This window comes from Trematomus bernacchii, unplaced genomic scaffold (genome assembly GCF_902827165.1).
Source record: "Trematomus bernacchii unplaced genomic scaffold, fTreBer1.1, whole genome shotgun sequence".
NCBI lineage: Eukaryota > Metazoa > Chordata > Actinopteri > Perciformes > Nototheniidae > Trematomus > Trematomus bernacchii.
This window is the reverse complement of record NW_022987611.1, coordinates 1-71,255: the sequence shown is the minus strand read 5'-3', so window position 1 is coordinate 71,255 and position 71,255 is coordinate 1. Positions and strand designations below refer to the sequence as shown.

General features: G+C 42.0%; 1 protein-coding gene, 1 long non-coding RNA gene and 19 other non-coding genes across 21 annotated transcripts; 19 read left to right on the top strand and 2 right to left on the bottom strand.

Moving 5' to 3' along the window:
* Positions 1–54,341: 54,341 nt before the first annotated feature.
* On the bottom strand, positions 54,342–57,884 carry LOC117483652. Its single transcript, XM_034132035.1, has 4 exons — positions 57,375–57,884; positions 56,130–57,177; positions 55,904–56,042; positions 54,342–55,617 (listed from the first exon to the last, which is right to left on the bottom strand). Exons 1-4 carry the CDS (start codon positions 57,881–57,883, stop codon positions 54,548–54,550), a joined length of 2,766 nt encoding a protein of 921 aa, XP_033987926.1. The 5' UTR covers position 57,884; the 3' UTR covers positions 54,342–54,547.
* A 704-nt stretch (positions 57,885–58,588) lies between these two features.
* On the bottom strand, positions 58,589–59,569 carry LOC117483612. Its single transcript, XR_004555990.1, has 4 exons — positions 59,480–59,569; positions 59,077–59,142; positions 58,879–58,974; positions 58,589–58,648 (listed from the first exon to the last, which is right to left on the bottom strand). It is a non-coding gene; the product is annotated as an uncharacterized LOC117483612 (long non-coding RNA).
* Positions 59,570–61,396: 1,827 nt separating this feature from the next.
* On the top strand, positions 61,397–61,469 carry trnav-cac. Its single transcript has one exon. It is a non-coding gene; the product is annotated as a tRNA-Val (tRNA).
* A 461-nt stretch (positions 61,470–61,930) lies between these two features.
* Positions 61,931–62,003, top strand: trnav-cac. The gene has a single exon. It is a non-coding gene; the product is annotated as a tRNA-Val (tRNA).
* A 461-nt stretch (positions 62,004–62,464) lies between these two features.
* On the top strand, positions 62,465–62,537 carry trnav-cac. The gene has a single exon. It is a non-coding gene; the product is annotated as a tRNA-Val (tRNA).
* A 461-nt stretch (positions 62,538–62,998) lies between these two features.
* trnav-cac lies at positions 62,999–63,071 on the top strand. Its single transcript has one exon. It is a non-coding gene; the product is annotated as a tRNA-Val (tRNA).
* A 461-nt stretch (positions 63,072–63,532) lies between these two features.
* trnav-cac lies at positions 63,533–63,605 on the top strand. Its single transcript has one exon. It is a non-coding gene; the product is annotated as a tRNA-Val (tRNA).
* Positions 63,606–64,066: 461 nt separating this feature from the next.
* Positions 64,067–64,139, top strand: trnav-cac. The gene has a single exon. It is a non-coding gene; the product is annotated as a tRNA-Val (tRNA).
* Positions 64,140–64,600: 461 nt separating this feature from the next.
* Positions 64,601–64,673, top strand: trnav-cac. The gene has a single exon. It is a non-coding gene; the product is annotated as a tRNA-Val (tRNA).
* A 461-nt stretch (positions 64,674–65,134) lies between these two features.
* On the top strand, positions 65,135–65,207 carry trnav-cac. Its single transcript has one exon. It is a non-coding gene; the product is annotated as a tRNA-Val (tRNA).
* A 461-nt stretch (positions 65,208–65,668) lies between these two features.
* trnav-cac lies at positions 65,669–65,741 on the top strand. The gene has a single exon. It is a non-coding gene; the product is annotated as a tRNA-Val (tRNA).
* Positions 65,742–66,202: 461 nt separating this feature from the next.
* On the top strand, positions 66,203–66,275 carry trnav-cac. The gene has a single exon. It is a non-coding gene; the product is annotated as a tRNA-Val (tRNA).
* A 461-nt stretch (positions 66,276–66,736) lies between these two features.
* trnav-cac lies at positions 66,737–66,809 on the top strand. The gene has a single exon. It is a non-coding gene; the product is annotated as a tRNA-Val (tRNA).
* Positions 66,810–67,270: 461 nt separating this feature from the next.
* Positions 67,271–67,343, top strand: trnav-cac. The gene has a single exon. It is a non-coding gene; the product is annotated as a tRNA-Val (tRNA).
* Positions 67,344–67,804: 461 nt separating this feature from the next.
* On the top strand, positions 67,805–67,877 carry trnav-cac. The gene has a single exon. It is a non-coding gene; the product is annotated as a tRNA-Val (tRNA).
* A 461-nt stretch (positions 67,878–68,338) lies between these two features.
* Positions 68,339–68,411, top strand: trnav-aac. Its single transcript has one exon. It is a non-coding gene; the product is annotated as a tRNA-Val (tRNA).
* A 461-nt stretch (positions 68,412–68,872) lies between these two features.
* trnav-cac lies at positions 68,873–68,945 on the top strand. Its single transcript has one exon. It is a non-coding gene; the product is annotated as a tRNA-Val (tRNA).
* A 461-nt stretch (positions 68,946–69,406) lies between these two features.
* On the top strand, positions 69,407–69,479 carry trnav-cac. Its single transcript has one exon. It is a non-coding gene; the product is annotated as a tRNA-Val (tRNA).
* A 461-nt stretch (positions 69,480–69,940) lies between these two features.
* On the top strand, positions 69,941–70,013 carry trnav-cac. Its single transcript has one exon. It is a non-coding gene; the product is annotated as a tRNA-Val (tRNA).
* A 461-nt stretch (positions 70,014–70,474) lies between these two features.
* trnav-cac lies at positions 70,475–70,547 on the top strand. The gene has a single exon. It is a non-coding gene; the product is annotated as a tRNA-Val (tRNA).
* Positions 70,548–70,988: 441 nt separating this feature from the next.
* trnav-cac lies at positions 70,989–71,061 on the top strand. Its single transcript has one exon. It is a non-coding gene; the product is annotated as a tRNA-Val (tRNA).
* Positions 71,062–71,255: the final 194 nt, after the last annotated feature.

The following is a 71,255-nucleotide window of genomic DNA, read 5'->3' as shown; positions in this document are numbered from 1 at the left end:
TATTCACATTCAGCAGAGAGTGTTGGTCTGACACGTATTTAAGTCAGACACAAAAACCTGCTGCACACTAAATTATTGATTGTCTGGAAATGTCACATCACATCACAACGTGTGTGCTTATCACATGGGAAGAAAAGAAAGGCTGTTAATCAGATTTAAAGAACCACTCTATTCTGATATGACCTTGCTCTTTTCTGCATTTCACTTAAATGTCAAAGCACACCTGAGCCGAGTCAAGGGCAAACAAATAAAGACTCCTCTCACGCCACACTTTTAAAACAGGGGAAAGGGCCGGTCAACATCACGCTTTAGTGATTCTCGGTATCTGCTCACTGTGTGATCGTTGGCTGCTAATTGTTCCGAGTGCAAACAGGCACCAATCAATAAGCTAAAGGACCCGACACACAGTGTGTCAGATGAGAAGGTTCTAGATCATTTCCTCCTGCTGCACCTGATGATTCAAAATCCAGTAAGGCATATTTCTCAGGTTTTGCCTCTGGGATCAATCTTTGAGGACATTCAGACAATACTCCTAATGGAACAGCCTCTCAGTGTTCATCATAGGTTTATTTCTAACATCATATCAGGTGTTGATGAGAGACTCAATCCAAACCAACAGTGCCCCCTGTCGTTCAACTCATGCTAGTACCTAGACTCAGGATTTGTATAATAATAATAATAATGAAGCTTTATTGGTATAGCACTTTTCATACGGCAGGTGCAGCTCAAAGGGCTTTAACACATTACTTATTCAACCGGAGAACAAGAAAAGCACCTCAGATCAGATTTGTGGAAACATGCGGCATAGCAACATACAGTAATATAACAGTTAAAGAGACACAAGGAGGTAAAAGGTATGATAATACAAATAGAATACAGTCAAAATAAATAGTGATCGCTTAAAAATAAGGGAACACATAAGACAATATCAATCAATTCAACTAAATATAAAAACCTATAAAATAAACATATAATAAGATCAAATATATTACAAATAATAATAGTAAAAACTTTAAACTAATTATAATAAAGGCTAAAATATTAAAATACCAACTTTTAGGAAATTTGATTAATAAAACTGTTAAATAAATAATATAAGTAAAACTTATAAAATAAATAAAACTATTTAAAAATAAGTAAATAATAAAGACTAAAATACCATTTGAAAGAGGGGTGTCGCTATTAAAAAGTGAATCTAAAGATATGCATTGTATGCATTCAATACTTAAACTGTAATATTTGTAGTCAGCCAGTGTAAATGACAGCTTGTTGCACATCTTAAAAAGACAATATTAGCCCTCATGAAGCCACTGATTAACATTTGATCACAGATAATCTTCAACAGGGAGTCAACATGAAAGGCATATCAACAGAATGTGAAAGTATGGTGGCCTCATGGGACATTTGGAGAGTGCATGCATGGAGTCAGCAGAAGGTCAGCCTGATTCCACAGAGAAAAATCACACCATTAAAGTATGTACATGAATAATAGAGCAGCTGACAGGAAATTAACAAACAATGATGACCCAGTCAAGCTTCTGCCTCGTAAACTCATCTGAGGAAACTTCACACCCCTCTCTGATCCCATCACTTTCTCTCAGTCTTCTTTGAGTGTGTGTACTGCTGCCAGAGCCTGTCCAGGGCAAACAAATACACGCTTGTTGAGGGATATTAGAGAGCATGCGGCTGGGAAGAGAGGAGTACAGAAAGTGTGCGAGAGAAAGAGAGCAGAGGCAGGAATTATTGCTGTCGGTTTGCGCCTGCATTCTAAATAATGGATGAGATTCTCCAACGAGATAAAACCAAAACTCCATGCCGTTACAAGGACATAGACTGCCATGAATACCAACTACCCTGTGTGCTTTCATTTGGTTTACTGTGTGATCATGCGGGGCCTCCTCCTATCACAGGTGCCCTCAGAGTGGTGTGTATCCTCACCTGTGTCTCCTGCACTCTAATGAGCGGCTGCTGCTCTGCTGTCACAGAGAAGCTACATCCATTCTTCATGCTCCTCTATTCTCACATGCACCATGCTGTTCTCATATTCTCTCCTTGATAACCTACCTCCTGTTTACTTATTTATATAGCAAGTACAATGGAAGCATACTGATCTGCCGGGCCTATAGATTCTGATCAGTGTTGCCATTGATTTTGGTGTTAGGGGGGTTGAGTGTTGTTGTTGTGTTCGGGTTAAATCTGACTGATTCACCACTTTCATCAACCAACAATATTGTGTTTTACATTTGATTGCTTCAAGGCCTTATGATATCCTCCACAGTAGGCTTTGGAACATATACAATTGCTGAACACCACTTTCATTGAATTTTGAGAGGTTTAGTGAACTTTGTTACACCCATGATGTTCCCGGCCATAGGAAATGAATGGGTAACCCAGATTATGTTCATCCATCAGAGAGAACACACAAATCGACATCCATGTTCATTTTGGAATACATTTTCAGTCTCTATACTTTGTCTATTCCCTGCAGTTATTCATGTAAACCAGCAGTGTGAGACATTGTTTACAGCTTCAAAGGGTGTACGATTTGGCTGTGATTAATGGTGTTTGTGTTAGAGTAAGAGCAGTTCAAAGAGACCGGTCACATTTGACCGGGAACACCTAAGTAAGAAATGAACACGACAGGAGGGGTAAACATTTGTGATTCAATTGTGTCTCAAACCAGCTGATGATCATCATTAAATCCTCCGTACCTGCATGCATCAGTCAGGAATAGACAAAGATGAAGTTGATTAGGCCATCTCTCCAGACTGTGGCCCTTTGGCTTCACCCTGACACTGTAGATCAGGCTGAGCTTCAGTGATGCTGCTCTCACTCTGACCTCCATCAGCAGACTCCTTCCTAAGAGGAGCTGTCTGAGTGATTCAAAGCCTGCTAAATACAAGGGCCACATGCAAATAGAAATGTACTGTATGATATAAAGCATTTAATTAGGGTAAGCTTTATTTTACAGTCAGGTTAATGATATGAACACGATCATTATTCATTCAATTCAGAAGAGAGAGTAGTAGCAGCTTCTGACCCCAAATGATAAGATAGACATACAAGCTTTATTAAAACCACAACAAATGTATTGTTTTACAGTAAAACACCTACATTACACACATGCACAAACAAGACCTGTACACATTGTGGTGGGAATTCTTGCAATGAACCGGTCAAAGAGCGGTCCCTCGGAGTCTTTCATCATCTTTTGCAGAGAGTCACACAGCAGACAGAAATCAAATGTCTCCACAGCCGAGTGCAACAACTCAAACTGAGTCTGCTTTTAAACAGTTACAACAAATACATGTCATCAGATAACTGACCCCTGACCCTGTCAAAGGACACTAGACACTGGTCCCCCACACTGGTCCCCCCCTCCTGTGTGGCACCTTGTGACTGGTCTTCTACCTGAGTGATGATATCTCCACTACATTGATCTACTATCTTCTGACATGTAAGGCTTGCAGACAGGGCCCTAGACTTTTGGGGGCCCTAAGCGAGCTTCGGCTTGGGGGCCCCCCTCACTCTAGCGCGTTCTCACTTCACACAACACGGAACCAACTTTTGTCTTATGATGTTAGCATAAGCACACATATTGTATAAATAAGCATGTAAACACCGTGGACCTAACATCCTCTAGGGGGGTCCTCACCTCCTCTGGGGGGGGTCCGGGGGCATGCTCCCCCAGGAATTTTTTTTTTTAAATATTGAAGTTAAAAGCATCAATCTGGTGCACTTTGAGAGCAAAATTAAGAGATCTATGGATACATCTCTCAACACCCATATGAAACAGAACTGTAAACAGATTTTTCTTTATGGATATTTTACAAATCACTCCCTTTTTAAACTCTATTCTTGTTTTGTCATATAGTATTTCATAACTGTTTTTCATTTATTCTCTCTGGCTGTCCATCTCATAATGTTCACATAGAAACTAGCTGTCAATAGGAATATCATTCAGAAGAATTATAATTTCATGCAAAAATCTGTCACAAAAAGAGGTTGCACATTTACATTCAGGTGTTGTTATGGCAACGTCAGTGGCCAAACAGCCACATTTACTGCTGCAAATACGTTCAATCATGCTGTCGACACGTATGCCACCATTTCAGCTGACTTTTTCTCAGAAATACTGTCACATAACATCCATATATTTCAGTGCTAGGTTGATGCTTAGCTAAGCTAACTATGAAACACTTTAACTGACAGGACTCAGGATCAACTGTGTACTGTAAGGTAGCTTCTAGCTTCATGTCGAACAGTAAGTCAACATTTCCCAGAGAGCTTTCTTTGAAATCACCAGGTAACGCTAAAAAACATTACATTTAGATTGTATGACAAAGTGTTTATTTAATATATCTGGCTAGCTATAGCTACTTGCTAACAGTTTAGCTTACCCCTGCGATTCAAAGTAACGTCAACGTAACTGTAATTTCTCCTGGCTCAAGTGGTGGCTCTGGGGTTGTTGTGTGAACCACCACTTGAGAATTGTCGTCTTTTTTAAGAACAAATGTTCTTATGTCCATCTTCAAAAACTCTGAGTCTGAGACTGACAGTTTATTTTAAACATTGTCACAGCTCACAGGATAGGTACCTGTCAGCCAATAAGACAGATGTTTATTTCCATTCAACTCTCTGGTTGGTCTGGTGCCTTGCCTCTGTTGCATTCCAACACAGTCTCACGGCATTTCGTGTTATAGTCACGAAATGAATCTATTGATTCGTGTTCACCAACACGATTTTGCCATTTTTTTCGTGTCACACAGAACGATTTTAAAAGCAATGTAAATAATAACAAATTAGAAGGAAAAAGACATTAAAAAAAATACAGATTTAAGTATTCTGACACAGAACGATTTTAGAAGCAATGTATTTATATTGGTAGTATGTTTCGTGCCTGCACCAAATAATAACAAATTAGAAGGAAAAAAAGATGACATAAAATACAGATTTCAGTATTCTGAGGCTCTGAGCCATTTCTTTTCCTCACTGACGGCAAAAAAACTCAGACAATATACAATTTAAAATAAAAGGGATAGGGTTAGGCTTAGGGTAAGATATTGAGTAAGAACATGTTTTTATGAACCACACAGCTTCTGGTCTTCCAAGACCCGACCGGACAAAAAGACGGGTTGCAGGCACGAAACATACTACCAATAGAAATACATTGCATTTAAAATCGTTCTGTGTGACACGAAGAAAATGTGAAAATCGTGTTGGTGAACACGAATCAATAGATTAAATTAATTTCGTGACTAATAACACGAAATGCCGTGAGACTGGGTTGTGCATTCACTGAACACGGGAAATTACAATCCTGCCGTCCTCTCTAGTGTCATGATGAGGTTCAGGTAAAGCATGGTTAATGTATTATATGATTGACTCAATAATTTAATACATGACTTTGAGAGTAGGCAATCTAGGCATATTAACCTGTTAAGCCCGAGAGACCCCGGTACCGGGGCACTGCCGCAACATCTTGCAGGAAACAGTGTCTGAGGGCATGTTCATTTAAAGTGGACCTATCATGCTATATTTAAATGATATATTGTAGGGCCATACCTATATAAGGTATATTTATACGTTTCTGTTTTCAAAATACCAAACAGATCATGCATTTTAGCCATGCCTCATTTCACTCTATGTGCTGTTTGCTGTCTAAGGGTCTGATTCTGCTGACCACGCCCCCCTGCAGGAGAGGGGAGACGTGCTCTGATCAGCTGCTGGGCTGTCAGAAGAGGGGGAGAAAAATAGATCTCCGTCCTCCGTGTTTTATTATATAGAGTCGTTATTCATTTGTTTTAAAGCTCAATAAATAACAAAGAAGACCTTTGACCGGCACTTTTCTAATTTTGTCCGGAAGATTTAAACTTTAACGGACATCTTTACCGGCCAAACAAACTGAAACTGAAACTCTGCTGCACGGTCCCCTCGTTCCTTGGAAGAGGCGGAGAGGTGGGTGTTTGTCATCTGCTGGTGGACTAACCGGAGAGAATTACAGTGCTTGCCTCGACGGGGAGGGATTGCATTGCAGCGGGAGCAAATGCTTGCCTCGGGGAGGGAGAAAAAAAGCCACAGCGGAGAATAAACAGAAGGGTAACCATGGTAACTATGGGCGGGAAGCCTTCTTCGCTGCTTTTGTGCCAGACTACAGCGCCACTTACAGGCCTGGCATATGTACTACAGCGTTTCCAGCGCTTTGAGCGGCAATGGCCGGCCGTGGCCCAACCCCACATTCCCCTGATAGGTGGAGAGTTGGCCCGATAGCCGTAGCGCCACCGTCCTGACGTCAGGACAGTGTTCAAATCTGGATCAGTTTTTATCAGATCCATTGCAGCCCCTTTTTTAGAGATTTGGGTATGGAGGAAAATAGAGAGGGTTGTGTTTTCTGACACTTGGTAAGTTCCCTGGAACACCGGGGACACATTCATGTATAAAAGACGTACAAAAGTGCATTTTGCATTATAGGTCCCCTTTAATAAAACTATGAATGTTTTATATCCATGTAACGGGAAGAAACTCATCTAACTGATAATTTTTATTTTTTTTTTCAAAAGAAAACCCACAATGCTAACACTGAGCCTCTGAATTAGCAACGAGCGAAAAATGCTAACACCTTACTGCACCGAAAATCACTCACAAAACCTTATTATTTATCTTTTCACCACATCCAACAGATCGTTTCACATCGTGAGGTGACACAGAATCGATTGACACCGACAATAACACTGAATTATACGTATTTGCGACGTTATAAGCAAAAACGGACATCAAAACAGGTGACGCTAGGTAGCTAAAAATGCTAACATTTTTCCCTTGGCTCTGTAGTCTCTCCAAAGTGGTCTTCAATGGCATTAAAACGATAAAAACGCTGCTGAAGTTAATCCATAGATTAATCCAATGTGTCTGTGTCCCTTTGAAATGATTTCTGATAATCCATAAGCATTAAAACTGCTTTTCCGTTTCCAGATGTCAAAGCTAGATAGGTTCACTCTGATGGAAAATTACATGCGCAAAGCCCCCACCTTTTCTCTTCACAATGAATGTGTGTGGGGGACTCCCCCTTCGATTATATTGGCTCTAACGGTCAGAAAGAGGTGTCAACCATCAAAATCGAGCAAGGGAAGCCAGAGATATGGAAAATCCACCCAAATGACCCCAGAAGTGGTTTATTTTTGCTAAATCTCTCTAAAAAGGTCAAATGTCACTTGTTTTGCATCAATCTTGATACAGGGTACTTATTATATGTTGTACTTTGGATTCCTAAAGCTTTTAGTCTACTAACCCATCATCCAAGGGTGGTTTTCACTATAAGTAAAAAAGAATTTTTGGACGGACACTATAATTTACAGTTTTTTACTATGTAAAATCTGAATTTTCTTTAAAATAAAAAACATCTATATTGATTCTGACTTATCTACATCCAACTCACAGGTTTATCATTACTTTGAGAAAAAAGATTATTAATTTAACCCTTTTAGAAGGGAAGATATGGTCATTTGTTCTGGGAATGTCATTTTCGAGCCTGAGACCTGAAAAACAGGCTCAGGGCTTAACAGGTTAACAAAATTAATTAAACATACTTATCACAGCGACGTTGTACTAAGATAAAAAAAAAAAAAAACTTTTTTTTGCTAGGGGGCCCTTAGTGGCTGCGGGGCCCTAAGCGGCCGCTTATGTCGCTTAATGTGTCGGGCCGGCTTTGCTTACAGAGTAGGCTATTGTTATTTATCCATTCTGTTCTTTGATAATCATAATTGATTTCATAATTAATAATTACAGCACACATGCATTTTGTAATAGAGAGGTGTCAGAGTGAAGGGTCTGCAATGGTTTTGAACCCTGGAGCAGTTTTGGGGTTGGGCAACTTGCTCGAGGACACTGCAGGTGACCTGGCAGCCCTCCAGCATCCAGACCACACTACATGTTCTCTTGTTTTCTTTTTGGTTCGTACAGGACTCTTTTCGCCGACCAGCCGGTGACCATCTGGTTCCCGAGCTATAGCCACCCCAAAAAGAAATACAAAAAGACTCACCACTTGAATAAATGTGGGCCAGTTTATACAATGCTATCAAAGGATGTTTCTGACCTCCCTTTTAATTTGGAATCCTGTTTTGTAGCTTAAACCCCCACAGAGATGTGTGATTGAAGGCGGTCCAGTTTTCACTGCAGCTGATGGACAGACTCAGCTTTACCTGATGAGAGCTGACAGGTGTGCTCAGCAGTCCATACTGCACACACTCAGTGAGGATCATCAGGCTCCAAATGCACACATAATTACACACAGGCACACAGAACAGCACATGATGGGAGCAGCTAATGAACCCTGATACATAAAACATGTCCAGATCAGCTTACACATTATTGACTTCATAATAAATACACGTGTGGTGTTGTAATAAAGAAATGTATGACAAACGTGAGAGAAATCAGAGGTTTTTTTACTTTATTATAACAACTCAGCTTAGTTTTGATGATTTCTGAAGTCTGAACACCTTCCATCCCTTAGCTGAAGCATGGACCGACCGCTGTGATTGCCCTCTGTATAGTGTGAGCTACACAGGACGTACTCTCTCTGCTGCTCTCACACTGCTGCTCTCTGTTCCTCTGTCTCACACTCCTCTGCTACTTCAGGAAACTGGAGCATGGTTAGACAAGCCTTTTCTCTGTCTTCACCAACCGAGTGTAGAACATTTTTCAAATGTAGTAACTAAGTACATTCACTCAGGTATTGTATTTAAGTAGTTTGTTGACATATTTTTATTTTATTTGAGTATTTCCATTTATTGCCACTTTATACTTCTACTCCACTACATTTCAGAGGCACATTTTAACTCCAATACATTTATTTCTCCAGAGTATTTCAAGTATCTAAAATCGACAGGTGTACAATACTAAAATGCTCTTACGTGTTTAAAAACAGTATAATTGGAGGCATGTGGCGCAGTGGGTTAATGCGCTGATCTTCTAATCAGAGGATAGCAAGTTTGAGTCCCACTGCAGTCAGCATGTCGTTGTGTCCCTGAGACACTTCACCCCAAATTGCTCCTGTGGGGATTGCCCACAGTACTGAGTATGTTAGTCGCTTTGGATAAAAGCGTCTAACAAGTGACATGTAATGTAATAATTTAACTACAAATGCATCCATAAAAATGTAATACTGTGAAAATATCCATTCTGCATCACGAGTACTTTTACTTTTGATAAGTGTAACACATTGATCTAATAATACTACTTTTTGTAATTTCAGTATATTTTGATGCTAATACTTTTGTACTTTTACTTAAGGAACATTTAGAAATCAGGACTTTTACTTTGAGTAGAGTATTTTAAGACCATAGTATTTGTACTTTTACTTGTGTAAAGGATCTGAGTACTTCTTCCAATACTGGTTCTTCCTGATGTCTGTGCCGATCCTCCGCTTCCTTTGCCTTTTCACTGCCGTGCAACTCATGGTAAGAATCTTAGAATTTGCGTTCTTTTTTTCTTTAATATGTTAAGGTTTCCAGATGAATTGCGAGGGTTAATGCGCTAACGTTGACAGATCTAGTTTATATTTATTAGAGTCTGGTTCACACTGCACATTAACCTTTAGAAGCAGCAGGGGACAGGTCAGTAATCCAGGTAAGAGAATACATACTTCTAAAATGTGAGTAGGCCTTTAACTCACAGCACTAACAATTTACTGAACTTACTCGGAGTGAAAACTAAAAGGTGTGTAACTGGCGATCATGGCAAACAAACTCGAATCAATCTTTCTAACATGTCTTCCTTCAAATTACCAGAGTATACTGTAGGCTATTCAGTGAGCCTCAAAGCGTGATAACTTCCTCACAGTAATAACTCTCTGCTTTATTCTCCTCTACATCTCTGTGTGTCGACAGCAGAGCATCACTCAGCCTGTCATTTGGGAGCATCACTGCCAATAAAAGTTACTGTTACTGCTGCACGACACACACACACACACACACACACACACACACACACACACACACACACACACACACACACACACACACACACACACACACACACACACACACACACACACACACACACACACACACACACACACACACACACACACACACACACACACACACACACACACACACACACACACACACACACACACACACACACACAGTGCTTCAAGGCTGTGCAGCCCCCTCTGTGTTTTCTCATTCTACATTTCTTTCTGTATCTGCTGCATCACATTCAGCAGGTGGGATTGACTGATAGGCTGTCAGTGTTATTGTAAAATGGAAACAAAACTGACAAGCCTATATTGAAACTTGCAGAACCGTGGTTTGATAAACAAATCACATTTTGTGCAAGACAAGGACAATTTTGAGCAACTGATCGACTTCAATTCCTCAATCGAAGATATGCAGAATGACATATTTTGAAAGAAAAGCCCTGTAAAATTCTTAGCCATCACTGGATTATTAGAGATGATCATTGTAAAAAGGGTTCTTGTTTTACCTTCACTGTCTAAGAGAAGCTATTTGTCATTAAAAATCCTATTTAAGTATTTAAAAGGACTTTTATAAACCCCCTATAAACCATGTAAGTACCACATGAACATCCGCCATACCTGTAGGAACATAAGAAGTGATCCACAGTAAATATAACAACATTATACACCAAAATAAAAACACACTACAGCCATAAAGTATGAATATTATGGGAGTATGTTTGCAGGGCTGGTGGCTGATGTGTCTTTGATGAAGGGTGTGTCGGCCTCTGATTTCCATATAATGTCCGGCTGTTAAATTATTTGCCAATAAATGTCACAGTGAGTCTACAAAACATTCAAGATGTAAAGCTGATTTACATTTTTCCACAAAATGACATGACAGCTTCTGGCAGCAGAGCAGACTTTTTTCCTGGAGCATAGACTTACATTTCTTACATTTGTATATGGACCCAGTGTGTTGAAAACCTGATCAACCAATGTGTGATTCCAATGGTTTCAGAAAGCTCCAGTTACATGCCTCTGTGAGTTTAGAAAAGTACAGTATGTGATTGCTTATGCTCATCAAACCCTTTCAAATATCATCAAATAACTTTGGCTTTTATCCCATTTTAAACCAAACTCTATTTAATTATAGCTTATTGCATCTTATTATCATCTACTGTCATGCGTAGTTTTAACGGTATGAATTATAATAACATTATACATTAAAAAGGCGTTTATATTAAATAGTATGACACCAAATGAATTAACAATCCATTTTGGTTAATTTTCATGATTCCATTTATGTTTTTATTAAAGCTAATGATTAATAATTGTATTTATTGAGAAAAGTAATTTTAGTCAAAAGTAAGTCAAAATCAAGTTTAATAAGCTCAAAGCAATGAGTTTTCAACAGTCTAATTAAACGGTCTAATTCAGTCTAATTCAACATTCTAATTCAACAGTCTAATTCAGTCTAATTCAACAGTCTAATTTAGTCTAATTCAACATTCTAATTCAACAGTCTAATTCAACAGTCTAATTCAACGGTCTAATTCAACAGTCTAATTCAACGGTCTAATTCAACAGTCTAATTCAACAGTCTAATTCAGTCTAATTCAACAGTCTAATTTAGTCTAATTCAACATTCTAATTCAACAGTCTAATTCAACAGTCTAATTCAACGGTCTAATTCAACAGTCTAATTCAACAGTCTAATTCAACAGTCTAATTCAACAGTCCAATTCAACAGTCTAATTCAACAGTCTAATTCAACGGTCTAATTCAACAGTCTAATTCAACAGTCTAATTCAGTCTAATTCAACAGTCTAATTCAACAGTCTAATTCAACAGTCTAATTCAACAGTCTAATTCAACAGTCCAATTCAACAGTCTAATTCAACAGTCTAATTCAGTCTAATTCAACAGTCTAATTCAACAGTATAATTCAGTCTAATTCAACAGTCTAATTCAACAGTCTAATTCAACAGTCTAATTCAGTCTAATTCAACAGTCCAATTCAACAGTCGAATTCAACAGTCTAATTCAACGGTCTAATTCAACAGTCTAATTCAACGGTCTAATTCAACAGTCTAATTCAACAGTCTAATTCAACAGTCTAATTCAACAGTCTAATTCAACAGTCTAATTCAACGGTCTAATTCAACAGTCTAATTCAACATTCTAATTCAGTCTAATTCAACAGTCTAATTCAACGGTCTAATTCAACAGTCTAATTCAACGGTCTAATTCAACAGTCTAATTCAACATTCTAATTCAGTCTAATTCAACGGTCTAATTCAACAGTCTAATTCAACAGTCTAATTCAACAGTCTAATTCAACAGTCTAATTCAACGGTCTAATTCAACAGTCTAATTCAACATTCTAATTCAGTCCAATTCAACAGTCGAATTCAACAGTCTGATTCAACAGTCTAATTCAACAGTCTAATTCAACAGTCTAATTCAGTCTAATTCAACAGTCTAATTCAACAGTCTAATTCAGTCTAATTCAACAGTCTGATTCAACAGTCTGATTCAACAGTCTAATTCAACAGTCTAATTCAACATTCTAATTCAGTCTAATTCAACAGTCTAATTCAACAGTCTGATTCAACAGTCTAATTCAACAGTCTGATTCAACAGTCTAATTCAACAGTCTAATTCAACAGTCTAATTCAGTCTAATTCAACAGTCTAATTCAACAGTCTAATTCAGTCTAATTCAACAGTCTGATTCAACAGTCTAATTCAACGGTCTAATTCAACAGTCTAATTCAGTCTAATTCAACAGTCTGATTCAACAGTCTAATTCAACAGTCTAATTCAACAGTCTAATTCAGTCTAATTCAACAGTCTAATTCAACAGTCTAATTCAGTCTAATTCAACAGTCTGATTCAACAGTCTGATTCAACAGTCTAATTCAACAGTCTAATTCAACATTCTAATTCAGTCTAATTCAACAGTCCAATTCAACAGTCGAATTCAACAGTCTGATTCAACAGTCTGATTCAACAGTCTAATTCAACAGTCTAATTCAACATTCTAATTCAGTCTAATTCAACAGTCCAATTCAACAGTCGAATTCAACAGTCTGATTCAACAGTCTAATTCAACAGTCTAATTCAACAGTCTAATTCAGTCTAATTCAACAGTCCAATTCAACAGTCCAATTCAACAGTCCAATTCAACAGTCTAATTCAACGGTCTAATTCAACAGTCTAATTCAACGGTCTAATTCAACAGTCTAATTCAACAGTCTAATTCAACAGTCTAATTCAACAGTCTAATTCAACAGTCTAATTCAACAGTCTAATTCAACAGTCCAAAGCCTGTAAAAAGTTAAAAAAGAAAAAGTATATTGCGAAAGAGAGGAGCATCAAAACTCCACAATAAAGAATGTGCATGCTATCCAGCACGTTTGATATCTGTAAAGATTTACAAGTTCTGCAAAATGCTTTTTTACCAACGACTTGCTGATAGCTATGGAGGAAATTTCACAATGAATCACCTATTGGTAAGAAATAAACAAATATAGAGGTTTAAACCAAAGTTGTGTTGTTTAATATAGAGTTAAAGCACTCAACAGAATCAATCTGTTAACTCTGCACCAACGCATGATACAGGCATCTGACACCGGTTACAAAAAAAGACAAGAAGTGTATACAGAAAGAAAAACATGAAGGGGGGGTGGATACAGCCAACCAAATCAATATTACATTACAGTCTATCTGTTATGGTTTAGGTTTTTTGCATTCTCCCCCTCCCCTCTGTCTTCTCTCTCTCTCTCTCTCTCTCTCTCTCTCTCTCTCTCTCTCTCTCTCTCTCTCTCTCTCTCTCTCTCTCTCTCTCTCTCTCTCTCTCTCTCTCTCTCTCTCTCAGAAGGCGCAGCTGGTTCACAATGGGGAGCACCTGTTCTCACCTAATCAACTCCTCCATAACACCCCGGTCATGTTCACACTCCAGTGCCAGATAATTCCGTCTCACTCGGTAGAGCTGATCGTCGTAGTCTATCCTAGCTTAAGTGTGATTTCTCTTGCTGAGTTTTTTGTTGAAGAGTAACCTTGTTTTTTCCTCTGCTTTTCCCAGTGTTTGCTCGAGCCAACCTGAGTCCTGCCGCCGCCACCAGCGTTGACTAGATCCACCTTCGTTTTGTGGATTGTTCTTTAGTTGCTCCTTTTCCTTTGTTCCCCTTATTAAACTTTGTTCAAAGACTGCATCCACCTTGTCACTGCCATTGTAGGTCCTGAACTCTTGACCCAGCCGTAACACTATCAAATGGTACACAGAGGGGGAAGTACACGCAACTAAGCAATTTACATGACTGTATTGAATGGTAAACAAGGGGGGAAATACATCACATATGGTCATTACAAACCTCCATATGAGGATATTTGACACTGGTCAAGGCGTCACCCTTCTGGCGTGTATTTACAAAAAAAAATCAGAATTTTCTATGATTTTCCTATTTAATCTTAATGCTGGCTTGTAAAGGTATAAAAGAAAAAACAGACAGAAACAGGGTGGCCAATGCTATGCTCTGAACAACGTGTTTAAAAATGATAACAAAACTTTAAATGATTCTTATTCTGCTTCTTGTAGACCAGGGATCACCAACTACATTTGTCCAATGGCCAACATTTATCCAATAGACACTTTCGCGGGCCAGCGATTTTTATATATAGCCCAGAATTTTGAAGTTGTTCACCGGGGGGGTGCTAGTGGAGCACGCTCAGGTACTGCGGAGCGCATAAAGCTTAGCAGTCTCTTCACGCTAACAAAGGATGACTTCTAGGCTACTGTCCCGCAGCTCCTGCCTCTCTGTTGGACTCTGTCGCAGCGGGGCTTACTGCATGGATGTATAATAAGAACTGGATACAGCGTGGGAGGCGGGTCCTCATTCATTCCTATGAGAGTTGCTCATTGGCGCATGAAGATAAAATGGCCCAACTTTTGAGAGAGCGAAACATCACAGATTACCCGTCATGCCTGAGAAGTACCCTTATGTGCGCTCATAGAGCATGCGCAACTTTAACCACGCCCCCCAAAAGGCTCGTTCACATCAAGCACGTCAATTTGTACACATAACAGCACCGCGCGTTCATGACAGCATGGTACTGGATTGTTATATGATGGATTTTGATATTAACTAGGCGGCCGCGGCAGTTAGCAGCTAGCGGCTAGCTAGTAATTATGCTAATTTACACATAAATCGTTATGTACTTTTATATTACGCTGATGTAACAGGATCTAGTAATATCCAAGCAACAGAGCTTAATTTAGCATGATACTTGTGTGGGTTGTACATGAAACCACTTGGTAATATACAAAAATATATGTATTTTGAGTTATGATCAATTGTGATTTAAATCTTTATCTAAAAAGTAAAGCTGATGATGGATTACTGTGGTAGAGTTAAAATAACAATAGCCTATTTCTTTTTTAAATGTGATGGAGTGAAAGGATAGTAACTGTGATTATTCATGTTAAGTACCCCACAAGTAACTAGTACTTGAAGGAAAGGTGTAAAATGTTTCCATAAATACCAATATCACACACTACAACACAGACTATAACACCCCTTGTTGTTAAATACCAACCATGTGCAATATATTGACTTTTTCAGCTGAATAAATATTATAACTCTAGATGGTTTTGTTCAGCATTGCCAGCTTCACTGTTGAGCTTTATGTTGTGCCCAGCCTTCTCCTGTCCTGTGCTCTGAAATCAAAATGTGGATAAGCATAAAACAATACTAAAATAAACACTACAATACAACTTGTTATTTGTTTTTTGACAACAAAGGTTGTCATTTGTGTGTATATACAACACACAGGCTATATACATATATATATATATATATATATATAGTTAATATCAAAATCCATCATATAACAATCCAGTACCATGCTGTCATGAACGCGCGGTGCTGTTACGTGTACAAATTGACGTGCTTGATGTGAACGAGCCTTTTGGGGGGTGTGGTTAAAGTTGCGCATGCTCTATGAGCGCACATACGGGTACTTCTCAGGCATGACGGGTAATCTGTGACGTTTATATATATATATATATATATATATATATGTATACACAGTGAATTATGTCCCGTAATGTTCCACCACAAGATATACAATTATAATTAATACAATTAATAAAACTGTTAATTTGATTAGAGCTTTGAAACGTATATCTTTATTTATATATGTATTAGTATGACGAATTCCCCGGGCGATATCATATGGTATAACAAATTAATCAAACTATCAAACTGGGTCAAAACGTGTTGTGCCCACATGCAAAGGTTGTACGCTCTGGCTTACTGACCGTTAGAGCCAATAGAATCGAAGGGGGAGTCCCCCACACACACTCATTGTGAAGAGAAATGGTGGGGGCTTCGCGCATGTAATTTTTCATCAGAGTGAACCTATCTCTAGCTTTGACATCTGGAAACGGAAAAGCAGTTTTAATGCTTATGGATTATCAGAAATAATTTCAAAGGGACACAGACACATTGGATTAACCTATGAATTAACTTCAGCAGCGTTTTTATCGTTTTAATGCCATTGAAGACCACTTTGGAGAGACTACAGAGCCAAGGTAAAAATGTTAGCATTTTTAGCTACCTAGCGTCACCTGTTTTGATGTCCGTTTTTGCTTATAACGTCGCCATTTCGTATAATTCAGTGATAATGTGGGTGTCCAAAGATTTTGTGTCACCTCACGATGTGAAACGATGTCATAGATGTAGAGAAGAGATAAATAATAAGGTTTTGTGAGTGATTTTCGGTGCAGGAAGGTGTTAGCATTTTTCGCTCGTTGCTAATTCAGAGGCTCAGTGTTAGCATTGTGGGTTTTATTTTGAAAAAAAAAATAAAATGATCAGTTAGATGAGTTTCTTCCCGTTACATGGATATAAAACATTCATAGTTTATTAAATGAACATGCCCTCAGACACTGTTTCCTGCAAGATGTTGCCGCAGTGCCCCGGTACCGGGGTCTCTCGGGCTTAACAGGTTAATGGTATATTGCAAGTGCAATAAGAAGCTACAGTGACGTTAATCTACGTCGGTAATATTAACTTTATTTAATACAACATTTACGGTACAATATTTACATCATACAGCCCATGTAGTATAATATTTTTTACAAATGATGAATTACAGCAAACATGTGCAATATATCCATTATTACAGCTCCGTGGGCTAGCAGTAAGGCGATATGCGTCCGTTCTTATTGTGCATCCATGGGTAAAGGTAAAACTCATGTAGTACTGAACATGTCACATGAACGTGCCGGGCGGCGCGGTCCCGTGGGTTAGATCCATGGATGCACTCTCAGATGCGCGTTCATAATGCCGAGGGAAATAACTCTCAGAATAACGTTATTAACACATTTTACAACTTGAGGACCGAATGTTTGTATAAGGGCTATACAAACGTTCATACTGGGTAGTTTATTTAGTTTAAAAAAAATTATCCAACGATTTACAGACCACTCTTTCCCGATGTAATTCAATGGGAAAAAGTGTTTCCGGGCCCAGCAACCTATACGGAAGTGTAGTACCGCCGTTTGGCCACAACGAATATTTTCCTCAGAGTCCGGCGCACTTCCTGGGGGCTTGGGCTACTGCCGGCTGCCGCATAAAGCAGACTCTTCACAACGAAGGATCACTTCTTCTTCAAGGCAGGGAAGGCTACGCAGTACGCAGTCTACTGTCCCGCAGCTGCTGCCTCTCTGTTGGACTCCGGTACTGCACATTACTCACGAGACGTTGTAAACAAAAAAATGAGTGGGGGGCGAACGCACTAACCACTCCAAACGCCACAGTCACCCCCGTCGTGAGAATGTCTGGCGGGCCAGATGTGGCCCGCGGGCCGCCAGTTGATGGTCACTGTGAGATGTTCCTGCTCAAAATGAATTCATAAAACAGAATAATAGTAAAGGGGCATGGCCAGGGGGGTTTATATCAGAGTAAAGGAGGGACATTCAAACGTGGGACACACACGGTTTAAAAAACTTTAAACAAATGTTTTTAATTAATAACACAAATACAAATGTGGTGAGGAATATTAATAATGGGAATATACAATGGTGACCAGAGATGGGGTCGTTACTAAAAAAAAGTAATATATTACATATTACATATTACTTTAAAAAAAAGTAATATATTACACTACTTCGTTACTCTCTACATAAAGTAACTCGTTACTTTACTCGTTACTTTACTCGTTACTTTACTCGTTACTTTACTCGCAGGGCCGGCCCGCCCCTCCCTACAGGCAGATCACGCAGACTGCTAAAGTTTCAAATGTTCTCTTTAGTTCCGTTTCCATTGTCGCATAAGACTGATTCAGATAGCTCTGACTATGGCTGTCCTCTGTCTCCTGCTATCTGTATTTTGCGCAGTATATCTCTGAACGATGCGATGGTGATTCCACTGTGCAAATGGGCAACATTACCTCTACTATGAAGGATGCTACAAGCCTGTCCATCTCTGCTTTGGTTACCGGTCCTCCAAATTCTAATTTGTGCCGCTTCGGAGTCGGCGGCCGCGACTCACAACATCCTCACTCTGGGTTCGGGGGTCCGGTCCTTAGCTATTAGCTTCACCTTAGCATGTGTTCTTTGCAGGTGTTTGTTGAGGTTTGACGTGGTGTTTGCAGCAGTGTATAACAGCTTCTGGCCTGGACACAGTTTGCACCTCACCGTCACATTCCTGTCTATTCTTCGGACGAACTCAAAATAATGGGCATACCTCCACCCCTCGAAAGTTATCGCTGACTCTGCCATGTTTATGCAGCACTGCACGTGGAGATGTGGACGCGCAAGTCGCGCAGATTACGTACATATAAACCTGCGGCGGAAACCCCTCTTGTCTGTCAGTGTGATTATGACTGATTTTATAAAAGTAACGAAGTAACGCGTGTCGGGGCAATGTTAGTAACTGTAGTGTGATTACTGAATTATAAAAGTAACGCGTTACACTACTCCGTTACCGACAAAAGTAATATTATTACAGTAACACCCAACTCTGATGGTGACACAAATGTGGAATTTGTTTGTATTTTATTTATTTTGTATATCTGAAGATATCTTGAAGTTGAGCAAACATGATTTGGGACACGGCAGTTTAACTAAAATACTTAGAGTATAATAGAATAATGGAGTACTTATTTAGAATTTTGAATATCCTGGGTATATAACATTGTTTTTTTTAAGGCCAAGCTTTTACAAATAAGCGTTACCCCTTTTTAAATGCAAAATATACAGTATGATAAGATGTCCTGGATAACGAAGTCAGTAAGTGAAATTAAACTTATGATACATTTCCACAATAATAGCGTCATACCAGTAGGAGTGTTTCTGCCTCACTGTGTCATAGAGGGCTATGTTAAGTCATCACCTCCCCCCCCCCCTGTGGTCCGCTCAGGGAATGACAGCTCTGTCAGCATCTCCTCCTCCGTCCATCATCCTCCAAGTGTCAGAGCCACAACCCAAAAACAGACCTGGAATGTCTATCTGCTGATGTTCCTGCACAGCCTGCACTATCACAGATCCTGCTGCATTCTGACAGCACATTGTGAGGAGTATCACAGGCAGAAATCTCTCCCCATCATTGATATCTGTCAAAGGCAGGATGTGATGTTGCTATCTGTGCAGGCTGGAAGTGGAGAGCTTGACAGGTTGAGATAAAGCCTCCCAGACAAGGATCGAGCTCTGAGAGTAAGACGAGAGGAGAGAAGAAACACGACGCCTGACACCAGCCGAGAGGGAGTTAGTGCAGAGAAGCAGCTCCGCAGCGTGTGACAGCGAAGCAACAAGTCCTCAGCTGCTGCTGCTTTTGATGTCCTCAGTATTATATGGAGGCAAAATAAGTGTTTGATTTCCTATTGCAACTATCCAACAAACTCTATTAAAGTCAAATGTCCTGCATGACCCTGTCTATACACTGAAAAACTGAAACTTTCATTAAATGTATTATGTCAACAGATTTCACATAACTGTATTAGGTTAGCTGAAAGCATTAATATTAAGTTGAACCAGCATTTTTATTTAAAAGTAATATTATTGCTTTCAACTAACCTAATAGAGTTATGTGAAATCTGTTGACATAAAACATTCAATTAAAGTCAACGGTTCAGTTTTTTCAGTGAAGATTATAATAAACATTTAGTAGTATTTGAATGTTTTTTGTGTTCAAAGCGGAGCAGTTGTGATTTGTAATGATCTCAACTAGTAAGTTAGTAACATTTGCAAATATTACAACATGCTCCTCAATCAATAAACAACAACAGTACGAAGGTTACCTGAACACATTTTACCTTCCTCTGTTTCTCCAACTTGGTACAATAAACGTCTTCTTTTTTTTAATTGGTGGTATGAACTCATTAAAACTTATAATAGCATTAATCACAAAAGATTATCTCTGATTAATTACAATTTAAAAATACTAGTATTATTTGAATTTTGGAGGGAGAAGAAATGCATGAAAAACTGCTGAGAGAAATCAGAGGGTTTTCTTTAAGTTTATTATAACATCTCATTGATGATTTCGGATTTGTTGGCATGAAGTCTGACAATTTTCCATCACATATCATATGTCGGAAAAATAAGTGTTGGATTTATTAAAGCAACTATGCAACAAACTCTATTTCAGTCAACTGGTGTGCATTCAAAATGGCCCTGTCTATAATTATATTTTCATATAGTTTTAATGTTGTTGATGATAAAAGTGGAGCTAACTGTGATTTGAAATCATCTCAGTATACCGGTAGCTGTTAAAAAATGCTGTGTGGTAAAATGATAGAGTAATTGTCTCTAAAATGTTTTGGAATGGAGCAGCACTCAATGAATATACAAATACCTCAGCACCAGTGGGGGAAGAACTCAGATGTTGTACCTTAGGAAAAGTAACAATAGAACATTGCTCTGTTACAAGTAAAAGTCCTGCATTCAAAATATTTCTTACGAAAAAGTACAAAAGTATTGGCATCAAAATAAGTACCAAAAGTACTTCGTAAGCGTAATGGCCCATTTCAGAATTATAAATATTAAATAACTGAAATATGATTATTGATGCATTACTGTTTTTATCACAGCTGGTAAAGTCTAGGCACTTTTCATGTTATATGTATATGTTGTATTAGCTAATAATCTGAATCTGTTCAGTAACTAAAGCTGTCAGATAAATGTAGTGGAGTACAAGTCTAAGTAGTATTGAATCAAAGTATTCAGTAAAGTACCTCAAAAATGTACTTAAGTACAATACTTGAGTAAATGTCCTTGTAAATGTAACTCAAGATAGTAATTGTATCTCAATTTAGGATGAACAAATCCTGTTATTTATAATACATTTATATAATAAAATACCATATCTTTAAAGGTGGGGTAGGTGATTTTGGAGAAACCAGCTCGAGTGCGCTGGAATTTGAAAATACACAACCGGAAAAAATCTGCCACTTCCTTACAGAGCCCCTCCTCCAACACACACGAGCGCGCACGTGACCAATGAGGGCACGAGATAAGTTTGTGCACAGATGGAAGGCTGACAGGCAGGTAGGCCATCCAGTTATTTTAGCCGGGCCGGCTAAAATGATTGGTCATGCTTTTTACAGTACTACGGCTTCCACAGATGACATTTCTTTATGGATTTTTTGTCAAAGCACTTAATATATTCATTGCTATCGGGATGTTAAGAGCATTCCATGGAATATAACAAAAAGTGTATTTCGAGCCGGTTTCTCAAACTTACCTACCCTACCTTTAATGTCTGTTTAATGACTTTCATTGCTTCTGTCAAATATTATTGACTAGATTTGTTTTGGTGCTATTTTTATGTTAGTTGAATGCTAGCAACAAGTGATGATATAATTCACACACAAAGTTGTTAACACTAACATGACCAGGTATTGATCTGCCATCTCTGTGGTTGAGTAAACCAAGTATCCATGGTCACAGATGGTGGTCATGGTTCATAGAAACGCTGCCCGTTGAAAGGGAACAGGATGCTAACAGAGCATGTCGTTTGCGAGGCTACAAGAGGAACGTTTTTGTTGAGGATCGTTTCCCTTTTTTAAATATAAGTTTCATGGTCACAGTGTTCTGTAGTTCTCTTTATGCTAGTTTCATGCTAGCTCTCAGCCTTGATGTCTTGTTTGGAACATGATGTCTGCGGTGCATGAAGCTCCTCCAGGAGCAGCAGAATAGCAAAGGTCACACTATTGTGATCAGTGGATGCTTCAGTGGATACTGCATGAAAAATGTTTTTTAATAAGGTGGTTGGTTGGTTTTGTATGCTTTGACGCAGAGATGTTTGTATAGCCGTGGTTCATTGACTCCTTTTGAAATGACTTACTTCCTGCAGCTTTGTCCTTGTGATCTGAATGCAGGGCTGTGGAACACGAGCCTCTTTACACAGCCACTCATTCCCTCTTCTTCTTTCTTTCTCTCTCCAACAGCCAGCCTCCCCACGCTGCAGGTGCCAAATAATATCTTAAGTGGTAACAATAGCACAGGGAGTAGCTGCGTGTGGGTAGCTACATATAAAAGGCATTTATGAGACAACTTAACAACCTCATCCTACTATCTACTGTGCTAAACTCTCCTGCACCTCCTGGCCTCCAGCGGAGTGCAGGGGGCTCAGACAGTTATTAGTGCCTGGTGCGGGGCCCTGTGGTGTGAGGGGGTCCGGTAATGGCCCACTTTGAGGCATGGTGGGAGATTGTCAGGGGGGCCTAATGAAGACAAAGCTATGGTTTGTAGAGAGGCATGTGTGAGGCATGCTTCGTTAATGGAAACCTCTGCTGTCCTTGACAAATCACGGGCTTTGAGATGGCGCTTGCACAGTGGGCATGTTTAATATATACACAACTGAAGTACATTATGCTGAAGGCTTTCAACGCCACGCAGCCATACTCTTTGGCTTTTATGATTATAGGTGTGACCATGGCACCTGAACCAGTTTTTCTATTGTTGCAGAATACATGCAATACATTATAAACCACAATGTGCAACAGACAAACTTCTCCCAGATGTTTCATTAATACATTTAGATACATCACTTTACAGCCATATGCAAGGTTAATAAGCAGCAAGAGGACATTGCAAGTTAACTGTCTTGAATGGCACACTTCATTCTTCTTGGTCATTTGAAGCCTGGCAAATGGATTTCTCTGGTAAGACACATTCTTTTATGAATTATGAATATGATAGAGCTGGAGAAATTGATATTAAAAAAGATCAGGGCCTCTGCCTCCTGCATGATGTAGCCATCACCTCGAGTCAATGGGCTGGAACCTCCAGACAGTAGCCAATCGTATACAGGTCTCAGAGATGCTGATCAATACTTTCAACTAGAGATTTTACATTTTTTGTCTGACAACATGGATGATCCGAAAGAAATTCAAAGAGGAGATCATATTCCAATACGGTTCACTCCCGGAAAGCCTTAATGAGGCCATTATATCACTAATACCGAAAAAGGATAAAGACTTAATGGACCCAGCTAATTACAGACCTATTAGCCTTATACATGTTGACTGCAAAATATTATCTAAGACACTAGCTCTGAGATTGGATCAGATACTACCAAAAATCATCCATAAAGACCAAGTGGGATTTATAAAAAATAGATCCTCAACTGATAACATGAGAAGACTATTACATTTAATTTGGATGAATAGATATAATCCACAACCTGTATCAGCCATATCCCTAGACGCTCAAAAGGCTTTTGACAGGGTGGAATGGGCATTTTTACTTTCAACCATGACAAGGATGGGGTTTGGGGACGACTTCTGTAGATGGATAAGAGTTTTGTACTCAGGCCCTAAAGCTGCAGTTTTTACTAATGGGTTGATATCCCAGTTCTTTGACATATCCAGATCAACCCGCGAGGGATGCAGCCTCAGTCCACTTTTATTTACGATCTTCCTTGAACCGTTGGCTGCAATGATTAGAGAGGATTCAAGAATACAAGGAGATGCTGGAGGTGGCAGGGAGCATAAGCTTTTTCTTTACACGGATGACATTGTATTACTGAGTCAGGATCCGACAAACTCCATCAAAGCATTATTAGAAGTTATGGAAGTATATTCTAAAGTGTCTGGTTACTGTATTCATTGGCACAAATCAGAGGCCATGCCAGTTTCTCAAACCCGCTCTCAGAATCTGCTATCCACCTTCGATTTGAAATGGTTTCCAAATGGCATGTCTATCTAGGGATAGAACTACATTCGGATATAAGAGTAACTATGAATACTAATATGGAAAAACTACTGAAAAAATGTAAAGTTAATTTGGACAAATGAAGTAAGTTACGCATGACGCTATGGGGGAAGGTGAACGCGATTAAGATGATAGTTGCCCCGCAGATAAATTACATAACTGGAATGATACCTGTATGCATTCCACAACAATTACTACTTAGAAAATGGTAAAGCATTTTCTCTGGGATGGGAGAAAACCTAGAATTAATATGGACAAATTATGTCAGCCAAAAAATAGAGGAGGATTATCATTGCCCAATATAAAGTATTATAGTATTTCTTTTGAAATGTCAAAGCTTGTGAAACATTGGAAGAGTTTAAATACTGATCTGGACTGGGTCCTGATTGAGCAGGAACTAACCTCCCCTTTTAAACCTATTGAAGCTCTCGCACAGGTGACAACCAACAAGGAAGATAATAATGTGATGAATCCTATTCTGGTACAAAAGCAGTTTGGCGAGAAGGACATAAAAAATGTAAAACTTCCCACAATACTGAAAGATATGCACCCTTATGGCACAATCCTAAAATAAAAATTGATAATCAACCCATTTACTGGGCACAGTGGCTTAAAAAAGGTATCAGGATATTGGATGATTTATTTGAAGCGAACATTTTTATTTCTTATGACAGACTGAAGGAAAAGTTTAATTTGGAGGGACGAGGCCACTTTTGGAAATATTTACAGATTAGACATTGTATGGGGGGGAGGAGTTTCATTAATAGGGATGAGAATACAATAGAGTGTTACCTACAACTGCCAACAATGCTTCAAAGAGCATCTAGGTGGTACGGGATGTGTCCCTGGATAAATGACAATGGCTGTGGTAATCTCAAACGTGTATGGGAAAAGGACCTGTCACTTACAATTGACGAAAAAACATGGGAGGAAATTATATCTAACTCTGAAAAATACATAAGGGAAGCTAGAGGCAAATTCATTCAGTATAAAAATAATTCAAAGATATTATTATACTCCGTCAAGACTACACAGAATGGGCCTGATTAAGGATGATTTATGTTGGAAATGTGGGGAATAACGTGGCACGTATATGCATGCATTTTGGGAATGTTCGAAGGTTTGTCCCTTGTGGAGGAGTGTTCTGGACTCTATGGGAAAATGGTTGAAATGTGATATTCCCACTTCGCCAAGACTTTGTCTCCTTGGAGACAGGACGGTGACCCCGCATCTGAATACATTTGCATTTAGATTGTTAAAGACTGGCCTAATAACGTGTGCACGGATCATTTTAAGATGTTGGAAGGATCCCCAAACTCCTACACTGAATATGTGGAGGGTTCAAATGATGGAGACTGCTGCATGTGAAAAGATGCTGGGAAGGTTGACTGTTCAAAGTGGCATGGCTAATGAACAATGGGTTAGTTTCAGTAGATACATGTCTGGGGAAGGTGGAACCGTGTGAAGACACTAATAAGTGGATGTGGGACACTCACAATATCATGCACTAATGTGCGCTGCTATGACTGGATGTTTTACTTTGATGTATGGATACTTGTCAATGCCTGTTTTTACCTGCCTGTTTTTCTGTTTTTATTAATTTTTTTATTATTTCTTTGGTACTGTTTGTTTTTTCTCTGAGTCTGTATATGATGTTGGATGTTTGTGCTTAAAATCCAATAAAAAAAATTGAATGTGAAAGGACTGAAGGTGCAATAAAGAAGCTGCACAAGCAACGATAAATAAAATGTTTCAAACTCACTGAGAGCTGTAGCCACCACAGTAATAGGTTACAGGGATGTTGTTGTGCTGACAGCCTTGAAAAAGGCAGGATTGTATTATTCATATGTACATAACGGTGGGTTACGTATTGTAACCCTAGTTCTATAAGCACAGGCGGAGCCCTCTACTGGACTCTATGGGTACTACTCTTATCAATGATACGCAAGCATTCACACACTGAATTTGCATAAACGTAGCCGGCCAATCAGGGCAAGCCTACCTGAATGCTTGCCCTGCAGGCTCACAGTATATAAGGCAGCTACACCTCCTGACTGTCATCCTACACCCTCTTCAGCGAGCGGCATAGGGAATACAGGGCCCTTTAGGTAGAGGGCTCCGCCAGTGCTTATAGAACTAGGGTTACAATACATAACCCACCGTTCTATCTCACACAGGCCCCGATGAATAAACGCCCTGTCGCCCCACAACATCGACCCACCACACTGCCCCTGACCGGCCTTTGGTTGACAGCCATCGCACCCCAACTTCCTACCACCCGGTTGTGACCGTGGAGAAGTTGGGGCCGCAGCTTACCTGAATGGGTCTGAATAAGCCCATAGCTCAACCCTGCAGGTGCCATCGCAAGTGACTACACACTGCGCACCACCTTTCCCAGGTCCCTAAGGAGCATGGGAAAACGTAAGTGTACTATGTCTTCCACACTCACGCCGTCGAACAAGGCTGTCTACACAGCCATACCTCGTGTAGAGTGTGCACGGACCTCAGTGGGGGAGAGTCTTCCAGCCCTGTGCTTACTGCGCACCACATTTCCCAGGTCCCTAAGGAGCATGGGAAAACGTAAGTGTATTATGTCCCAGGGGGTCAGATACAGCTTACTGACCCACAGCCCCCTCTTTTCACCAGCCCTGTGTTGCCCCAGCAAGCACAGACGATGAGAAGGAGCCAGACATGTCCAAGAGATAGAACCTTATGAACGGGCTTGGCGTAGACCAAGACGCCGCCATACATATGTCCTCCACACTCACGCCGTTGAACGAAACTGTCGACACAGCCACACCACGTGTAGAGTGTGCACGGACCCCAGTGGGGAGCCGTCTAGCTGTATAACCCTTCAGGGAGGAGAGCTCCAGAGGCTTAAACGGTTCTGTAACCAAAGCCTCGAGCCCCAATGGCAGTTCTCATTGCGGGGTGGAAACATGTACCACTGGGCGCTGTCTCCTCATCCCCTGCAAAAAACGCTTCATAAGCGGTTGGCTAAAGACTGGTCTGCCGCCAAATCCCTCATGACAGGACGAGATGGCTGCTGCATACACCTTGAATGTGGCATGAGCAAGCCCCTTGTCCACCAGTAGCTGTAGATAGGATAGAATAGAGCCCAATGTACCGGACAGAGGCTCTAGACTCCTTTCCTCGCACCAACGTTAAGTCTGCAAGCTGCCTGAAGCAGGGACGTCTGTCTGTTCTCTGACAGAGTGGCACGTAGCCTGCCCTCCTTCTCGATGGGGCGTACACCTCTCTCTCGATGGGGGTGTACACCTCGCTCTCGATGGGGGCTGCATCGAGCAAAATCCCCAGATACCCCACCTGCTGGTGAGGTATGGCAGTGATTCTCAAACATTTTTCAATAATTCAATAAAATTCAGCCAAGTACCCCCTGATCAGCGCAAAAACTATTTATTAGGGAAAAAAAGCCTATATAAAGAGGTACAGTACAGCCTTGCACCATCAGTGTCTGATTTATTAAAACAACAACATTGTAACTGAGAAACACTTAAATGCTACATTTCAAATGTTTACAATCCATCACTAAATTCATGGCCAACCAATTTTAATATCATGCAATAACACTAAGATGACATTAGTTGCATTGAACTGATCTTTTTAATAAGTTGTACTTCCAATTTAGTGAGAAACATGGGCTTGTGCTTCACTGAGGATCTTTTTCATTCTGACAGGGAGGCAACTGCAGTTATTACACTTCGTGTTTTGAAATATGTGTAACTCTAGTCTATTAATATAAAACCCACACTGCTCAAACTTCGTTACTTTTCCTAAAATTGGTATATTCATCTATTTTTTTTTTTCATTAACATAAAATAAATCTCACGTACCCCCTGCAGTACTCCAACGTACCCCTAGGGGTCCGCGTACCCCCATTTGAGAACCACTGAGGTATGGGACTGCTCTTCTTCCAATTGACCGCAAACCCCCAACTTGGTTAGGTGTAAGATCAATTGGGCTGTGTGGAACATTTACCAATTCCCTGGACCTGGCCATGACTATGAGGTCGTTGAGATAAAATAAAACCCTCATGCCATGGTCGCGAATCGGCTGAAGCGCTGTGGCCACACATTTGCTGAACGTGCGTGGGGACAGGGAGTAGCCAAACGGTAGTTGTACTCGTAGGCTATCCCTTGGAAGGCAAAACGCAAATACTTCCTGTGCTTTGGCTTTCTAGCAATTTCAACATGAAAGTCAGCGTCCTTCAGGTCGATGGTTGTGAACCAATCGCCCAGCTGCACCAGTTCCAGTAACTGTAGGACTCCCAACCACTTCGTCCTGTAACAGGCTGTGGTGGATCCCGCTCTTGCTGCCTGGATAGTCTGAATAACCTTGTCAGACAGTCCACCCCTTCTCAGCCTGTCCCTCTCAGGAGCCAAGCCTGGAGAGGTTGGCCCAGAGTAGGTAACGCCCCTATTGCACCCACCTCCTGAGACAGCGCCCCCAGAACTGAGGAACTGTCCAGGGCTGGCCCGCCAGCATTTGTGTCACTTCTGTGTACCACGGCGGCGACCTGGGGCTACCAGAATGACCGACAACTGTTCTCGTCTCACCCCCTCCAGGAGTGGGGGAATGAGACGCAGTGGTGGAAAGGCGTAGAGCAGCTATCTTGGTCATTGCTCATGTGCAAACGTGTCCACCCCGAAGGGTGGATTGTCCTGCCGAGCCAGGGAGAACCACCATTCGTCTGGCAGGGGCCCACCTCTTGACATGAGGCCGGCCCCACTGTTCTCCAGTCCCGGAATGTGGGGAGCCTTTAGAGATAAAAACATTCTCTGAGGCCCACAACCACAGGTTCTCCGCTGCGCTCAACAAGGCGGCGGAGCTGACTCCGTCCTGCCTGTTGATGTAATAAGGGTTTGAAGTGCTGTAGGACCAGTACTACTGCCTGTAGCTCGAGAAGGTTGATGTGCCGGGTCTCTGTCAGAGGCCAGCCACCACCTATAGCTGTCTCTAGGCAGGTCCCTCCCCTTCAGCCAATGCTTTGGGGACCCCCAGTATCGGAGGTTGCCCTCTACTGAAGATGGTCTGCTCACCAGACGTCGTTTATGCCTCTTGGGATCTAAACGAAGGCTGGCAAACCACCTCTGTAGGCGACGCATGTGCAGTAACACTTTTTGCAGCCCTGAATAGAGGAGGCACGCTGCAGAACTGGAGTGAGTAACCCAGTCCCAGTGTCCTGTCCACCCATTCTGTCAGTACACAGCTGAGCTTCCATTCCCCATAAAACTGTGTTAGGGGACATGCAAGCAGCTGTGGATCATCCACGTGACCGAGGAAATCGATCCAAAGAGCCCTTCCGTAGACACGGGGGCTCCCAGGAGATCATCACCTTCTTTTTTTGGAAAGTGCCACGTGGCGTGATCGCACTGTGGCCAGGGACATTACACGGCAGCATCGCCCAAATCATTAATTTGGCCGATGCTGCGGCCCAAATAATCGCTCTGATCCGGTGAGGTGGGGGCATCTTGCGGAGGAGCAATCAGCGAGACGCCCAACACACCCGTGTTATTTTCAGCCGCCCTGTCACGCGGCAGCGGGGCAGAGGTTCTCCGCCCAGCCTGCTGCCTGTGGGAGCAGATGTGTTGCCAGGCTCTCATCGAGGGGGGGCATGCCGGGATATGAGGGCTCCGTGCGGCCCCGCACCCTCAGAATACCTACCTTCCCTGCCACCGGAGCTCTCGCTTTCAGTGGCTGTTGCCACGACGCCTTCACACACTGCCAGATATCTGGAAACGGCGGCGAGACGAAAGCCGGTTGTGCCAGGCGGACCGGACCGTAAACGGCTTACCGGCTTCGGCGGCAGTGGTGGGGGGAGTGGTAGTCCGACACGTTCCGCCGCCATGGCCATCACCAGGGGGAAGTCCTGGCGGGCAGACATGTGCGGTGGACTTCCGCGGATTCCGGACCCGTAAGTGTCAGACACCGATGAGGCGAAGTCATCTTCTTCCTCCTCAGCAAACAGAGCCATAACCTACACTGCTGGGATGGCGAACGTTGGTGGCGTCGCCTCGGCCATCTCCTGGTCTCCCACGTCCACCACCTCGAGCTCGTCTTCGGCGTGGTCTGGTCCCAGGCACTCGAAACAGAGCTCGGCGCCCGCTAATAAGCCGGGCATGAGGGACAGGCCCGGGTTTCCTGCAGTGGCGACTCCATTCGCTTGCCTGGAGGTAAGATACTTTTTACTTGTTTCCAATGCTTTTCTCAGGTGTTGTCCCACTCGCTGAAGAGAAAAGGATGACAGTCAGGAGGTGTAGCTGCCTTATATACTGTGAGCCTGCGCGCGCATTCAGGTAGGCTCGCCCTGATTGGCCGGCTACGTTTATGCAAATTCAGTGTGTGAACGCTCGCGTATCATCGATGAGAGTAGTACCCATAGAGTCCAGTAGAGGGCGGAGCCTGTGTGAGATAGAACATATGTGCACTTATATGGGAGATTTTCACATTCCTTACAAATGTAGCTCATAAAACACCAAAAAAACACTTAAATTAGGAGAAATGCGCTTCAGAAACGATGCAAATATAACAAATATAAATGTACCAAAACACATGAAGAAACATCTTCAGCAACATGACAACACATGCAGAATTTAGAAAACCAACCTGACAAGGGACATTGAATCACGTTAGCACCTGTCACGGTACTGTTGTCTTAAAGTGTAATTTCACAGAAAAGAGTACCTCTTGCAGAAAATAGTAACACTGACATTGAAAGTAGTCCAGGGTTTAAGGAGAATTGTGCATCACCCACATGTGGCTTATATAGAGTAAATAAGAATATATTTCTCCATCACTCTACTGAACTAACCATTTTGATGGAAAAGTGAGTAGGTTTTGTCTCAGTGATGGTATTGTTACTCCCTGCTGTGTGAAGTGATATACAGTCTGCGATGGGAGGAGGCATTGTTACTAATAGCATCGCATTGATTTCTGACTACCGTACACATCGTTCAGATGGGATGTTCACACACACACACACACACACACACACACACACACACACACACAGTAGGAAAACACCTATATTTAATCCCCTCCTGTAGGCCCGCAGCAGTGAGGGATGGAGGCAGTAAAACACTTCCGACCATTAGCTCCATTGATATCTGCCAGAGGAGAGGCAGGGGGGTGGGGGGTGCTGACAGGACAAGCTGAGTGTCACAACATTATAAAGATGTTGTTGCCAGGAAGCAAGAGGCCCTGTGAGCTGACAGGCTGGCATCACTCACCATGCCCCCCCCCCCCACCAGAGGCTCTGTCACTGCAACAGATAACATTTACTATGGTTACTGTAACAAAGACTTTAAGTCTTGTCTCCGTTTCTTGGTGTCTCTTTATTTTATCTTGTATTTGTACTGTTACCAAACTCACACATTTTCTTCAAGAATTACTACATTTACAAGGAACGAGGTAAATCAGCAGCAGAGAAGAAGCAGCGAGTGAGGGGGACCTGGGGGGCCGTTGCATCTGTGCTCAGTCAAGCATTGTTGTACCTTGGCATAGGTTAACATTTCATCTAATTCCATAATGATTTAAGGCACCCAGTGTGTGAGCTGATCCACCTAAACCAAACACATCCATGGACAGTTATAGGTGGGGGGCCAACAGGGGCCAGTGCACTGGAACTCTGAGCTTGTACCCTCCTGTGGCCCACCTCCAAAAGATAACACAAATGTTGAAAAGGTGTTGCAGCAATGACTGTGCTGTAACCCGGGCCAAAGTTTAATGTAAACTTTCTTTTCAAATAATTGAATGAAAGAAAATTGTAAATAAGTTATTGAAACAAATTATGTTACTAAACCAACACATTTTAAGAAATAAAATAAAAGAAGGCTGCATAATTAATGTATTTATTACCCAAAATACATTATTGCATTCAGTTTCATCAGCGTTTCAAGGGGGCACAAATAGTGCTGCAGACTGTGCTGTAACTTGGGCCAAAGTAACTGAGAATAATCAACTAAACAAAAATTGTCAGTAAGTCATTGACATACATCCTGTTGGTTAAACAAATGGTAACAATAATGGTATTTCATGTTTTTTTTGTTGTGTGTTATAACTTTATACTGAACTAATGTGTTGAACACTGTCTCTATTTCCTTTGTCCCTATTGAATGTGTGCCTCTTATTAAAGAACTCGCCCCAGCACGGCCCCCCCAATCAAATTAATCTAACCTCCACTGAACACACCTGACCAATGGTGCATTCTGGGACTGCAGCTGACCTGCTCATGGTGGATCCTGCAGCAGTGACTTGAAGAAAGTTCTTCCTTCACTGAAGACCCCCTACCCTGCTTTTGAAGTACAATGCAGTAATATTTACTCTGAGTACATTCTAACTGACCTACCTGTTATCCAAGTGCATTTTTACACAAGTAATGTTCCTGCTAGTTTATGGAAAACCTGCTTTATTATTGAATTATAAAGTCATTTAATATGAATATAAATATTGTCAAATACTAAAACCATGACTTTTTTGAGTTATTGGAAATTGTAGCACTGACATAAAAACAGAGTTCACCTGTACTCCTCTCGTACTGCCACACCAAGCTTTTGGATAAATGGATTACATCCCGGGATAAGTAATCAAGATACAAAAAAAGATAATTCCCTTACTCTGTAACAGAAAAAATACGTAATCCGATTACTGTTACATTTCTAAAAGCAGGTGTATATGTTCATAAAATAGTGTGTGAGCTTAACTGTGTGTATTAAACAAACAGAGCATTTTCTGTCAGCTCAGATTGTATTTCTGCTTTTTTAAACTGTAGTGTGTGCTCATGTGTTTCAGTGTTGGTGTATAGGCTGCTGCCTGAATATGCTGAGTGAAAGGCAGCTTTCCCTAACATCATTTCTGATGCTAAATATCTTGGTTTCTTCTTTCTAATGTCACATTGTTCTGTTGTCTGACATCATACACATACGTTAAGAACATCTTATTGATTCTTCTTTAAGCTTGTATTGATTTGTACTGCATTTGTTATTGCTGTAATCCAACAGTAACCGAAAGTAATCAGGTTACATTACTTTTGTGGATTAGGTTACTGATTACATTTATTCACAGGTAGTAAATGTAACAGAATAGATTTTTAAAGTTACCCTCCCAACCCCTTTTTTTTTTTCTTCTTTTTTTTCCAGAAAAAGAAAAATATACATACATACATAACAACACAGCCTGCTAAATGTATCACATATCAAGATATCAAAGTACCACGGCAAACTACACCAGAGACAGGACAATAACTGACAAGACGGACAAAACGGGCAAAGGGAACATCACAGAGGTAGAGCATCATCCATGGCGTACACGATATACATGATACGCGGTATGTAAACCATCCTGCACATACTACAATACAACACATTATATACATCAAATACGTAGTACATCACATTATAACTTTATTTTGGGTTTTCAATGATTTGAAAGGGTGGAGCTCTCCAGCACTTCAAGTCACCGCCACAAAAGGGCCCCATATTTTCATGTAGATATCCATTCTATTTATCATTTTATAGCATAATCTTTCATTGGAGGAGATTTTGGCTATTTCGTCCATCCATCCCTTAAAGGATATATCCCCTCTAGTTTTCCAATGTCGCAGCACTATCCTACATCCAGTAATAAGTGCTATTCTGCACCATGAGATCTGATGGGCATTCAGACCACTTTCCTTTGGTACCATACCTAGTATGCAAAGCATTGGTCCCTGTGCCAGAGAGGAGGCCATTACTGTATTAATGAAGGTAATAATCTTCGACCATAAGATATCTATCATGGGGCATGAATACAACATGTGCAGTAGAGTGCCACATGTAGTATCACATCTCCAACACAAGTCAGAGCCTCTGAGTCCTAGCCTTGCCATTTTACTTGCAGTCCAATATGTTCTATTGATGACTTTATAATTAATCAGACGTGTCTGTATTTCCCTTGAAACTTTAAACCATGACCCAATAATTTCCCCCCATGTTTCACCAGTTATCTCTTCCCCTATGTCCTTCTCCCAGCATCTCTTAAGGCCTACACATTTGGGTGGATGAGACTCCCTCATAAGGTTATAAAAGCATGACGTTTTAGTTTTTAAGTGCTAGTCTCTTTCTAGCCTGACCTGTATCTCTGTTTTTGAAATAAGTGGTGATTGTTTAAGACGTGTCAGGATACAACTCTGCAGCTGCAAGTACTTCCAAAAGTCCCTACCTGGGAGTCTATGCTTTTTCCTTAATAGTTCGAAGGACATAAATTGATCTTCTTCAAATAGATCCCCAATATAAACAATTCCCAATTTCAACCACCCAGACCAGTAAATAGTTTTTTTGCCTATTTTCAGATTTGAATTATGCCATAGTGACGTTTTACGAGTAAAAGTGGGGTTTGAGCCTGTAATCTTGTGTGAGGTTCTCCATGTTTCCTGTGAAAAGGTGAGGACTGGGTTATCATAAGGGGTGACCCCATTTGTTTGCGTAATTATAAAAGCATGGATAGAGTGAGGGTTTACAAGGTCTCTCTCGATAGAAACCCACATTGGGGCTTGTCCAGCTGTTATATATATTTTTGATAGCTGTTTCAAACAGAACGCATAGTGATACCAATCTATATGGGGAAGGCCTAGGCCGCCGTCCTCTATGGCTGCATAAAGTTTTGTGCGATTTATATATGGTCTTTTGCCATCCCATAGAAAGTTGTATACAACTTTATTATATTTCAATAATGCATTGCGTGGCAAGCTTAATGGTAGCATATAACTTACATAGTTAATTTTAGGGACTATTACCATCTTTAGAATATTGATTTTCCCCAAGAGTGATAACCCCAGTTTAGTCCAATTTTGTAAAATAGGTTCTATTTTTTCGATTAATGGGATTAGGTTGTTCGTCATTATGTCTTCCAGCTGTGGAGTGAGCTTGATACCCAGATATGTTAGGCCAGATGGCCGCCATGCAAATTGCCATCCCTGTCTAACACTAGGTGGGCAGAGTCTCGATAGGGGCAAAAATATCAGAAAGAAAGATCCTGGAAGAAGGAAATTCTGTTGCCCTGCCATTCGACTCTCCTCTTGTCGCGGGCGGCCTGTAGAACGGCTTCTCTGGCGCTGATTCTCAGTAAGCGGACCAAAATGTGTCGGCTGCGCCCGTCATCCTTTTTCGGTCCGACGCGATGTGCTCGCTCCAGTTCGAATCCCATATCCACTTCCAGGTCCAGCTTTTCAGCAAATATGCTAAGCACAAAACCATGTAGGTCCTGTTTCTCAGCATTTTCTGGTATGCCCGTTATACGAACGTTATTCCGCCTCCCTGCATCTTCTAAGTATGTCACTTTATCTTGGAGCTTTTTCACGTGTGCTGCGGTGGAATCTATGCTAGTACCTCGGCTGTTGCTAACGGCCTCTAGGTTAGAAATCATGACTTCAGCCTCTGACATCCTTCCTCCAAGCTTCTCCGCCGTGCTCTGTAGTACTTCCAGGCCCATTTTCACACTGCTCACATCTGCTGTAATTCCTCTCAGGAGGCTGTTGATGCTTGCAAATTCAGATTTTGTGTCGTCAGCATGTGTTGCCTGTCCGCCGCCTTGAGCGTCCATCTCTGTCGGGCTCTTCTTCGGATTCCTTGTTGTTCGAGGTGGATTTTGCTTCGGTTCCTGCGACATCCTGGCTTATACCACTATCTGAGACTATTTTAGTAGAGTTTGGTCCAGTTTTATAACTGTGGCATGGGGGCAGAGTAGCTCAGCGGAGCAGAGCAAAGGGCCAAGCAGCCATGATGGTCACTCTCTTCACCGGAAGCCGTCCCAACCCTTTTTACACATAGCTGTTTGTTACATTCTTGGAAATGTTCCAGAATTGAGCAGATGGAAAGAAATAGCATTTATTGCCTGAAATCCACCTGCAGCAACATCTGAGCCATCATGGCAGCCTCACAGCGCTGGAGCTCAGCCTCTGTTCATGTGGATTCACTTTCAAAGGAAATGTGACAAAAATTCATTTCAGGGTGGATCTGTCACCTGTAACAACTGGTTAACAGAACACAAGACAGTGAATGTGCTGAAGCTCCTCATTGCTCATGCTTTTCTCTCTGACAGGAGAGGTGGGGGGCTCTGCAGCTCCCTGCCGTGCTGCCAGACTGCCCCCTTGTGGTGGAACATTGAAAGTGTGCTGCTGGAGCTGGTTCCTTCATCACATGCTGTAGAGTTGTCTGCAGCAGGGTGTGGCTTCACATTATCCCAACTCAATCTGGATGTGCATCTGCATTCAGCCTTATCTATTTTACAAAATAGTGTCTTAACTGCATGTATCTAAAATAATCCCTGTCTGTAATACCATATTTTGCCTGTAAATCCTGAAAACCCATCAATTCACCCTTTTCTGAAACCATACACATTGCTATTATGCCCTTTTGCACCCATTCTTTGAATGCTGGATCGTACACCCCTGGTTTAAAATTGGAATCGTATGCAAACCACCTCAGCGTGTGTATCCCTCTTTAATTTGTATTTTGTTACTACAACATTCCAGACCTGTGTAAACGCAACTATCGTATTCATTTCACCTCTCAGAGCCCTCACCAAATTCCTATCTCCTACGAAGGCCTGAATGTGGTGACCCTGCACCTCCCTTTCCATGGCTTTCCATCCAGACTCATAATCTGGTCTACACCAGTAGGCCAAAGGTCTGAGCTGGGCTCAGTGGCGTAACTATCGACGGTGCAACCAGTGCAACGCACCGGGGCCCAGAGCCGGCAAGGGGCCCATGCAAAAAAAAAAAAATGGTACAAGTTGAAGTGTTTGTTTGAACAGTTTGTAAGAGCGCATGTACTTGCTTTCAAGCAGAACAGGGCAAACAAACTTAGCAGGAGTGTTTACGTGTTCGGTGTAATGACGTAAAACGGCCTCGACAACTTCTGTAGTCCTATTCAGCCACATGTTAACAACCATCGTTTTTCAGACACGTAAACTCTTCAAAAATCACCAGTGGGGTCACTGCTGATGTATTTAATGTCGTAGAACAAAACGTGATCTGTCTCTTCAATTTGTGTCAAACACAGACCTTATTTCGAGCTATTTTCCAAAATCCTATGGAGAAATCCCATTGCTTTTTGTCGAAGGAACCGGCAGTGGTAAAAATGCTAACTTACTTCCGGGTTTTAGGACGCGTCACTGCGGTTCTCTATGGCATTGACCGGTTCACGCAGTCTTCAAAGTAACCAAGCAACCTAAATTAATTTGTAATTTGTCTGTCCAATGACCTTGCTCCCTTTCATGACATGTGATACCTTGCGCGAAGAGCAAACCGTTTAATCAACCTGTACTATTTACACACGGCATCTATTGCACGTCTGTCCGTCCTGGGAGAGGGATCCCTCCTCTGTTGCTCTCCCTGAGGTTTCTCCCATGTTCCCCTTTAAACTGTGGGGTTTTTCCTTTTTTGGAAGTTTTTCCTTGTACGATGTGAGGGTCTAAGGACAGAGGGTGTCGTATTGTCATACTGATATTCTGTACAAACTGTGAAGTCCACTGAGACAAATGTAACATTTGTGATATTGGGCTATATAAATAAACATTGATTGATTGATACTGTACTGTAGCTTGCAGCAGCAAGTTCGGCAGCATTATAAAAAATGTAATAGCTTGCATTTATAATGTACCGCAAACCAAAGCACAAGAGCAGCGCTCAAAAGAGAAAGGACAAGAGAGAACAAGGAGATGTAACAGCTAAACTGACAAAATTAGACCGTTTTCTTTGTCATACATCGTCCTCGAAATCGAGCGATAACGTTAGCAATGTTGACGTGCAGCGGCAGCCGGAGCCGGAGGCTAACGATAGCTCACCTGCCTCACCACCATCATTGCCATCTAGCTCCACAAGTGAAGCTGTATCCGTGGCCGTGGCTGTGCAACCTTCTTCTCCAGCCAGCCAGGAGGAGAGGCTGGATTTGGCTGTGCCCGGCGGTGGTCCAACAGTTCCCCCAAGGGCCCCAACCGATAGGGGACTCTATGGCGCTATTGAGACCCCCGACGCCAAGATCAAAAGCTATATTATAGCAACCAGTCTATGTAGGCCTACCGGCCCATTCCCCAGAGACAAACATCAAGGAAACAGGTTTAATCCTCTTCTTAGTTCGCTGTGCCGTTGTCAGGCTGTGGTGGTCTGAGGCCAGGGCAGGCTCTGGTTGATAGTCTATACATGTGGCGCTTCTGAGTGGTTGTGTATGTCCGTGCGTGTGTGAGCGCATCAGCGTGCGCTTATGTTTGGGGCGATGGGGGGGGGGGCCCAAAACAAGATTTGGTAAAGCCATTCCCCCCTTACTTTTAGGCAACTGAAGTGTCGTAAATCGTATTCTTGGTTTTTTACTATTCCAAACAAATCTAGAAATCATCCTGTCCCAGGTTATGAATTTGTTTTGGGGAACATCAATTGGAAGAGACTGAGAAAAAAATACAGCAGCCTAGGTAGGATATTCATTTTAACCGTTTGTATTCTGGCACTGAAGTCTAAAGGGAGGATGGACCACCTTTCTACATCCTTTTCGGATATTGTCATCAATTTAGTTATAATTGGCTTCAAACAGGTTGGAAAATGTTTTGGTTATAGTTACACCAAGATAGGTCATTGTTTTGGAATTCCATTTTAGGTTATATGCATGTCTAATTTGTTGGGATGGGGAATAATTAAATGAGAGAATTTGAGTTTTTGTTACGTTCACTTTATACCCTGAATAGTAACCACATCAGGTTTGGGAAACATAGATCTGGTTGCTCAAGAAAAACTATAACATCATCCGCAAAAAGCCCAATGATATGATCTTCCCCCCCTATATTCACACCCTGCAGATCTTCACTCTGCCTTATTGCTTGCGCCAATGGTTCAACAAATAAAGCAAAGAGAGTAGGAGAGAGACAGCAATCCTGTCTAGAGCCTCTCTCCAGCTGAATCCTATTGGACTAACCAGAACCATACTCGTGCCCTTTTTATGTGCATTGTAGTCCTTCTGATATTGTCTTGTGTTTGGTGCCCTCTAATGAATCCAGTTTGATCTTCATGAATAAGATCTGGCATAAAAGTCTCAAATCTTTTACAGATGATTGAGGTAAACAGCTTGTAGTCCACATTTAAAAGAGAAATTGGCCTATAATTTTTACAGTGGTCTTTGTCTTTGCCTTCATTAGGCAAAATGGAAATAATTGCTTCCCTCCAAGATGGGGGAGCCCTGCCTCCAATTAAAACAAGACAGAAGCAGAGGTGTTAGCTCCTTCGTGAAAGTTTTATAGAACTCTGGTGGGAACCCATCGCTGCCTGGTGATTTACTGGTCTTTAGCCTACTGATTGCAGCTTCCAGCTCTTCAACTGTAAATTGCGATGTAATGGTGTCATTCTGTATCTCACCTATAGATGGCAGATCAAGCGAGTTAAGAAAGTTTCTTATTGTGCTTTCATCAGCTAATGGTGGATTAGAGTAGAGTGTCTTATAGTACTCTTCAAATATTCTTTCTATCTCATCTGGCTCATACAATAGTTGATTAGTTTGGGGGTCCCTTGTTCTATGAATTGTATTAGAGCAGGGGTGGGGAACCTTTTTCCTCTCAAGGGCCATTTCAATTTTTTCAACATCCTCCGAGGGCCGTACAAATTATTGACCTCTGCTTAAAAATACTAAAATCACAGTCCATTCATTTGGCGTTTCTTTCATGCTGTGCAAAGAAAAAGCAACCTCTTAATCCAGATATCTTACCATGACTCGCGCATGCATGCACGTGCACGGTTGTGGCATGACCACCAAAACAGAAAGATATGGACACAAGATGTGTGCAAATTTAGTTTCCTATCCATGTGAACATGATTTAAGTGGGGGGGGACCTAACCTCCTCCCGGGAAGATGTTTTAAATGTTGAAGTTAAAAGCATCAATCTGGTGCACTTCTGGAGCAACATCAGGAAATCAATGGATACATCTCTCAACACCCATATGAAACAGAACTGTAAGCAGATTTCTTTTTCTTTATGGATATTTGACATATCACCCTTTCAAACTGTATTCTTGTTTATTAATAACAACTTTTTTTTACTGTCATATAGTATTTTATACCTGTTTACTTTATTCTCTTATTTTTTTATAACTATAATGATCATATAAAGATGTGCCTTTACCTCACTGCTTGGAGAAAAAGCTTCTTATATTCGTTAGCATAGCTAGCTAACCAGATGCTAATAACAACAAAGTTATTGACTGTATGATCAGTATGACAGATGAACAGATCGCCACTGGGCTTACAACTAAAGACACAGCCACGCACAAACTGCGGCATGTGTACGGCTCCTTATGGGTACTGACATTTGTGAAGTCCCGGCCCGGAGTGGCGTTCTGATGCTCTCCGTCAGCTCTAAACCCCTTTCAGACGAGACATATACCACGTGATGACACGTTAGGCTCGTGTTGTGTTCAAGGACCCTGACCTTGGCCAGGAAAAACAGGCACTCGCTTGTTTAATTATTTTGCGGTCTAGATTTCTTAATTTTTTTTTCTTTTTTGCGTGTGTTACCTCGAGGGCCGTATCAAATTGTCTCGCGGGCCGTGTACGGCCCGGGGGCCGGAGGTTCCCCACTCCTGTATTAGAGGCTTGCTGTTTGCGCAGGTGTCTGGCCAGGAGTCTAGCTGCTTTTGAGCCTGATTTAGTGGGAATGCTGATACAGCTACTAAAAGCACGAAATTCTTTATTATTCCGCCGGGTTATTTTGCACCTTTTCTTCTCCCACATTCCACATCGCAGAAACTCCGTTCAAACATCAAAACGTTCAGCTCGGTCGGGAATCGATGGCTATTACTTTTCTCATTCATACATTTCATAATTCCAGAGATACATCCCATAATTCATCACATTTTTAACATGGAAGTCAATGGAGAAACTCTTCAGACTTGAACAATCTTCATGCAACTTCAACTGCTAACTGCTCCTTCATACTTTCACTCAGAAACCTCATTCCAACTTTAAAATGTTACACATCTTTCTGACATTATTCGTTTAACACAACTTTTAAATCTGATTCGTACTTTTAGAGATATTAAACATTGTTCAGACCTTGGTAAAGAGGCCTTCTTCAGATGTTAACAATAGGCGCGTTCACACCAAGTACTTTTCCCACAGTAGTTCATGAGAACTTTAGTTCATGAGAGTTCTTTTAGTTCTGATGAACTAAAGCATATCGCGTTCACACCAAAATGAGTTCCTGGGGGTGGATTAGGCAAATGAGCCGCTGACGTCACTTATTCTTCTTCTGCTTTGGGTTTAGTGGCAGGCCGCAAACAACTTCACGGCGAGTACAGTAGGTGGCGGTATGCACCTTAAAGTTGCAATTCGCCAAAAAACCGAGAGAAGAAGAAGAAAAGCTTCCGCTTCCGCTGTATGCTTCTGTTTACCTTCCGACCTCAGACACGGTATGGAGTTGACGTTTTGGTGCTCGTGTTATACAGCTTCGTAACTGAGTTATTTAAGCCAATAACTCAGCCACAAATAAAAATACAGATCGACCATTCAAATGCAATAGAAATGCTGAGTCGGAGGCGAAGGCGGTTAAGAAGCCTTAACAAAAGGATTGGACCACGAAAAGCACACGCTATGGACATGTTTCGATAGCTGAGGATGATGACCGTTATCACGCCCAAAGAACAGCAATGGTACGTTCATTAACCTGTTCCACTCTGAGCCTGTTTTTCAGGTCTCAGGCTCGAAAATGACATTCCCAGAACAAATGACCATATCTTCCCTTCTAAAAGGGTTAAATTAATAATCTTTGTTCTCAAAGTAATGATAAACCTGTGAGTTGGATGTAGAAGTGTCAGAATCAATATAAATGATTGATAATTTTTTATTATTTTTGATTGATGATTTTTTATTTTAAAGAAAATTCAGATTTTACATAGTAAAAAACTGTAAATTATAGTGTCCGTCCAAAAATAATTTTTTACAGATAGTGAAAACTACCCTTGGATGATGGGTTAGTAGACTAAAAGCTTTAGGAATCCAAAGTACAACATATAATAAGTACCCTGTATCAAGATTGATGCAAAACAAGTGAAATTTGACCTTTTTAGAGAGATTTAGCCAAAAACTGGGCCATCTGGGGTCATTTGGGTGGATTTGACCTATCTCTGGCCCCCCTTGCTCGATTTGGTTGGTTGACATACCCTTGTGACCGTTAGAGCCAATAGAATCGAAGGGGGAGGCTCCCACCCAGACACGTTGTAAAGAAAAAATGTGGTTGCTTTGCGTGTGGAAAACGAAACCAAACTGGAGGAATGTCTCCTTCTGGAGTTTGGAAACTAAAACGCAGTTGTATTGCTTATGGATTATCAGAAATAATTTCAAAGAAGGCACAGACACATAGGATGAACCTATGGATTAACTGCAGCATCGTTTTTTTATCGTTTTAATGCCATTGAAGACCACTTTTGACCAAGGTAAGCCATATTTACGTGTTTAGCTTCTTAGCTCCACATGTGATGATGTACGCTTTCGTTTAGAGCGTCGCGAATGTTTATCACTGAGTGTTGAGGAGGGCACCGGTAGATTCAGTGTCTCCAGGACACCAAAAAAGAGTGGTTGGTTGTGCATCTAGGATAAGTAATAAGGGAGTTAGAGTGAGTTTAGTTGCCTTAGTATGTTACGTTTTTTTCGCTTGAGGCTAATTCAGAGGCTGAGTGCTAGCAATGTGGGTTTTTTTTGAAAAAAAAAATTAAAAAGATCAGTTAGCTGAGTTTCTTCCCGTTACATGGATATAACACATTCATAGTTTTATTCAATATTAAGATTCCTTAGACGTTGTTTCCTGCAAATGACGCGTTTATCCGCCCGGTACCGGGGGGAAGGTGTGAAACAGGTTAAATCACATTAATACTATCTAATGCAGGATGTATGGAGTTATGTAGGGCTAATTTGTGTCTTTGTATGTATTCCAGATATGCGAATACTACGGAACGCGTCGTGTCCCGCGCTCTCTCTGGGTGAACAATAGAACCTCGGCCTGGTGTACACCAATGTGCAGTGGATCAAAGTGGATCTTTTCAACTCCTCTGTATTCGACTGGAAGCAACCATTGGGGAGACGCAACCTAAACAAATCGCCACGGGGCAAGACACGCGCACAGCCCTTGAGGCATCTGAACAGCATGGAAATTGTAAATTGACAATAAAGCTGATCTTTTGTACTGTGCATTTGGTTCTCTCTTTTATTTACCACAGTCAACAGACACAATTACAATAGTGCAGACACATCTTAGTGCAAAGATGAAATGTCAGTATCAAAACAGTACTCATACTGTATATTTGGATATTAATATGAGTATATTATGTTAAATGTGTGTTAAAGACAATGGGATGAGGTTGAAAGCTCTTTAAAAAGCTTTTGTATACCATCTTTACTGTGATAAATACATACATGTTAAGCATACACATCTGAAGAACTACGTTACACACACACACACACAGGTTAGTCTGTGTACCGCTGCACTGCTGCTGGTTTAAACAAAGACAGTCATGATGCTAGTGCCATGCATGTAGGTTCTCTTTTATTTATCAGAAGCAGATCAATAAGTGTCAGTAGTATCAAAACAATATAATAACAGTGGCAATATATATATATATATATATATAATAATAATAGGTAGGCTCAGCAGCAGACACACCTTAGTGCAAAATTAGGTGTCAGTATTAATAACAGTGGCATATATATATAATCACAATAATACAAAATGAACTGTCCCAGGTGTAGGCAATTTGGGGTGAAGTGTCTTGCCCAGGGACACAACGACATCCTGACTGCAGTGGGGTTTGAACCTGTGCTCCCCTGATCCGAACACCAACGCACCAGACCACTGCACCACACGCCTCCCAACAAGTCAATGTACAGTTTATCAACGACAAGTTTTTCTTAATTTTTGTATTGAAGGCCTGTTGGATTTAATCAGCTCGCTTAGCACTGCCAGAAGCCCAGCCTGAAAGGTATTTTGTTGCTCCACCTCGATTCCTGGGCCTTGTGTGAATGCAGCAGCCGTTCGTCGTGCATCTCCTTGGCACGCAGGTCCTCATTCTCCTTGCTGACCATGGCACGGCGGTCCATCGCCATGATGGTGTCAAGGAAGCTGTCATCGCGTGCCCACTTTCCTAAGGTGAAATATGCAAGATACAAGATCAGTTTAATCGCAACAACAAGACAACACCTTTGATTTGACTATTAACATTTTAAATGGTGAAGGCACTAGCAATTGGGGGATGGAGGGCTCTCAGGACATGATAGGGAGGCGTGTGGCGCAGTGGATAAGTGCATTGGTGTTCGGATCAGGGGAGCACAGGTTCAAACCCCACTGCAGTCAGCATGTCGTGCTCCTGTGGGGATTGCCCACAGTATTGAGTAGGTAAGCTTTGGATAAAAGCGTCTAACAAGTGACATGTAATGATTCAAAAAGCTTTTGAATATTGAATAACAAACCAATGTGGTTTACTTGTTATCCACAGTTTAGCTGCTAAATGTTTTTTAGCAACGCACCTAGTGATAGGTTATATTGCACCTTTATATTTATTATAATATTATAATTTAGTCTAAGATAGTGTATTGTTTTGTTATAGATGTAGATATAAGGTGCGTTCACACCGGAGTACTTTGGTGTACTTTTCCCACAATAGTTCATCAGAACTACGATATATTTGCGTTCACACCAAAAAGCCCCAGGAACTAAAGTAGCTCAACTTAGTTCTTCAGACCCGCTTTTCAGGCCCTGCTAGTGAGCAGGGCCTGTTGTGGGAGAAAGTAGTTCGTACGTCTGATTGGCTGTGCGGAATGCAAACCACGCCCGTTTGACTCTGATTTTTTTGTTGTAAGCGGCCATTGTATTTCCTCGCTTCGCAGCACACCCGAAGAGATTCCTTTTGTGAAAGCAGTTATTATAGCAACACTAAATAAATCAATTGGAGCGGTGGAGTGATGAGGCTGTGTCTGCACTTCTGGCGATTTACTCGGAGGACGCGAAGCGCCACATTCAGAAGCTTCTACTGAATGCAGTTTCTGTGGCTCTGCAAAGTTAGCAGACCTGGCAAAGTCATGTCGGGACGACTACCAAGGTAAAATAAAATACATGCACTGCACTGTTTTAATCTGCACAATACTGGTCTTAGATGTACTTTTATTTGCTCAGTAGATCGAACTAGCCATGCTAGAACTTGCTAACGTTAGGTCCAAGCTGGCTAATGAAGTAAGAAGATATGATTCTACACTGTATTGAAGTAAACATGTATTGTTTGAACTGTTTTATGTAATCACAACGGTTTGGGTAATTATATATAGAATAGGAATGTTATTCTCACTTTCAAACTCACTGACTTAGAGATTCTGTGTTTCACACACCAACATTGATCCTTATCACCACTAAGAGCCAGATGCTGTTTCTAAGTCGTTAAAGACATCGTAAAATAAGAAAAGATCCCCTGGAAAAGGTAGGGAGGGGAGATCGGGACGGAGATAACATTGACTTTTGACCTAGTGTGGTTTGGGGTCTCACTCTGTTCGAAACTCTGATTGACCTCGGCCAGAAGCGAATCCAGCCAATCAGGACACTTGGAGGAGGTGGTCAGTTTAAACAGCTCCTCCCCAGGGCTTCTCTGATTCGCTTGGGAGAAAAGTGGGAAGGAAGAATCGACAAATCTCCGCCCCAAAGACAGATAGAAATACTGACGTTTGTGTGTGTAAAATTGCTTTTGGGTTTGGTGAGTTTGTTGGTCCTGATATCTGTGTCCGCATCGAATCACAAACTTGAAGTCCAATTTCTTCTCGTTTGATGAGTTTGTCTGGTCCCGATGCATTTATCCGCATCGCATCACAAATCTAAAAGTCCGGGGTACTCGAGTACTCTGTATAACTTGTATATGTGTTTGGTTTCCTACTAGAAGTAAACTCAGATAATTTGTTATAACTTTGATTCCGGTGTTTTCAATTCCTTTCTTAATTTAATAGAGATCCAGCCTCATCCAACGAACGGCGCGTAGCAGAGGTATTCTACTCCTACAAGTGGTGACTCCCGACGTTTGTGAGCTGATCTCTAGAAAGGAACACCGACAGCCAGGGGACAGAATCCAGTCCAGGGGGAGGACAAAGAGACACTGTTGACAACTGCAAGCGCGCTATAACACAAAAGGTGAGCAGACACCTGTTTTGAATATCAAAAATCTGTGATTGATTATACTAAAACTTTAGAGTTGTCAGCAGCGTTCTCAGTGTTTTTAGTCACGGTGGGAAATACAATACATATTCTAGTTAAATTAGATTATTAGTGCTTAGAGAAGGGTATTCAGTCCTGGATCTAGAGCAAAAATAGTGTTTGAGTGTGGCGGGTAGATCCCAGCCCTTCACTCACTAAATACGAAGGCTGCAAGGCTAGAAAAAGAGGGTTAAATTCCCCGCAGATCATGATAAGATTGATTAATGCGGTTACCTTGCAAGCGCTTTAATTAAAGACTACTTAGGTGTCAAAATAGGGTTAAATTCCCCGTAGGTCAATATAACATTGATGAATACGGTTACCTTACAGTGCTTTCATTAAAGACTGTAAGGCTGTAAAAGAAGGGTTACATTCCCCGCAGATCATGATAAGATTGATTAATGCGGTTACCTTTCGTGGTGCTTTAAATGTATAAAAATGTCTGTAATTGTAATATGGTGGGTGATAGAGGAGGAGAGAGACGCGACCTCCAACTAATTATTTGGAACGACCGTATCTCGTCACAAAACTGTTGTGGGGATAATCAGGCTCATTAAACGTGACGATAAAGAGATTTTGTTGACTGAGTTTTTAACTCTTGACCTGAAGTCGCAATCACCGTGAGGAGATTGTAGAAGCCTACTTCTGGAAGTCACGCTATCTGTTGAAATAAACATCGCACAATAAAAATTTGCCTGAATGTGATATGATAAGGTATGAGAAGCTCTGTGTGATTTTTTAAAGTCAAATCTGTGTAATACTTGAGAGACAGAGAGCAACTAGAAGGTGGTATAATGTCTGAGACCCTACCTCCACCCTAAGGAGATAAGGGCTCACAAATGCCACTTATGAGTATCCCATCTAATACTCCTAAAGGAAAACACATTGTTAGACCTGTTATTCAGGGATAAGGAATGTTGGAAATAGTAATGGAAGATATTGAAAATCTTAAACTGGATCAACCAACCATGTTAGTGAACCCTGCTAATATGGAGCTAATACATGTAGAAAGACTAGCAGCAGCTCTGGCAAAGACAATAGGTCCTAGCATGCAAGCACAGAGCGGTAATATGATAAGGGCTATTAAACTGACCCTTTTTGGAAATGGGATTTTCCGTTACATAACGGAAGACTCGATTCAGGCCTTAAAGAACGCTTTACAAACAAGTCAGGGAGTGTTAAATGTGTTGCTATGTTGCTCAAAAGGGAACTTACACTTTTGGGAAGAGATCTCCCTTTCTTTGTCCTGAGGTGCTGCTGACTCAAAGCAGCATACAGGGTCAAAGACAGGCGTGACCTCTGGAGAGGAAGAAAATCTAAATCTGAACAGACCACAGAGCCCATTAAAAGGTTTTATGGCCTCTACACTGAGAGGAAGATCTGGAGATTGTAAGGAACTCTCCCTGAATATCCACCCCCACACCATTGAGGGGAAGAGTGTTCCTTTCACCAATAAACAAATCATCTCTTAACCAAGTCAGATTTCAAAATAGCCATACCTCAAGTTGTTAAGAAAAGAGGGAGATTCAAAAAGTTATAGATAATTGCCCAGTATATTAAATAAATACAAACAGACACGTATCAATATAAGTCAGATAATGTAGACGAGGTCAATCATGGAAGAAGGCTGACATTTAATGCCTGATATATAAGTAATAGTAATAATAAATATATAGCTGATATTAAATAACTGATGTATAAGGCTCGATATTTCTGTAAATGAGAACACCGTTAACGGCGTTCTATTTCAGTAAAAGGGGGAAAAGGATAGGATATACATCAGACAATATGTATGTGAGATTATTACGTTTTTAGGAGAAATTTATCAATTTAAAATACTAGTTATGGTATTTTTTGTTTTGTTTTATTTGTTGCTTTTAAGAGAAATTGATACATTTAAAATAATCTAGCTTTGGTTATTTTTTGTTTTGTTAGTTTGTTCCTTTTTTGTTTTATTTTTATTTTTGTTCTATTTTTGATTTTGATTTTGATTTTGATTTTTGATTTTTATTTTTTGAGATGATTTCAAAACCATATTTCCAGCAACTTAAGGGCTTGGTATGAGACTTCTCCACACAGGCTGCTGACGTTAAAAGGGGGGACCCGAGAAACACAAGGCCAACACAGCAGATTACGTCTGGTTGGAGGGGACCTCCCATGCCGTCCGCTCAGATGGAAAGGGAGACAACTGGTACCACTGGAGCCAGTGTGCGGTCGGGAAAAACACCTGCGAGGACCCTGGACGACATCAGAACAGATCTGGCTCTCGTCAAGGCAGTCGACCCAGGAGGCGCCATCAGCAGACCGGAGGAGGAGGATCGGGAGGACATCTCTCCAGCATCGACCCGGAAGCCGCCATCAGCGGGCCGGGGGAGGACAATCAGGCCACATCTCTCTAGCAGGCACCCCAGAAGCCGCCGTCAGCGGGCTGGGGGGACGAAGATATGGCAAACCAAGACGGCACAGGGAACTCCATTTCCCGCTGAAACAGGTTGATATAGCCGGTGTGGAACTTTGTCTGAACAATCCATTTTTTTTTGAGGAACTTTCAACTTTATTTTTATATCCCATAATGTAAGGGATTTGTATTTTTTATTCTACAGAACTATGTGTTACCAAAAGAGGGAAAAGTATGATAATGTCTTTTCTGATTTCTGTGGCTACTTTTATTGCCATTTTGGTGACATGTGGTTGTTGTTGTGTGCCTTGTATCTGCTCATTGTGTGTTAGACTCATCAGTTCCACCATTGAGGGAAGAGTAAAGATGACTCAGCTGACAAGGACTTTGCTTTTTAGACATATTTTATTCTCCCTCCACTGTCATAATAAGTTGTTGTTGTGGACTGTTCCTAAAGGTTTAAAGTGCTCTATATCCCAACTTCTGATGGGTTTATATAAATGTTGGGACAGACACAGTAAGAAGAAAATTGACAGTGGTAATGTTTCAAATGCTATATGTTGATCTCGTGAGGTGAGATCAAAAGAGGGATTGAAGTAAGAAGATATGATTCTACACTGTATTGAAGTAAACATGTATTGTTTGAACTGTTTTATGTAATCACAACGGTTTGGGTAATTATATATAGAATAGGAATGTTATTCTCACTTTCAAACTCACTGACTTAGAGATTCTGTGTTTCACACACCAACATTGATCCTTATCACCACTAAGAGCCAGATGCTGTTTCTAAGTCGTTAAAGACATCGTAAAATAAGAAAAGATCCCCTGGAAAAGGTAGGGAGGGGAGATCGGGACGGAGATAACATTGACTTTTGACCTAGTGTGGTTTGGGGTCTCACTCTGTTCGAAACTCTGATTGACCTCGGCCAGAAGCGAATCCAGCCAATCAGGACACTTGGAGGAGGTGGTCAGTTTAAACAGCTCCTCCCCAGGGCTTCTCTGATTCGCTTGGGAGAAAAGTGGGAAGGAAGAATCGACAAATCTCCGCCCCAAAGACAGATAGAAATACTGACGTTTGTGTGTGTAAAATTGCTTTTGGGTTTGGTGAGTTTGTTAGTCCTGATATCTGTGTCCGCATCGAATCACAAACTTGAAGTCCAATTTCTTCTCGTTTGATGAGTTTGTCTGGTCCCGATGCATTTATCCGCATCGCATCACAAATCTAAAAGTCCGGGGTACTCGAGTACTCTGTATAACTTGTATATGTGTTTGGTTTCCTACTAGAAGTAAACTCAGATAATTTGTTATAACTTTGATTCCGGTGTTTTCAATTCCTTTCTTAATTTAATAGAGATCCAGCCTCATCCAACGAACGGCGCGTAGCAGAGGTATTCTACTCCTACACTAATAACATCTAGCTAGCTAGCTATTCTCATCCATGCCCGCTATGAACACGTTTTGACTTGTGAATAAGTGTGCAATGTTCTGTAATTTGCTTCACTAACTCATGGCACTAATCGTGTGTTTCAGGCGAGGTGTTTCTCTCAGGATTAGAAACTAGTTTTCCCCTCCGGGATAAAACGATAATATAACGTTAGCAATTAGCATGCTAGCTGGACATAATGCTACCTCTGTGGCTAATGCATAGAGGTAAACAATAGATTGTAGTTGCTATAATTTCAAGTAATTTGCAACATTCATTCTACATGTTAATGGTAAAAGCTTAAACAGTTGATTACCTGCATGCCACAAAGACTGATGTTCTAATATTTTTGCACATTGAAGTAGAAATGTAATTGAAATTCTATTTACTGCCTAAACATTGTTCCTTGTATTATCCTAAATAGTTTGACCTTGTTTCCTCAGAAGGCTTCTCAGACTACATGGAGGATCCCTCAGAGAAACACAGTTTCCACGTTCAGTTCCTCCCCGCTGAGAGTAGGCAGCTCCACACCCTGTGCCCGGTCAGCGGACACCATCAGGACTACCATCCTGACCGCTGCTGCCATACTGCAGCAAACAGGAGGGAACGGAGGTGAAAACACACTTTATACATTTAGATATGTGGAGCACAAAGAAAAGCATTGCTAAAAAACATTTAGCAGCTAAACTGTGGATAACAAGTAAACCACATTGGTTTGTTATTCAATATTCAAAAGCTTTTTGAATCATTACATGTCACTTGTTAGACGCTTTTATCCAAAGCTTACATACTCAATACTGTGGGCAATCCCCACAGGAGCACTTTGGGGTGAAGTGTCTCAGGGACACAACGACATGCTGACTGCAGTGGGGTTTGAACCTGTGCTCCCCTGATCCGAACACCAATGCACTTATCCACTGCGCAACACGCCTCCCTATCATGTCCTGAGAGCCCTCCATCCCCCAATTGCTAGTGCCTTCACCATTTAAAATGTTAATAGTCAAATCAAAGGTGTTCCCCGTGTTCCTCCTGTTGTGTGCCTGCAGAGACAGATTTGGACAATGTTGTCTCGTTGTTGCGATTAAACTGATCTTGTATCTTGCATATTTCACCTTAGGAAAGTGGGCACGCGATGACAGCTTCCTTGACACCATCATGGCGATGGACCGCCGTGCCATGGTCAGCAAGGAGAATGAGGACCTGCGTGCCAAGGAGATGCACGACGAACGGCTGCTGCATTCACACAAGGCCCAGGAATCGAGGTGGAGCAACAAAATACCTTTCAGGCTGGGCTTCTGGCAGTGCTAAGCGAGCTGATTAAATCCAACAGGCCTTCAATACAAAAATTAAGAAAAACTTGTCGTTGATAAACTGTACATTGACTTGTTGGGAGGCGTGTGGTGCAGTGGTCTGGTGCGTTGGTGTTCGGATCAGGGGAGCACAGGTTCAAACCCCACTGTAGTCAGGATGTCGTTGTGTCCCTGGGCAAGACACTTCACCCCAAATTGCCTACACCTGTGACAATTAATTTTGTATTATTGTGATTATATATATATGCCACGGTTATTAATACTGACACCTAACTTTGCACTAAGGCTGCTGAGCCTACCTATTGTTATTATATATATATATATATATATATATATTAGGGCTGTCAGTCGATTAAAATATTTAATCGCGATTAATCGCATGATTGTCCATAGTTAATCGCGATTAATCGCAAATTAATCGCACATTTTTTATCTGTTCTAAATGTACCTTAGAGGGATATCTTTCAAGTTTTTAATACTCTTATCAACATATGAGTGGACAAATATGCTTTATATGTTTGTTTATTATCATTTGAACAATGACAAATATTCTCATGAATATTAAACACAACAACCTCTGAACATTACAAATATTCGCTTCAATTCAACCTGGAACCTCTCTCATACAATAATACTGTGTGTGTGTGTGTGTGGTGTGTGTGTGTGTGTGTGTGAGTGTGTGTGTGTGTGTGTGTGTGTGTGTGTGTGTGTGTGTGTGTGTGTGTGTGTGTGTGTGTGTGTGTGTGTGTGTGTGTGTGTGTGTGTGTGTGTGTGTGTGTGTGTGTGTGTGTGTGTGTGTGTGTGTGTGTGTGTGGAGACACTGTGATGGATTGTTGGAGCTATGTGCAGCTCAAGGCATATATGCTCCAACGGGAGCTGCCTGGATGCTGCAATCATGTTGCGCGTACTATCCGCGCTGAGTGTGCTGACTTTTCGTACAATGTCCCACTGTCTGGCTACCTGCATAAAGTCAAGTGCTCGGCGCAGTTGTCGGCGAAATGTCATTGAAACAGCTCCTTATATCAGTTAGCGCAGCTAGCTAGCACCAGATGCTAACAACAACAACACGTAAGGTGTGCCTCGCTCGCGCGAGTCGCGCCACACATACACACTCCCTCCCGGTCCTCCCGATGGCCAGTCCGGGCCTGCCAGTGAGCGTGGAAGTGTGGTCTGCCACAAGCGGGCGGTAGGAGCGGGGCTGTCAGCATCAGCTTGTCGATGGTATTTTAAACTCGATGCGCTCTGAAACTACGGCGGCCGAGGACAAAAAATACACATGCGTTAATCGCGTTAAAATAATTAGTGGCGTTCATTTTTTTTTGCGTTAACGCGTTATTAACGCGTTAACTTGACAGCCCTAATATATATATATATATATATATTGCCACTGTTATTATATTGTTTTGATACTACTGACACTTATTGATCTGCTGCTGATAAATAAAAGAGAACCTACATGCACGGCACTAGCATCATGACTGTCTTTGTTTAAACCAGCAGCAGTGCAGCGGTACACAGACTAACCTGTGTGTGTGTAACGTAGTTCTTCAGGTGTGCATGCTTAACATGTATGTTAACATGTATGTATACAAAAGTTTTTAAAGAGCTTTCAACCTCATCCCATTGTCTTTAACACACATTTAACATAATATACTCATTAATATACAAATATACAGTATGAGTACTGTTTTGATACTGACATTTAATCTTTGCACTAAGGTGTGTCTGCACTATTGTAATTGTGTCTGTTGACTGGTAAATAAAAGAGAGAACCAAATGCACTGTACAAAATATCAGCTTTATTGTCAATTTACAATTTCCATGCTGTTCAGATGCCTCTCCACAACATTGCTTCCAGGCGAATACAGAGGAGTTGAAAAGAGCCCTTGGACATTCGGAAATCTTCGATCCACTGCACACGTTGGCACCACCTCCCACCAGGCCGACGTTCTATTGTTCACCCAGAGTTCCGTAGTATTCGCATATCTGGAACACATACAAAGACACAAATTAGCCCTACATAACTCCATAAATCCTACATTAGATAGTATTAATGTGATTTAATGAACGTACCATTGCTGTTCTTTGGGCGTGATAACGGCCATCATCCTCGGCTGTACAACGGCGAAACATGTCCATCGCGTGTGATTTCGTCGTCTAATCCTTTTGTTAAGGCTTCTTAACCGCCTTCGCCTCCGACTCAGCATTTCTATTGCATTTGAATGGTCGATCTGTATTTGTATTTGTGGCTGAGTTATTGGCTTAAATAACTCCGTTACGAAGCTGTATAACACGAGCACCAAAACGTCAACTCCATACCGTGTCTGAGGTCGGAAGGTAAACAGAAGCATACAGCGGAAGCGGAAGTTTTTTTTCTTCTTCTCTCGGTTTTTTGGCGAATTGCAACTTTAAGGTGCATACCGCCACCTACTGTACTCGCCGTGAAGTTGTTTGCGGCCTGCCAGGAAAACCAAAGCAGAAGAAGTGACGTCAGCGGCTCATTTGCCTAATCCACCCCCAGGAACTCATTTTGGTGTGAACGCGATCTGCTTTAGTTCGTCAGAACTAAAAGAACTCTCATGAACTAAAGTTCTCATGAACTACTGTGGGAAAAGTACTTGGTGTGAACGCGCCTAATGATCCATTTATTTATTCTAGTATATTATATAATATTCTAGTGCAACATTTAAATACATTACATGTTTAAGGCCCCAGCACAGACAAGGTTGGAGTGGAGGACCTACTGTATAGAAATCCCTGAAATGATTATTATTCTTTATTATGAATTGAGTTTTTTGAGGGCATTAACCAAAACTGTTTTGTTATCGGCAGGATTGTCAGGACTGGTGAAAAGGCTGATAGTTTAGGGGTCTCGCTTTTGCTGCAGGCAAAACGGCTTAGTTTGTATGTTAAGTTAGTATGCAACTTAGTAGACCCAGGAAGTGGCGTGCCTGTGTGTATGTGAGGGTAGGTTAGGGCTTCCTTTTGTCTGCAATCCATCTGTCCCTTTCAACATCATAGAAGTCCGACTGCTGGAACTCCCGCCATGTCATCTCCTTCTCCATGCCCTGTGCATTATATAAGGAGAAGACTCTGGAGGGGCAGTAGATGTACTTCCCTGGAACCCCTGGGAAGGATGCATGGGTATGAGGGCTGTTGGGACTCTGCTTCAGTGGTTGGTGACAAAACCTGCAGAGACGGCCTGTTGGCAGCTGCACAGCTGCCTTCCTCTTCCCTCTCTCCTCTGCAACCTTTCTCCACTCTGCCCCCCTCTGTCTGGCAGCCTCCAGCTCTCGCTCAAAAAACTGAGTTGCAGCAAAGTTCTCAAAAGACATCCTGGTGTCTTTGAGGCCTTCCTTAGCATAGGTCTTAAAGACCTTGGTGGAGCAGTAAAAGTATTTTACCGTTTTTGACTGGTAAAAAAAATGCACTGAAGAGCCATCCCCAAGATATCGGGATTTAGGCTGACCGCAGGCTAAACAGTTTCTCATCAGCGTCTTTTTCTGAGGCTGTTGTTGCTGCTGCGGCTGCTGTTGATTTGCCAGGACGTCTGCCACAATCTTCTCCACTGAAGCCCTGCTCAGTGAGTCCTCCTGTCTGGGAGCCACAGCTGGAGGGTTGAATATGGCAGGTGGCAGAGTTATGACAGGCACACTGATAGTTTGGCTGCCTGAGGTCAAACTATGCCACAGCTGCTGTGTCTCTAAGACCTTTTCTGGGGATGTGTTGAGGGAAGAGCTGGTATTTTTTAATTTTGCCAGATGTTTAACATATCGTGAGATATGTTGGACTGTGGTCGGGTGAAGGAGGCTGTTCCGGTCTGTGCATCCCCTCTGGACCATGGCAGCGTAGTCCGCATCCACCCGCTTCAGGACATCTTTGGCACCACGGTGGTTTACCAGAAGCTCGTCGATGGCAGCTTTCATGGGTTCTGTCCACCGACCATGGTCCAAGACTTGAATGAGGCCACCAGTTTTAATTGGTCCAGTGCGGGTGGCTCGAGGAGAGGAGGACTGAGGCAGCGGTGCTACCCCTGTCAAGTCTAAAAAAGAAATATATGTTAATTATATTGTTTTATGCCAGTGTGTTGCAAATCAATTAGCTCTTTTAGTCATTTCACTTCACAGCTAATGTAACTTTTGTGGGACAAATAAATGATTATCTTATATTCCTACCTCTTGTTCTATTATGCTTTTCAATGGCTTTTACATTTTGCATACACTTGCTTAATGATTGTTGTTAATAAACAATATTTCAACATGATGATATTACATATATTATGTGCACGCCTGTTTTTAACAGTGAGGTAGGTAGGTAATTAGAATGACCTGTATCTATCAAAGGCTCTGGTTTTTGTGTGGCAGAGGCTTGTGTGAAAGGCGGCAGGGACTTGGTCACAACATCAGAGGACTGCCGGGAACTGGAAGACAGAATTGGCACTGCCCCAACTGGATCAGCAGAGGATTCCTGAAATAGCACAAATATAGTGAATTAGTTAGTCAGCCAGTCTGTCAGTACTTGACAGTAAGTAGATATAAATATGAACTGGATTACCTGAGATTCTGTGCCCACTACAACAGTAGGGGCAGGGCAATGATGCTCTGTCTCCATGGCTACTGCCGCTGGGTTGTTTGGCTGTGCCCTGTTCTTGTCCCAGTTCAAAACAACAGGACGACAGCCTGGCTCCACGTACTGCAGTCCAAATCTCTCCCCCGTGTCCCTGTTGGAGAGCTGCAGTGCTGGGTATTTGGACCTTCCTGTGACTTTTACAGAGATGGTGTTAAGCTCTGAAATCAACCGGGGGTCAAACACGGCTGGCAGCTCCACATCTGGCTGTTTCAGGTCCACCAGCCTCTGGTAGTTCCAGCGCACAACTCCAGTCATAGCTTGGGCCTGGAATAGTTCACAGGACACCCGGTTGCCTGTCACCCATTGGGCTTGGTGTCCGTGGAAACCCTCCTGCTGAGAGGTGCCTCTCACAGGGATCCACACAGGCACGGCAGCTCCCTCGCCCTTGTTGTAATTCAGCTGCAGGGTGCCACCATACCTGTAGAGGATTCCCTCTCCCACTTCAGGGTCGCTCAGGCAGCCTCGGAGGATGTGGATGCGCTGGATCCTCCACACCTTTAACATTGAGTCTTTAAAAAGGAGCAAATCATTGGCATCCTTTGCCATGTAATAGTGATGGAGGACGTCTTCCACTCTTTGCAGCAGTTCCATTGGCTGTGGCACCTTTGTCCTGCAGTGCTCTCTTATGTGCTGCTTGGTGGGGTTAGCAGGAGAAATTCTGCAGAACGTGTACGCCTCCTTCCGCTTCTGGAGATCGCTGTGGTCCACCACAACGAATGCTGCAGAGAGGAACTGGCAGAAGGAGCTGTACAAAGAATGATGCTCGGAGACACACTCCCTGGTAAACCGCCGCATACAATGAAACAAGTCCAACTTGACAATAATGTCTTTGTTAAACTTGTTCCTTGATGCGCAAATGTTCTTGAGATTTCCAGAGGTGGCCTCTGCCAGGATAGCATCTGTGGTCCTCCAGCTGTCCCACAAGTGCTCCTGAGCCCCAGGTTGAAGGACCTTGAAGGCAGCGCAGCAGTCCCTAAAGCATTAAAAAGAAATGTCATTACAGCTATAAACCTTGTACAATATCTTCGTACAAAATTAGTGTAATAATTAACTGTAACTATTCATGTGTATTATATTTATGAAGAGTCAGATTACAGAATAAAATGCACAATTAAAAAACAACTAAAAAAAAAGAATAAACTGTTTTCAATTGAAACTTGTTGTTTATACCTGTCCACCCACTGGTAGCGTGCCTTCTCCACTCCAGCCACAGTGTAGCGTTGAGACAGACCCTCATACAACGGGTTAAGGGACCTATCACACTCTGACTGCAGCATCACCCAGCTCAGGATCATCCAGTTCTCATTCATGATGGCATAGGAAGACATGGTGCCGGACGACAGCACAACCTTCCTAGCCACTCTCCGAGTGTGATCTGACCTCAGTGCCTGACCAAAGGTCCCCTGAAGCAGCAGAGTAAGGAGCTCCTCCTGCCGCTGATACTCACGGACCAGGCACTCCACCAGGTAGTGGGAAGAGACAGAAACTCCACACCAGCCATCACCATCCGAGTATCCACCAAATGGAGCCGGAGTATCTTCCTGTCTGAGGAACCCAGTGATGGTCCTTTGGCCGTAGACTCCTGCCTCAGCATCCCTGACATTCTGCACACACAGCAGGTAGGCCAGATGAGCTCTCTCATATTTCAGATTGAGCGCCTCCGTCAGCTGCTTGGACATGTCCTCTGGTGATCTGCCGCTGCGCCTCATCTGATCCAGGACAGATTTGCAGACTGCCTTTTTGTGAGTCAGGAAGGCCGGCACGATGTTGCTGAAACGCTGGGGTAGCTTCTCCAGCCACTGGGGCTTGTCAGCATGCCAGTACTTTTTGCAGACCTTGCAGGTGAGTCGCGAAGCCAAAATATAGTACTGGCCGCTTGTCCCAAGGATGACTCTTGGCCTTCCAATGCCAGAAGAAACGACCTGAGGGTTCGGACAACCATAGAGACAGGGCAAAACAAAGTTGTTTCTCACCCTCTCCATGATCGCGTGCTCTGGCTTCCAAATGAAATATGGATGAAGCTGATAAAAATTGGGTGAAGGCAGGTCAGATATCGAGTCTATGAGCTCAGGCTGAGGCGGATAACGCCACAGGGACAACATGTTCATTAGATGTCTCACTGGACGTGAACCTGGCCACAGACCCAATGTTTCCAACTCAGTCTTCATCCAAATCTTCTGCTGGTGTGAGCAGTTCCAGTTGGCAACATCCTCATTATAGCCCGGGACAGAGGCTGCAGGCTGGTGTGGTGCTGCTAAGGGGACAGGAGGCGCTGGGCAAGTCAGAGCTGTAAGACACAGTAAAACACCACAGTTACATCAGATAAAATTGAATAAAGCTCTATATAAATGACTGCTATAATACAGTGTCACAGATATCCATACCTTCATCAAGGACAGTGTCTCCCTGCGCTTCCACAGGGGCCATATTATGTGGTGATGAATCTGGGATGATGAGATACAAACAGGCAAGTGACGTATACACATTATACATGGAAAAATTAAGAAGCAGCATTTAAGAAGTTGTGAATAAATGAAAACAGAGACGATGATATCATTACTTAACTTTACCTAAAACGTGAGCACTATACTGTATGACACCGTGACAATGTGATTTGTCAGAATGAAATTGAAGTTTTTGTGAGATACACTGGTAGTATAAGAAGAACACATACTTTGTCTCAACACATTTGGCGCCTGCTCTTCTATCCCGAGCTTTGGGGCAATGGCGAGCAGCTGAGGAGGGACCGGCAGCGGTGCCTTCACTGTGGCTGAAGGATGAAAGGCGAAAACAAACATGAGGGTATATATACATAATATGTATGAAAAAGATTCAAGATGGATCCAAGTGAGGAGTATAAAAACCCAATAACCTTTCAGAGGAGCAGGTCCATCGGGTCTGGACACAGTGGCAGTGGCAGTTGGATAAGTCCTGTGGGCTGTAGAAACAATCCTGTGTCATGTTCCTCAAGTGTTAAGTTGTTTCAAGCTTCACAATCTGTCTTTACCCGTTGTCTCTTTAACAGAATGAAAATACCCTGTTGCATTCACTTGTGAATCCCAATTATTTTAAATAGAAAAACATAATGTCTATATGTGTTTGGAAACAGGTAAAGCAGAGAAACAGCATACATATATAGCAAGCACATCTTTCATTCAAAGGTGTGGCATGATATCTTAGAGGGTAAGAAGCTAGGTTTCCTAAGCCAATATTTAAAATGCCAAATCCTTGTATGACAGTCTAAAAAAAGCATGCAAAAAAGGAAAAACAATTACCATCATTGCTGACATGTTAATTCCTTCAGTTAGTTGGAGAACAGAATAACACAAGCATCAGAACAGACCCGAACACGGATAAGTTATCCCTCCACACTGCTGGAGATAAACCTGTTGGTGTAGACACAGCCGGGGCTCTGGAGACTGCTGCTGGTGGCCCTATAAAGCACAGGTGATGGAGTACAGTTTCCCCTTATACTTTCCAAACTGTAGCAGTACTCCCCCATCACCTCGAGTCGGTCAGATACATCCCCTCCCCTCTGAAGGACCTCAGTGAGAGCATTTGTCCTCACATGCTCATGTTTCTGAGCAGCAGACTTGTCCTGAAGGGAAGGATTTTTTTGTATTCTCATCCCCTCCTCTGAAGGGTCCTGTCTCAGGTGGCCAGATGGACCCTTCCTGAAAGACACTCTCATCTTTCCTGGGAAGAATATGGTTTTCTTCATTATCTCCTGCACACAGAAAAACACAATGCAAAGTATATATATTAAGAAGTGCAAAAATAATCATACTGTTATATTAGCAGAGTTATTCATTTCATTCATTCACGTTAATCAGGATTTGTATAGGTAACACATTTATATTACATGATCAGACAGGCAGACAAACAAACAAACAGAGGGGCAGGTGGGCAGGAAGATTTGTTATGTATTGCCCTGTCAATGTGAGTGAACTCACTTTATTTCATGTTTACATTAATTGGGATTTGTAATGACTAGGTAGCAACTTCTCTATTGCACGAACAGACAGACTGAAAAGCAGATGGGTAACATCTTTAGCCATAACATAATAACAAAAGTACAATAGAAGATAGCAAAAAAAAAGTTTTAAGACTGAATACTGTAGTATTTACCAGATTAAGAACTGCAGCAATGAAAAGAGTCAAATAATGCAGTATTTTGGAACAGTGTTAACAAGATACACCTGTAAAACACATTTGACAGCTCTTTTGCCATGTGTAATGAGTAATAAATCAGCTGCTGTTAACGCTGACATTTACTGTAAATACATGACGTTAGTGTAACGTTAGCTAACAAAAGTTACAGTACCTTAGACACACAGAGTTAAAGACAAACAAACAAACAACTAACAACTATTGCAAAAACAGTGTAACAATATGATAAGTGTTAATTCAGTCATAGAAAAATAAGCCCCACTTACGTTTGATAAGTTTGACGTGATGTTAGAAGTCGAATTGTGTCGCTAATGTCGTCTCTATCTGTAAGATGCTGCTGCTGTTGCTCCGTCTCTCACTCTCTGTCACTGGAAACGGGGTCTCCTTACCTCTACCAAAAGGGCGCAACAGCGCCCCCAATTTCTCGCTTGTGGCCAGAAATATATTGCAGTCACAGTGTAAGAACTACCATAGAGAATGAATGGTAAAGTTAAGAGAGTTAGACCTTACTATACGCGCTCCCCGCGCGAAAGGTCCCCGGCTCAAAACCGGGCAGAAACACTCTTCTTTGATCCTGATCAACTTCAAAGAACTCAACCAAGAAGAGTTATCGGGAATCTAGATAGAGTAAAAAGCACTTTCAGAAATATGGCAGTTGAATGTTGAGTCTTTTCAAGACAATTGTTGGATGAGCAAGACAATTGTTTGTTGAGCATGGCTTTTGAATTGTACGGCTTTGGCTCTCCGTGTATTCAAATCGAAGAGGCATGTCGTCCTGTGAACAACTGAAGGTTGTTAATAGCAGTTATGCTCAGGGTACTTCAATTCTGCAACCAAGGACTTTCTTTCGTACGAAATTTCAGTTGCCATGGTTCAGGTACGCGCTTATCCGAAAGTGTTTCCAAGGGCCTCTTGGTGGCATCCTCGTTCATGGATGTTATAATGTGGTCGGTCGTATTGAAGGTTTACAATTAAATATCAATGTTGCATCTACGCGCAAACGTGTACTTAGCTTTCCAGCAGTTTCTGTAGTGTAGTGGTCATCACGTTCGCCTCACACGCGAAAGGTCCCCGGCTCAAAACCGGGCAGAAACACTCTTCTTTGATCCTGATCAACTTCAAAGAACTCAACCAAGAAGAGTTATCGGGAATCTAGATAGAGTAAAAAGCACTTTCAGAAATATGGCAGTTGAATGTTGAGTCTTCTCAAGACAATTGTTGGATGAGCAAGACAATTGTTTGTTGAGCATGGCTTTTGAATTGTACGGCTTTGGCTCTCCGTGTATTCAAATCGAAGAGGCATGTCGTCCTGTGAACAACTTAAGGTTGTTAATAGCAGTTATGCTCAGGGTACTTCAATTCTGCAACCAAGGACTTTCTTTCGTACGAAATTTCAGTTGCCATGGTTCAGGTACGCGCTTATCCGAAAGTGTTTCCAAGGGCCTCTTGGTGGCATCCTCGTTCATGGATGTTATAATGTGGTCGGTCGTATTGAAGGTTTACAATTAAATATCAATGTTGCATCTACGCGCAAACGTGTACTTAGCTTTCCAGCAGTTTCTGTAGTGTAGTGGTCATCACGTTCGCCTCACACGCGAAAGGTCCCCGGCTCAAAACCGGGCAGAAACACTCTTCTTTGATCCTGATCAACTTCAAAGAACTCAACCAAGAAGAGTTATCGGGAATCTAGATAGAGTAAAAAGCACTTTCAGAAATATGGCAGTTGAATGTTGAGTCTTTTCAAGACAATTGTTGGATGAGCAAGACAATTGTTTGTTGAGCATGGCTTTTGAATTGTACGGCTTTGGCTCTCCGTGTATTCAAATCGAAGAGGCATGTCGTCCTGTGAACAACTGAAGGTTGTTAATAGCAGTTATGCTCAGGGTACTTCAATTCTGCAACCAAGGACTTTCTTTCGTACGAAATTTCAGTTGCCATGGTTCAGGTACGCGCTTATCCGAAAGTGTTTCCAAGGGCCTCTTGGTGGCATCCTCGTTCATGGATGTTATAATGTGGTCGGTCGTATTGAAGGTTTACAATTAAATATCAATGTTGCATCTACGCGCAAACGTGTACTTAGCTTTCCAGCAGTTTCTGTAGTGTAGTGGTCATCACGTTCGCCTCACACGCGAAAGGTCCCCGGCTCAAAACCGGGCAGAAACACTCTTCTTTGATCCTGATCAACTTCAAAGAACTCAACCAAGAAGAGTTATCGGGAATCTAGATAGAGTAAAAAGCACTTTCAGAAATATGGCAGTTGAATGTTGAGTCTTTTCAAGACAATTGTTGGATGAGCAAGACAATTGTTTGTTGAGCATGGCTTTTGAATTGTACGGCTTTGGCTCTCCGTGTATTCAAATCGAAGAGGCATGTCGTCCTGTGAACAACTGAAGGTTGTTAATAGCAGTTATGCTCAGGGTACTTCAATTCTGCAACCAAGGACTTTCTTTCGTACGAAATTTCAGTTGCCATGGTTCAGGTACGCGCTTATCCGAAAGTGTTTCCAAGGGCCTCTTGGTGGCATCCTCGTTCATGGATGTTATAATGTGGTCGGTCGTATTGAAGGTTTACAATTAAATATCAATGTTGCATCTACGCGCAAACGTGTACTTAGCTTTCCAGCAGTTTCTGTAGTGTAGTGGTCATCACGTTCGCCTCACACGCGAAAGGTCCCCGGCTCAAAACCGGGCAGAAACACTCTTCTTTGATCCTGATCAACTTCAAAGAACTCAACCAAGAAGAGTTATCGGGAATCTAGATAGAGTAAAAAGCACTTTCAGAAATATGGCAGTTGAATGTTGAGTCTTTTCAAGACAATTGTTGGATGAGCAAGACAATTGTTTGTTGAGCATGGCTTTTGAATTGTACGGCTTTGGCTCTCCGTGTATTCAAATCGAAGAGGCATGTCGTCCTGTGAACAACTGAAGGTTGTTAATAGCAGTTATGCTCAGGGTACTTCAATTCTGCAACCAAGGACTTTCTTTCGTACGAAATTTCAGTTGCCATGGTTCAGGTACGCGCTTATCCGAAAGTGTTTCCAAGGGCCTCTTGGTGGCATCCTCGTTCATGGATGTTATAATGTGGTCGGTCGTATTGAAGGTTTACAATTAAATATCAATGTTGCATCTACGCGCAAACGTGTACTTAGCTTTCCAGCAGTTTCTGTAGTGTAGTGGTCATCACGTTCGCCTCACACGCGAAAGGTCCCCGGCTCAAAACCGGGCAGAAACACTCTTCTTTGATCCTGATCAACTTCAAAGAACTCAACCAAGAAGAGTTATCGGGAATCTAGATAGAGTAAAAAGCACTTTCAGAAATATGGCAGTTGAATGTTGAGTCTTTTCAAGACAATTGTTGGATGAGCAAGACAATTGTTTGTTGAGCATGGCTTTTGAATTGTACGGCTTTGGCTCTCCGTGTATTCAAATCGAAGAGGCATGTCGTCCTGTGAACAACTGAAGGTTGTTAATAGCAGTTATGCTCAGGGTACTTCAATTCTGCAACCAAGGACTTTCTTTCGTACGAAATTTCAGTTGCCATGGTTCAGGTACGCGCTTATCCGAAAGTGTTTCCAAGGGCCTCTTGGTGGCATCCTCGTTCATGGATGTTATAATGTGGTCGGTCGTATTGAAGGTTTACAATTAAATATCAATGTTGCATCTACGCGCAAACGTGTACTTAGCTTTCCAGCAGTTTCTGTAGTGTAGTGGTCATCACGTTCGCCTCACACGCGAAAGGTCCCCGGCTCAAAACCGGGCAGAAACACTCTTCTTTGATCCTGATCAACTTCAAAGAACTCAACCAAGAAGAGTTATCGGGAATCTAGATAGAGTAAAAAGCACTTTCAGAAATATGGCAGTTGAATGTTGAGTCTTTTCAAGACAATTGTTGGATGAGCAAGACAATTGTTTGTTGAGCATGGCTTTTGAATTGTACGGCTTTGGCTCTCCGTGTATTCAAATCGAAGAGGCATGTCGTCCTGTGAACAACTGAAGGTTGTTAATAGCAGTTATGCTCAGGGTACTTCAATTCTGCAACCAAGGACTTTCTTTCGTACGAAATTTCAGTTGCCATGGTTCAGGTACGCGCTTATCCGAAAGTGTTTCCAAGGGCCTCTTGGTGGCATCCTCGTTCATGGATGTTATAATGTGGTCGGTCGTATTGAAGGTTTACAATTAAATATCAATGTTGCATCTACGCGCAAACGTGTACTTAGCTTTCCAGCAGTTTCTGTAGTGTAGTGGTCATCACGTTCGCCTCACACGCGAAAGGTCCCCGGCTCAAAACCGGGCAGAAACACTCTTCTTTGATCCTGATCAACTTCAAAGAACTCAACCAAGAAGAGTTATCGGGAATCTAGATAGAGTAAAAAGCACTTTCAGAAATATGGCAGTTGAATGTTGAGTCTTTTCAAGACAATTGTTGGATGAGCAAGACAATTGTTTGTTGAGCATGGCTTTTGAATTGTACGGCTTTGGCTCTCCGTGTATTCAAATCGAAGAGGCATGTCGTCCTGTGAACAACTGAAGGTTGTTAATAGCAGTTATGCTCAGGGTACTTCAATTCTGCAACCAAGGACTTTCTTTCGTACGAAATTTCAGTTGCCATGGTTCAGGTACGCGCTTATCCGAAAGTGTTTCCAAGGGCCTCTTGGTGGCATCCTCGTTCATGGATGTTATAATGTGGTCGGTCGTATTGAAGGTTTACAATTAAATATCAATGTTGCATCTACGCGCAAACGTGTACTTAGCTTTCCAGCAGTTTCTGTAGTGTAGTGGTCATCACGTTCGCCTCACACGCGAAAGGTCCCCGGCTCAAAACCGGGCAGAAACACTCTTCTTTGATCCTGATCAACTTCAAAGAACTCAACCAAGAAGAGTTATCGGGAATCTAGATAGAGTAAAAAGCACTTTCAGAAATATGGCAGTTGAATGTTGAGTCTTTTCAAGACAATTGTTGGATGAGCAAGACAATTGTTTGTTGAGCATGGCTTTTGAATTGTACGGCTTTGGCTCTCCGTGTATTCAAATCGAAGAGGCATGTCGTCCTGTGAACAACTGAAGGTTGTTAATAGCAGTTATGCTCAGGGTACTTCAATTCTGCAACCAAGGACTTTCTTTCGTACGAAATTTCAGTTGCCATGTTTCAGGTACGCGCTTATCCGAAAGTGTTTCCAAGGGCCTCTTGGTGGCATCCTCGTTCATGGATGTTATAATGTGGTCGGTCGTATTGAAGGTTTACAATTAAATATCAATGTTGCATCTACGCGCAAACGTGTACTTAGCTTTCCAGCAGTTTCTGTAGTGTAGTGGTCATCACGTTCGCCTCACACGCGAAAGGTCCCCGGCTCAAAACCGGGCAGAAACACTCTTCTTTGATCCTGATCAACTTCAAAGAACTCAACCAAGAAGAGTTATCGGGAATCTAGATAGAGTAAAAAGCACTTTCAGAAATATGGCAGTTGAATGTTGAGTCTTTTCAAGACAATTGTTGGATGAGCAAGACAATTGTTTGTTGAGCATGGCTTTTGAATTGTACGGCTTTGGCTCTCCGTGTATTCAAATCGAAGAGGCATGTCGTCCTGTGAACAACTGAAGGTTGTTAATAGCAGTTATGCTCAGGGTACTTCAATTCTGCAACCAAGGACTTTCTTTCGTACGAAATTTCAGTTGCCATGGTTCAGGTACGCGCTTATCCGAAAGTGTTTCCAAGGGCCTCTTGGTGGCATCCTCGTTCATGGATGTTATAATGTGGTCGGTCGTATTGAAGGTTTACAATTAAATATCAATGTTGCATCTACGCGCAAACGTGTACTTAGCTTTCCAGCAGTTTCTGTAGTGTAGTGGTCATCACGTTCGCCTCACACGCGAAAGGTCCCCGGCTCAAAACCGGGCAGAAACACTCTTCTTTGATCCTGATCAACTTCAAAGAACTCAACCAAGAAGAGTTATCGGGAATCTAGATAGAGTAAAAAGCACTTTCAGAAATATGGCAGTTGAATGTTGAGTCTTTTCAAGACAATTGTTGGATGAGCAAGACAATTGTTTGTTGAGCATGGCTTTTGAATTGTACGGCTTTGGCTCTCCGTGTATTCAAATCGAAGAGGCATGTCGTCCTGTGAACAACTGAAGGTTGTTAATAGCAGTTATGCTCAGGGTACTTCAATTCTGCAACCAAGGACTTTCTTTCGTACGAAATTTCAGTTGCCATGGTTCAGGTACGCGCTTATCCGAAAGTGTTTCCAAGGGCCTCTTGGTGGCATCCTCGTTCATGGATGTTATAATGTGGTCGGTCGTATTGAAGGTTTACAATTAAATATCAATGTTGCATCTACGCGCAAACGTGTACTTAGCTTTCCAGCAGTTTCTGTAGTGTAGTGGTCATCACGTTCGCCTCACACGCGAAAGGTCCCCGGCTCAAAACCGGGCAGAAACACTCTTCTTTGATCCTGATCAACTTCAAAGAACTCAACCAAGAAGAGTTATCGGGAATCTAGATAGAGTAAAAAGCACTTTCAGAAATATGGCAGTTGAATGTTGAGTCTTTTCAAGACAATTGTTGGATGAGCAAGACAATTGTTTGTTGAGCATGGCTTTTGAATTGTACGGCTTTGGCTCTCCGTGTATTCAAATCGAAGAGGCATGTCGTCCTGTGAACAACTGAAGGTTGTTAATAGCAGTTATGCTCAGGGTACTTCAATTCTGCAACCAAGGACTTTCTTTCGTACGAAATTTCAGTTGCCATGGTTCAGGTACGCGCTTATCCGAAAGTGTTTCCAAGGGCCTCTTGGTGGCATCCTCGTTCATGGATGTTATAATGTGGTCGGTCGTATTGAAGGTTTACAATTAAATATCAATGTTGCATCTACGCGCAAACGTGTACTTAGCTTTCCAGCAGTTTCTGTAGTGTAGTGGTCATCACGTTCGCCTCACACGCGAAAGGTCCCCGGCTCAAAACCGGGCAGAAACACTCTTCTTTGATCCTGATCAACTTCAAAGAACTCAACCAAGAAGAGTTATCGGGAATCTAGATAGAGTAAAAAGCACTTTCAGAAATATGGCAGTTGAATGTTGAGTCTTTTCAAGACAATTGTTGGATGAGCAAGACAATTGTTTGTTGAGCATGGCTTTTGAATTGTACGGCTTTGGCTCTCCGTGTATTCAAATCGAAGAGGCATGTCGTCCTGTGAACAACTGAAGGTTGTTAATAGCAGTTATGCTCAGGGTACTTCAATTCTGCAACCAAGGACTTTCTTTCGTACGAAATTTCAGTTGCCATGGTTCAGGTACGCGCTTATCCGAAAGTGTTTCCAAGGGCCTCTTGGTGGCATCCTCGTTCATGGATGTTATAATGTGGTCGGTCGTATTGAAGGTTTACAATTAAATATCAATGTTGCATCTACGCGCAAACGTGTACTTAGCTTTCCAGCAGTTTCTGTAGTGTAGTGGTCATCACGTTCACCTCACACGCGAAAGGTCCCCGGCTCAAAACCGGGCAGAAACACTCTTCTTTGATCCTGATCAACTTCAAAGAACTCAACCAAGAAGAGTTATCGGGAATCTAGATAGAGTAAAAAGCACTTTCAGAAATATGGCAGTTGAATGTTGAGTCTTTTCAAGACAATTGTTGGATGAGCAAGACAATTGTTTGTTGAGCATGGCTTTTGAATTGTACGGCTTTGGCTCTCCGTGTATTCAAATCGAAGAGGCATGTCGTCCTGTGAACAACTGAAGGTTGTTAATAGCAGTTATGCTCAGGGTACTTCAATTCTGCAACCAAGGACTTTCTTTCGTACGAAATTTCAGTTGCCATGGTTCAGGTACGCGCTTATCCGAAAGTGTTTCCAAGGGCCTCTTGGTGGCATCCTCGTTCATGGATGTTATAATGTGGTCGGTCGTATTGAAGGTTTACAATTAAATATCAATGTTGCATCTACGCGCAAACGTGTACTTAGCTTTCCAGCAGTTTCTGTAGTGTAGTGGTCATCACGTTCGCCTAACACGCGAAAGGTCCCCGGCTCAAAACCGGGCAGAAACACTCTTCTTTGATCCTGATCAACTTCAAAGAACTCAACCAAGAAAAGTTATCGGGAATCTAGATAGAGTAAAAAGCACTTTCAGAAATATGGCAGTTGAATGTTGAGTCTTTTCAAGACAATTGTTGGATGAGCAAGACAATTGTTTGTTGAGCATGGCTTTTGAATTGTACGGCTTTGGCTCTCCGTGTATTCAAATCGAAGAGGCATGTCGTCCTGTGAACAACTGAAGGTTGTTAATAGCAGTTATGCTCAGGGTACTTCAATTCTGCAACCAAGGACTTTCTTTCGTACGAAATTTCAGTTGCCATGGTTCAGGTACGCGCTTATCCGAAAGTGTTTCCAAGGGCCTCTTGGTGGCATCCTCGTTCATGGATGTTATAATGTGGTCGGTCGTATTGAAGGTTTACAATTAAATATCAATGTTGCATCTACGCGCAAACGTGTACTTAGCTTTCCAGCAGTTTCTGTAGTGTAGTGGTCATCACGTTCGCCTCACACGCGAAAGGTCCCCGGCTCAAAACCGGGCAGAAACACTCTTCTTTGATCCTGATCAACTTCAAAGAACTCAACCAAGAAGAGTTATCGGGAATCTAGATAGAGTAAAAAGCACTTTCAGAAATATGGCAGTTGAATGTTGAGTCTTTTCAAGACAATTGTTTGATGAGCAAGACAATTGTTTGTTGAGCATGGCTTTTGAATTGTACGGCTTTGGCTCTCCGTGTATTCAAATCGAAGAGGCATGTCGTCCTGTGAACAACTGAAGGTTGTTAATAGCAGTTATGCTCAGGGTACTTCAATTCTGCAACCAAGGACTTTCTTTCGTACGAAATTTCAGTTGCCATGGTTCAGGTACGCGCTTATCCGAAAGTGTTTCCAAGGGCCTCTTGGTGGCATCCTCGTTCATGGATGTTATAATGTGGTCGGTCGTATTGAAGGTTTACAATTAAATATCAATGTTGCATCTACGCGCAAACGTGTACTTAGCTTTCCAGCAGTTTCTGTAGTGTAGTGGTCATCACGTTCGCCTCACACGCGAAAGGTCCCCGGCTCAAAACCGGGCAGAAACACTCTTCTTTGATCCTGATCAACTTCAAAGAACTCAACCAAGAAGAGTTATCGGGAATCTAGATAGAGTAAAAAGCACTTTCAGAAATATGGCAGTTGAATGTTGAGTCTTTTCAAGACAATTGTTGGATGAGCAAGACAATTGTTTGTTGAGCATGGCTTTTGAATTGTACGGCTTTGGCTCTCCGTGTATTCAAATCGAAGAGGCATGTCGTCCTGTGAACAACTGAAGGTTGTTAATAGCAGTTATGCTCAGGGTACTTCAATTCTGCAACCAAGGACTTTCTTTCGTACGAAATTTCAGTTGCCATGGTTCAGGTACGCGCTTATCCGAAAGTGTTTCCAAGGGCCTCTTGGTGGCATCCTCGTTCATGGATGTTATAATGTGGTCGGTCGTATTGAAGGTTTACAATTAAATATCAATGTTGCATCTACGCGCAAACGTGTACTTAGCTTTCCAGCAGTTTCTGTAGTGTAGTGGTCATCACGTTCGCCTCACACGCGAAAGGTCCCCGGCTCAAAACCGGGCAGAAACACTCTTCTTTGATCCTGATCAACTTCAAAGAACTCAACCAAGAAGAGTTATCGGGAATCTAGATAGAGTAAAAAGCACTTTCAGTAATATGGCAGTTGAATGTTGAGTCTTTTCAAGACAATTGTTGGATGAGCAAGACAATTGTTTGTTGAGCATGGCTTTTGAATTGTACGGCTTTGGCTCTCCGTGTATTCAAATCGAAGAGGCATGTCGTCCTGTGAACAACTTAAGGTTGTTAATAGCAGTTATGCTCAGCGTACTTCAATTCTGCAACCAAGGACTTTCTTTCGTACGAAATTTCAGTTGCCATGGTTCAGGTACGCGCTTATCCGAAAGTGTTTCCAAGGGCCTCTTGGTGGCATCCTCGTTCATGGATGTTATAATGTGGTCGGTCGTATTGAAGGTTTACAATTAAATATCAATGTTGCATCTACGCGCAAACGTGTACTTAGCTTTCCAGCAGTTTCTGTAGTGTAGTGGTCATCACGTTCGCCTCACACGCGAAAGGTCCCCGGCTCAAAACCGGGCAGAAACACTCTTCTTTGATCCTGATCAACTTCAAAGAACTCAACCAAGAAGAGTTATCGGGAATCTAGATAGAGTAAAAAGCACTTTCAGAAATATGGCAGTTGAATGTTGAGTCTTTTCAAGACAATTGTTTGTTGAGCATGGCTTTTGAATTGTACGGCTTTGGCTCTCCGTGTATTCAAATCGAAGAGGCATGTCGTCCTGTGAACAACTGAAGGTTGTTAATAGCAGTTATGCTCAGGGTACTTCAATTCTGCAACCAAGGACTTTCTTTCGTACGAAATTTCAGTTGCCATGTTTCAGGTACGCGCGTATCCGAAAGTGTTTCCAAGGGCCTCTTGGTGGCATCCTCGTTCATGGATGTTATAATGTGGTCGGTCGTATTGAAGGTTTACAATTAAATATCAATGTTGCATCTACGCGCAAACGTGTACTTAGCTTTCCAGCAGTTTCTGTAGTGTAGTGGTCATCACGTTCGCCTCACACGCGAAAGGTCCCCGGCTCAAAACCGGGCAGAAACACTCTTCTTTGATCCTGATCAACTTCAAAGAACTCAACCAAGAAGAGTTATCGGGAATCTAGATAGAGTAAAAAGCACTTTCAGAAATATGGCAGTTGAATGTTGAGTCTTTTCAAGACAATTGTTTGTTGAGCATGGCAATTGTTTGTTGAGCATGGCTTTTGAATTGTACGGCTTTGGCTCTCCGTGTATTCA

What these genes read in the sequence shown, in the direction of transcription:
- LOC117483652 (XM_034132035.1), bottom strand. Translation starts at nt 57,883, where the DNA reads ATGTCCAAGCAGCTGACGGAGGCGCTCAATCTGAAATATGAGAGAGCT. An exon ending in CGCTACCAGTGGGTGGACAG is followed by an intron (nt 57,178 to 57,374) that starts GTATAAACAACA and finishes TTAATGCTTTAG; the next exon opens with GGACTGCTGCGCTGCCTTCA. An exon ending in AGAGCCTTTGATAGATACAG is followed by an intron (nt 55,618 to 55,903) that starts GTCATTCTAATT and finishes TTTCTTTTTTAG; the next exon opens with ACTTGACAGGGGTAGCACCG.